A 59,617-nucleotide genomic window follows, 5' to 3' on the forward strand; every position below is an offset into this window, starting at 1 on the left:
TTTTGTAGAATGTGCTAATACGTTTCTGTTAGTTATGCTCTTCAGCATTTGACATTTTAAGGTCGGTAACTTTTCTTCGCTAATGGTTTTATCTTGCACAGAAGAAGAGAATGGAGAAACCCAATCTGGACGAATTGTACCACGTATTTACCAGTCGTGCAGTCAAATTCATCGACTATGGCATGATGGGTGATGGTTCCAAGTCTGAAAACAAAAAAGAATTCAAGACAAGTTGTTTAGGGAATTTCGCGAAGAATTTGGTGAGGAAGAGCCTGGGCGAAGGTGTAATGTTCCCTCCAAATCAACTACTTCCTCTTTTTATTGTAGGTTAAAGCTTAGTCATTGCTTTTCTTATTCTTTTTTATTGCAATATTACTGTCACTTTTTTTATTACAATATTAGAAGACAACAACTGTGGAATTTGGATGAGTATGATCTTGTATACAACAAATACAAATTGTGCAATTTGGATAAGTATCACGTATCAATTAATTATATTGCAGTGACCTCTATTTCGAAGCATACAATATATAGGCAAAGGAGAGTGATTGACCATTATATACATATTACTAATAGATTTGTAAAAAAAAATTAAAATTAATAAATAAATTGCCACAGATTGAGAAAAATGGAACAATTATTTTTTTTTTTTTTGATAAGTAAGAAAGATATATATTAAAAGCTACCTCATGAAAACACAAGGCAGAACAGACAATACAGAGAAGGAAACAAACAAAAAAGAGAGACAATGACATAACTCAAACAAGAAAACAAACGGAGACAACAAAGAGCATATTAATTACAGAGAAGAGAACTACGGAACATAGGGATAGAATCACTAGAGGTGAGTCCCCAACCCCTAGACCAATCAAAAAGAGAGCCACTAAAATAAGCGAGCAACTGGTCATCGGACTTGTCCCTATCCTCAAAAGTACGCCAATTACGCTCCCTCCAAATACACCACAATAGGCACACCGGAAGTAGATAAAAATGGAACAATTATTAGTAAAGAATAGACTAACTTTTACGGGTAAAAACCTAAAACGCGGGGGTTTTTTTTATTTAAATTTTTTTCCTTTAAAGATAAAATTGTAAAATCATGGAGAAAATTGCTTGTAAATAATAGGCAAAATTTTAGGAATAAAAATACCGGGTAAAAATGTAAAAACGTTTTTTTTTCCTCTTCTCTTTAAAGTTATAATTATAAAATCATAGCCAAAATGGCTTCTACATAATAGGCAAACTTTTAGGAATGAAATTACCTAAACATGGGTTTTGGAAAATTTTTTTTTTTTGCTTGAAATTGTAAAAAAAATTATCAACGCAACGTTCAAGGATCACAATTGATTAACTAAAACAATAAAAGTAATGCATTTATTTTTCACCAAAACTCTATTGGATATTGTTATCCTTAAACATAGCAATTTATCCTTAACAATATTGCACAATCCAAAATCCTAAATCTCAACCGTGGAACATAATAACGAATGTTAAAAAAGAAATGTAAAACACAAAGATAATTTAGGATTCTAAAATCCTAAAACATAGCCTTTATTTATTTTATTTTCAATGCAATGGGAAACTGTGCTGGTTAGTAGGCCATTAGTAGAGAATCTGAAATCCTAAAATTTAGGATTCGTTTGTGGCTTGAATTGTAAAAAATAAAAAATAAAAATACAAAAATACTACAAAATTTTAGTCTTCCAGATATTGTATCTTAGTTGTTATTCCTTAGGTTATTTCCTTATGTGCAGTACAACTTCCTAGATGAGCGACTTGTCAATTGATTGGATTAGAGGATGTTTTTAATTTTGTAATCTTCATTTCTGTACGAGATCACTAACATAATTGGTGTATGTGCTACAGTGGCTATTGCTTATTACTTTCTTCGTAACATAATTTTTATCCCATACTTATTGCATTATTATGTAATATCTAAATTATTTTGATTTTTCTTATTTCATGGAAGACCTATTGCATAAATTTGTTTTAAACTTTATTCCTTTAACTTCCCAAATGCAGGTCCTTTATGGGCTAGAATCTGCAGGTCTGTTATGGGCTGGACTATGCAGGTCCTTTAAATTTTATCAAATTTTTCCTGGTTGATGCATCTTCTGGCGCTCATGCATACGGTGCTGAAGCAAATGCATCTTCTGCATCGAATGTTGACGAGCTTCATCAAGAAATCTCAGTTCGTTCAGCAGTAGTCATAATTCCATTGATTATTGTGTGGACACACACACATATTCCTTGGAGTATTTTCAAGAAAATCCAAAGAGGATGTACAAGAGAAGAAGATGTTGCTGGAAAAGCTACAAGTCAGAATGAATGAAGCAGAAGCAAAGGCCAACAAGCTTAAAGTGTCATTGGAGAATCTATGTGGTATACTAACAAGGTTTTTACATTTCATATTTTGTTTTTATTATAAATAAATGTGAACAAGTTGACATCTGCTGGGTGTAGAGTGAAAATATGGATTGTAGATTGGTTTGCCCAGCTAACCAATCTACTGGGAGGTCAGTTGAAGAAAATTGATGTTGTTGGGCGCTACCTCATTCAGATTTGGAAGGCCGTTGGGATGGATACTGATGGAGGGAAGGTGGAGTTTCTGCGGTCGTCGAACGAGATAAACCGAATCAAGCTCATGAGTACTAGCCTCTTGTGATGGATATAGCACAAAGGAATACGGTTTCAAGGATAAAAACGTGAATTATGGTATGATGATTATTATTATTACTTTAATATGCTGGTGATGTAGTCGTTATTTTTACTTCTATTATATTTTGCTGCAGGTGTGGTCACATTATGGGTCGAAGTGATGAGGACGAGTTCACTGCAGCACAAATTTTCTACCCATGCATGCAATGTGCTTATGTGTGGTCTTTATTTGTTTTGCTTACTGGTAATTTACAAACATGTTACCCAGTTTACAACAAGGTCAGGAGAAGATGTCGAAAAGTGATCCACTATCTTCAACTTTTATGGAAGATGACGAGGTAGGGTGCATGTATAGGGGTATCAAATTGCCATATAGGGGGCTACATAGTGTTTTCTTTATTAGTTGCGCATAGCATAATGATACTGGATTATAAACTAGGTTAACCTTAGATTTAGTCTGCCTCCATGTTGTAGGCGAAAGTAAATTTGAAGATAAAGAGAGCATACTGTCCTCCAGATATTGTGGAAGGGAATCCATGCTTGGAGTATGTGAAGTACCTCATTTTACCTTGGTTTAAAAAGTTTGTAGTAGAGCGCAGTGCAAAGAATGGTGGTGACAAGTAAGTCATAAGGATTTTATTATGAAAGCTTTACTTATTTTATTTAGTTAATGGTACGACATCTGCCTTTTCACATGCATGTCAACCCTTGCATCTTGTTCAAAGTCCGTGCTCCTTAAGAATAGACCTATAGTTGCTTGCGCCATTTTTCCAAAATCATTTTCCATTGGGAATAGTAACTCAGATTGTTTTCTTGCAATGTAAATTTTCTCTACAATCCAAGAGGTTCGAAAGCTTTGAAGAATTGGTTGCTTACTATGAAAGTGGAAAGCTACATCTCGCTGATATTAAACCAGCCTTGGCAAAGGCTTTCAATAAAATACTAGAGGTATGTTGTTTCCTTTTATCCATTTAGCTCTAATTAATGCCTCTTAGGTAGATTGATTCCCCATCACTTTGGGGAGTCATGCCACTACTTTACACATTTTGGATAAATGATGTTCGACTTCTGCAACCCATTACCATGTTGATATGATTAAATTGGTAGGACCTTAATTTCATTGGCCCACATCCTTTAGGGTAAGTTTGGAACTGCCCCATCCAAACATAGGGTGAATTTTTGGACACTATGAGGCTATTGCAAAGTATGCTCAAGGGACCCTATAAATCATCAAATTCCTAAATTTTGTGCTCTACCATCTTTGTTCTGTCTATTTGTAGCGTGTAAGAGAACACTTCAAGCATGACAATAATGCAAAAGATCTTTTGAAAAGGGTTAAGGTATGGTCGATTGGCTTTTAAAATTAATTTCTTTTAATAATGCGTTTTGAAAATGTTAAGAGTGAGAATTAGCAGTTGCACATATAAATCGTGCCTTGAATCAAGCCTTGCTCTAGTGGTCTGAATTAGCAGTTGCACTAGTGGTCAAGCCTTGTTGCAATGACAAGTGCCTTTCACCAAAAGTAGTTGTGGGTTCAACCTTAACCACTGAAAAACCCCACAAATATAACTAAGTTTTGTGCACTTAGTACTACGACGTTGCAGCCAGTTGTATTCCTTCATTGAGAAACATACTCGTTTTAGGCAAATATTACATTCAATGTTTTGAAAAAAAAAACTATTATGACATACATATTCAAAATTTCAATTGCATTGGGTTTTGATTAGAATTATTGCTTTATTTGTAGGCACAGATATCACTGTTATATCAACCCTCTTGAAGCATTGGAAGGTGAAGAGTCCAGGAAAAGAAGGCAGACCGCTTCTTCATCATGCAGGGCTTGTTCAAGCTTTATCAGATCATGTTCTGCTTTTTCCTACGATAGATATTTCCCATCGTCTGATTGAGCTCTAACATATTATTATGGAAGAAAAATGTCCTCAATGATTGGAATTATTTATAATAAAAACAAAATATGAAATGTAAAAACCTTGTTAGTATACCACATAGATTCTCCAATGACACTTTAAGCTTGTTGGCCTTTGCTTCTGCTTCATTCATTCTGACTTGTAGCTTTTCCAGCAACATCTTCTTCTCTTGTACCTCCTCTATGGATTTTCTAGAAAATACTCCAAGGAATATGTGTGTGTGTCCACACAATAATCAATGGAATTATGACTACTACTGAACGAACTGAGATTTCTTGATGAAGCTCGTCAACATTCGATGCAGAAGATGCATTTGCTTCAGCACCGTATGCATGAGCGCCAGAAGATGCATCGACCAGGGAAAAATTGATAAAGACATAAATAATGTAAGTTGGATTTACATTTGATATCCATCTAAAGTGTGAACCTCCTTCAAATTCAGGATCGTACGCTGAAAAGCAAGTGCTTTTCCCATTTCATAATCTCAAACAAGAACTTGCTTCTCAATATCACCCTGGAAGGTTGATTCCTAGACTTGAAGTTGTTACTTGTCATTTTTATGTCTACGCAATAAGCATGCAAAATATATCAGAAACTTTTGTAGTACCAAACATGATTGTTACACATAAGTTGTCATGTGTTTTTTCCATAGTTTTGTTTGTATATATTTTTTGTTTAATGGTAAAACTAATTAGCTTGCATGAATATACAGATATATGCTGTCTCCATAACCATAAGGACATTGGTAAGCTAGGAGTATTTTGCATTTAAAACTGATATTGTTTAGTTCATTTTCACTAGCTGGTCTGGCTAAAGGTTTAATTCTTGCTTTTTGGTTTCAACTTTCTTATAATTCGTTAACGCAACCTTTTTGCAGCTTGGTTTTGTGCTTCTAGCTTTGATATGGGAAGATAAGTTCCCACCTTTCATGCTTCTGATAATCGCAATACTGAATGATGGTATTATTTCAAAGAGGCTCTTGCAAATATTTATTTCTTTTTTCTATTACTTAGCTAGTATTCTTGGCCTCGTTTTCTTTGTAAAGAAACTAAATAGTTTGCAAAAACTATATAATTAATTAAATTGATAAATATATGAATGATAGATTTTTGTTTTTGCATTATATGGGAAATGTGATAAAATTCTGTTTGTGATTTGTATTAGGCACCATCATGACGATTTCAAAGGACTCTCTCAAGCCATCTCCAATGCCTGACAGTTGGAAGTTGAATGGGGGGATTTGAGACCAACATTGTCATTGCCACCTTATCTTGGTTTGGTTACCGTCTTAAAAGGGTGGATAACTTTCTTTTCCGTGCCATTTCTTAGTGTGATTGCAAATTTTGTATAGTGAGAACAATGTATTGAGATGTGGATATTTAAGCCTTGATTGGCAGGAATTTTATGTTTTGTATAGAGAGAACTATGTAGTTGACACATTTTTTGGATCAAAACCTTGTGTCTCATATTATTTGGAGTTAAGATCATTTCACTATATTGTCAAAAGCACTCATTTGGTGTTATGGAGTGGAATAGTTTATTCAATGCAATGCATCTACAGGTTACAATGCACATAAAAATTTTAAAATTTCATAATCGAATATAGAGTATATGTGAATTTAAAATGATCAGTCATATGCAAAGTATCTAAATATAACCTAGCAATAATGCTAGCTGGAAGGCATAACAATATAGGAGCCGGTGATTCCAATTAATTGAAGACTGAGTGCGGCAAAAGCTACTTCCATGAGGAGGACCATTTATGAAACATGTATTTATTATATAATTTAGAGTTAATAGTATTGGCATTGGGGTTTGGGTAACACAGGAGCTCAATCAATTAAAGTTAAAAAGAAAAAGAAAAATAAAAAAATCCCAGTGTACACATCTACTCCACATAAAAGGAGGCCAAGTGGTTAAAAACAAAATTACAAAACATAAACAGAACTTTTTCCCTTCAAAAGTTCTAAAAAGCTAATTTCTAGAGAAGAACAACAATTGTCACTCTTTAACAAAATTAAATAAAAAAAATAAAAAATTTTCAATCCTCATGGAACTCGAGTCTATAAGACTCGAGTTCCTCTCTTTAACAAAATTAAATAAATAAAATAAAAAATTTTAACAAAATTAAATAAAAAAAATAAAAAAATTTCAATCCTCATGGAACTCGAGTCTATAAGACTCGAGTTCCTCTATTTAACAAAATTAAATAAATAAAATAAAAAATTTCCAGGGGAACTCGAGTCTATAAAACTCGAGAATCAAATACTGAAACTCGAGTTTCATAGACTCGAGTTCTAGATTTCATTTATTTCTTTGTTTCGCTCTGTTTACTCCGAGAGGTCCAATAAGCTGCTCTGTTTTTTCCAGTGGAACTCGAGTTTCATAGCCTCGAGTTCCCCTGGAAAATTTTTTTCCTTCGTTTTGCTCTGTTTACTCAGAGAGGTCCAATAGGGTTGCTCTGTTTTGCTCTGTTTTTTCCAGTGGAACTCGAGTTTCATAGACTCGAGTTCCACTGGAAAATTTTTTTTATTGGTTTTGCTCTGTTTACTCAGAGAGGTCCAGGAGGGTTGCTCTGTTTTCCTCTGTTTTTTCCAGTGGAACTCGAGTTTCATAGACTAGAGTTCTTTGGAAATTTTTTTATTTTTTTTTGTTTTGCTCTGTTTTCCTCTGCTCATTCCAGGAATCATTGACTGGGGATTTTTTTTTTCTTTTTTCCTGGTTATGCAGACAAACCAAAAACTGAAACGTGTGCATGCACCTGGTGAGAAGCAAAGATAGATAAACTACGAATATAATCCATAAACACTCATTTAGAGGCAAAGAAGCTAAGAATGTAAATACACGTAGATTACATCAAACGAAACTACTGAAACTTCTACGCTCTCTGTATGAACATGGTTTTACAATGCAAAATGCAGTTACATCGCAAGAAAAGGCATTCTCAATATCAACATTCTAAACATGCCCAACCACGCATAATTTGCAGTTCTAACCATACTACTGAAATCACAATCTTCGTAGGCATACATTGAATAGAGATTTACAAGCACATTCAACAAAAACCAAAAAGTTCACATAGAGCCAATACAATGTAGTCACTTTTCCTAACATCGGTTGTCCACACAACAAAAACATCGTCCTTGGAAGCATGCCTGAAAAACGTAGAGTAATCACATTAGGAGAAAAGATAGTAAACATTAGGTCAACATGGAATGAACAACAAATATTTAACCGATGCATAAGTATTTGCCATCTACCTACCTAGTGTGGAACATGACTGCTTGTGGAAGCGCCACGGGACTGCGGACATTTTCTGCGGTTATGCCCGGAAGCATGACACAGTCCACATGTCTGCTTGGGCTGACTCTCTATCAAATCTGCATCCTCCCTCCGCCATCCCGGTTCTCGATCCTTATTCCTCACTCCATCCATCTCATTCCTTATTCTCGACTTCACTGGTCGACCTTTGGCCCGCAACAATGCTGGATTAGGCAACCACTTTGGCCCTATGGGATCCCTCCACAAGGCCGGAGACTTAGGAACCACAAATGCATGCTCATAAGTGTTAATGGCATTGTTCAAACCATAACACGGGTGAATATATGTGGTCGAATCAATATTTAAATAGTCACATACTCTGATTGCATGTGAACACGGGATCCCTATGTTTTGCCATTTCCCACAACTGCATGTTCTTTCCTGTAACCGAACTTCATAACTGTGGTTTCCCCCTCCTGCACTACACGTGTTGAGTTGGGTAACTATTTGAAATATCAGCTCTTCATTGCTAAATGGCTTGAGATAATGTTTCTCAGATTTACTCTTATTCTCATCCCACTTGGAGAAGGCATATTTACTCCATTTCTTACCCTCTGAGAACTCAAAAAGGTAGTCTTTGCGACGGTCGTGGAAATAACTGACAAGTTTGTTCCAAGTGAACTCAACCAACGCGGCAATAGGAAGGCCCCGTGCACCTTTCAATACACCATTGAAGCACTCTGATATATTGGTTGTCATTGCCCCAAAACGTCTCCCACCATCATGTGACTGGGTCCACATATCCACAGACTCGCCATTAGGTATGTGTATGGAAGATAATCTTGATTCTTTTCCTTGCCATCCTTCCCCGTCAACTTCTTCTTATTTCTAATGGCCTCAATTTCCGCCTGCTTAATGGTCTCCATTATGGAGGTAAATTTCACTGCCTGACTAGCATATCCGGCTTTCAACGCCGCTGACTTCAGAGTCGAGTTCTGAAAATGTGTGTTAAAGTTGCTAGCAACATGTCGAAGGCAATATCTATGAAATACCAGTGCTCTTCCATCATCCCTTCTAGGACAGTTTGCAATGGCGTTTTTGATACCGAGATGTCGGTCAGAAATTATGCAAATGCCTTCGTTAGGTATCACGCGGCCAATCGCATCTCTGAGGCATTGTAAAAACCACCTCCAACTAGACCCTGACTCAGAATCCACAATAGCAAAGGCAAGAGGGAATACCTTGTTGTTAGCGTCGGTTGCCATTGCAACCAACAACTTTCCCTGATATTTACCATACAGATGGGTCCCATCAATACTGATAACCGGCTTGCAATATTTGAATCCATCAATGCTTAGACCGAAAGACCAAAACACATAATTCAAAAATACTGTGTCATCTTCACCGGTGGATGTGGTACGATAGAACACCTGCGTAGTCGGATCCTGATCAATATATGTCATTAGCAACTTCTGCAACCTTTGGTAAGACTCTTCCCAATTCCCAAACATCTTCCCAATCGCCTTTTGTTTCGCATCCCACACCTTGTAGTAAGAAGGCTTTTGTCCCTCATATTTCGACTCTATCATAGATCTGAGATGCTTAATTGGGGTAGTGTGATCCTCACATAACTTCTTAAGGATGTCATCTGCAATAAATTTACAACTCATCATTCTACCATCATTTCGCACCCCAGTCCATATACAAGTGTGAGGACCCTTGTACACGGTGACCATCCATAGATTGTGGAACTTGGGCTTCATGACTACGCAGACATACCACGTGCATGACTCATCAACGCATTTCGCACAAAGTTTTGTCGTGGTTGACCTAGTGATCATAAAATGTTTGTTTTCCTTGAGGGCACACTTTGTTAATACACGTTGCACCTCCATTTTATTGGCAAAAGTCAAGCCTTTACACAAATTCATCCCCTCTCTCCAACTAGACACAAATAGTGTCTCAATATGTGAAGGATCAAATAAATTTTCCCAAGTATTTTCAGAAAATGACAAGGCAGGTGGTGAGTACACAGGGATTGTGTCTGTAATGTTTTGGACACTAAGAACATTGTATGCATCAGGTTGACTACCGTCCAATGTCTCATCGTCATCAATGTCCCTCTCAAAGTCCCTAAAGTCCCCTTGTTCAATCATGTCTTCAATCTCATCTCTATCGCCAAAATCTTCACCGTTAATGGCAATATTTTCATCAACATAGTCATCATCCTCATCCTCATCCTCATCCTCATCATCATAATCATCATCATTCTCATCCTCATCATCATCATCATCGGCATGAACATTAGCATGCTCTACATGTGTAAAATACTGGTATTGAGCATCTGGAACTGTAACTTGTAAACTTGTTTGTGTTTGTTGGATTTCCTCAATACCAACTTCTGCACATGGCTCCAACTGTATGTACAACTCAATGTTAGTTACTTCAGGTATTCTCTCCAACTTGTCAAATATGATCTTCACATGTTTGTCTGCTTCTATCGCCATGTACTTGTAATTAATCCGGTGCTTCAGGATTTCATTTGGCATGCGATAAGTAATGTGTATGTTGTGCACAGCAGGGTTCTTACACAACTCTTCCATAACCATCATCTTCAATTAGTCAAGGGTCTTCAACCTACGATCAATTTGGGTATAATAGGTCTTTATACCCGGCCCTTCAAATGGCAATCCCTTGTTCGCATTGGCATTCTTCAACGGACCACCGTGGTATATGATTATATCAATTTCAGGCATTGTGAACCTGTTACAGTCAAGTTACTATGTTAGTTAACAAACATTTTCAAGTTCCCTGATCTAAAACAAACTTTTTAGTAGGTCTTTAACTTTCTAATAAAAAGATGCAGCCAAGAAACTTTTATAAGTTGCTTTTCATCATACATACAAACTGAACATTTTTTCGTGCCATTTCTTAGTATACTACGACTATATTTAACAATTGAACATATACAAATCCATCTATCCTTCCTATATGCAAGAGGCTAATTACAGTAACATGGTATGAGAGGTAAACACATGTAAAGCAAAAGATAATTGCAAACGCAATTTTTTTTAACACATACAAAATTGCAAAAGATAATGGGGGACTAAATAATTGCAAAAGCCCCTTCAAAAATGAATAAGAGAACCTCTGCTCCATAATATTTTGTTCACACATACACATCTATATTAACCTGTACTAATCTATACTAACCTATACACATCTATACACATCTAACCTATATTAACCTGTACTAGCCTATACACATCTATATTAACCTATACACATCTAAACTCAATCTGCTACACCACTATAAAAAGTTTTAGGGACTTTAAAGGTTTCACTGGAAAAAACAAAATGTAAACGTCCACATGATTTACCTATAACAAAATCAATGGTTCTTAAGTTTGCATCTTGTATAGAGGCAGACAATTCCTAAATAAAGGAACTGTCATGTTCTAGTGCTACGTTTACCATTTATAAAACTGAAAAGGGGCAACTCAAGCAGTTAAAATTACATTAATGTCTCTAGCACCATGTCAGAAAGCAAAATGAAGGAAATATTAGGCAGCCCTTAAAGTACTTCTTAGTAACTACACAAATAATCCTGTCCAAGTTATTTTTTTACTATATTCTGAGATGCTCACAATTTCCAGGCATGGCAAACAACACAGTCAACTCCAAAGCAAGACTTACATCCCAGCATCCACACCTAAATCCCCTGAGATATCTGCATACTCATGTCCTGCTAGTCTTTTGTACGCATTATTTATTGTTTGAAGTTTTGTAACTTCAACAATTACTATAACCATGTGCCCATTTTATGTCTTTTAACAATAAATTCAAACAATCCACTAGCTCCTTCAAGATAAAGTGGTGACTCCACAATCAAGCAACACTCCACATATCAGATAACAAGGGAAACGTACATTGCTATGAATCTTTCATAAAATTTTCTAACCTACAAGAATTTGGTGAATCTAATTCATGAAAGATTCATTCTCTTTAAAATTGGCAGATTTGATCAAGAAGAATTAATGCAGGGAAACACCTCAAAAAGAATAAAGTCAATGAGAACAGAATTTTTTTTATTTCACCAAAATGGCTAATGCGAAAACATATTTTTATCAAGATGGTTAAGATTAATCACATGAATTAGTAATAAATCAAAGAAAATATAACAAATAATATATAGCTCAAATGACATGCAAGCCAATAAAAACACGAAATTGAAATCAACAACAGTGGGATACTACAAGAAGAACATCTTATATTAGGAAAATACATGGAGTCATTGGAAAACCCATAAAGTCATTGGGAAGTTCTCTTAGTGGCAAAACTCATACACAACTAATACCCAACTACAATAACAATCAAATCAAAAAACCCATACCTGAAATATGAAATTCTTGAGAGGGAAGAGCAGTGAGAGAGGCAATGTGGTGAGTGAGAGTGAGAGTTAGTGAGGCTGAGTGTATGGGTGAGAGTTAGTAAGGCTGAGTGTATGGGTGAGAGTTGAGGATGCTCTGTTTTTGGGTGAGAGTTTGAAGATACTGAGTGTGGACTGAATAATATAGTCCAAGGAACACGTTCTGAAAACTACTGCTATCTGTTTTTGAGTGTGGACGGAACGGACTAGTGAAATAGTTCCACCAGAACTCGAGTCTATAAGACTCGAGTTCTGTTCAAAGTTTTTAGAACACCGTTTGGATAAGTAAATCTCGAGTCTTATAGACTCGGTTTGTGCCAAGAAAAACTCGAGTCTATAAGACTCGAGATCTGTAGAAATTATTTATTCCTCTAATTGAATCTCGAGTCTTATAGACTCGGTTTGTGCCAGGCAAAACTCGAGTCTTAAAGACTCGAGATCCGCGTGGCAATTTTTGCCACCTCAGCAGTGCAGAACAAATGGAAAGCGAGTGTATAAGAGTCGGTTTTTAAGTTGAATCTCGAGTTTCAAAAACTCGAGATGTTAGTTTTCTTAATTGTTTCAAAACGTGAGTAACTTACTATTTTGAATGGCTGAAGGAATCTGATATGCACAATACCTCGCCAAAACTTAGTCACCTTCGTTTGGTTTAACGTGAGAGTACTTGTTTTATCATTACAAATGGTAGTGGCAGAGCCCACCATTACCTGATCAACCATCGTTCTTTTCATGTAAAAAGCAAGTGTGAGAGTAAATACGGTTTGAGGATAGATATAGTTAAAAATTAAAAAAAAAAAAAAAAGAAGTAAATATAATAGGTTAAACAGCTATGTAGCACAATTATGAACACGATATGTAGTACAGTGATACAGCATTTCTTAAAAAATTAGGATATGATTTGTCGACGATATAATAATTAATTAATATTTATTTTTAAGTATATATATTTTATATTTCGAATAAGTTGTGTTTATTTTGGATTTAAAAAGTATGTAACAACAATGAAATGTTTGAAAATATATTTGAAATTAATTTTAAGACAATAAAATATTGTTTAAAGTACGAATAAAAGAGTTCAAATAAACTATACACCCATAAAAAGAGTTCAAATAAACAATATTCAATATCAAAATAGAACAAGTGAACAATTGAATTAAAAAATGATTTTTTTTTCTTCCTGAGTGCATAATTGACACGCTCATGTCCATATCAAATACATGTCCGCAATATGTTGGCAATTTTGTTGTGTCCGTGCTTTCCAGTTAAGCAATATGCTAAAACTCTGGAAGACAAGAAACAAAGGATCAGAACAAAGAAGTTCAAGTGGTGAAGCGAGGATGAAATTGTGGAAGACAAGAAACCAACTAAAGTTAAATGATTTGCGTGGATAGCCAACAAGAATCTCCTTCCAACTAATTTTAACTTGGCGAAAAGAAGCGTTGTAGTGGAAAGATGGTGTGAAAACTGTAAACTATACGAAGAAAATATTGTTCATGCTTTACGGGGTTGTGAAATGGCGCGTGAAGCATGGTATAAATACCCTCCTAGAAAATAATCAATACCATTACTCCAGTCTAATTTTGCATCTTTGGTGTGAAAGTGCTCGAATCAATAATGATGAAAAATCTAAGAATAACCAAATGTTCTAATTAACATATTAATTTTTTCTTATGCCAAACATTAACAGTTTATCTGTCGTTTTATTTTTTTTTTAAAAAAAAAATAGGCCAAAATATAAAACTAATCCTCTAAGTTTTACATTTTGTCATTTCAGTTTTTTAAATTTCAGTTTTGTTATTTCAATCATCTAAATTTCAAATTTTGTCAATTTAATCCTCTATTAAGCTTCGGTTAACAGTTGTCGTCTACTAACCAAAATGACGCCGTTTTGGATTTTTTTAAAAATTTTAATTAAAAAAAACTAAAAAATGTTAATTAAAAAAATAAAAGAAGAAAGAACCTAGGGGAACGACGTCATTCCCCTGCCAGGTTTGAATATGAATGGCATTGTTAATTTCTGATCTACTCTGAATTGATTCCATTAAGTTCTTTGCTCATTGTCATGCTTCAACTGGAAAAATTGTTTCTAAAAGATCTTCCAGTCCTCCGAATTGATTCCGTTAATTTCTTTACGTTGAAGCATTCAATTCTCAAAAGAAACAAAGCGGAGTCATAATGAGGAGAAAGAAATAAGATGGACATTGCTGACTTCAGCAATTTCCATCCAAGAAATAACAGCATGGACTAAATTGATACGATATTGAAATGTTAGGGACCAAATTGACACAATTAAAATCAACAATTGTCATCTAAAAGATAACGGATAAGGACTAAATTGACACAAAATTGAAAGGTTAGAGACTAAATTGAAATATGGTGTAAAGGATAGGGGTCAAATACATAGTTTACCTTAAATGTTACTAACGTGAAGGAAGTGATGGGTCGAGTTGAATGGTTTATTCAATCCAACCTATCACATGGGTCCAACTCAATCCACATGGGCTGAGTTTGACAATTTTTTTAATTAAAAAATAAAATGAGCATTAGAACAACAACAACCAACTGTATTACAATTTACAAGTGTTTTTTGTCCCCATCCCATCTTCTAAAAATTCTAAGCATACCAGCATAAACAAATAATCAAACCAAATGACATTTAAATAATAAGAGGGATGAAAGAGTAATTAATATTATATATGTGTGTGTGTGTGAGAGAGAGAGAGAGAGAGAGAGTCCGACTAGGTTAGGCAGAGTTATCAATCCTGAATCCACTTACCCAAACCAATTAGAAAAGGAGTTCTTTTTTTTTTAGAAAAGGGGGGGGGGGGGGTACCTACTTCATTTTTTCGTACCAATTGCCATTTCATAAAGATTGAAATTTGGTGCCTTCAAAGTTGGAGAAAAAAACACCCTGTTATGGGTGTATGTAGTGGCAGAGCCACATGTATAGTTTTGGGGGGGGGGGGGGGGGGGTAGGCCTTGGCCCCTCCAACATTTTTAATTTTTAATTTTTTTATACAATTTAGGTATATTTTATAAATATTTAAAGGTTATATGAAAAAAAATAGGAGTTGCACCCCCCCCCCCAAAAAAAGAAAGTATTGATCAAATAATCTAGTAATTTTTCTCAAAAAAAGAGAGTTTAGAGTTGATATACAATTGCAATAGAATGAAATAATTAGGTAGTAAGTTTTGTGAATAAATAGTGGAAGTGTTGAACCCCTAATTTTTAGCTCAATTTCAAAACCTATTAATGCGTTCAAATCATTCAACATTGATAATATATGCAATTTGGTTGAAATTTCCTATTCTCAAGATTTTATCAAGAAAAAAAAAAAGCTCCTATGAGACTTCAATTATAGCATTATGATTTTGGTTTTTCAAAAATGGATGAAATTTTGCAAACAATTTATGTATTAAAAAGGAAATTATGAATAATTTTGCTATAAAAATAATAATTGATGAAGTTTATTATGTGAAGAATTATTGTTGAGCATGATTTTGATGGAAGATACTATATTCATTTTTTTTCTTTTTTCTTTTTTTGTTCTATATATTTGTATGTTGTATACCCAATTATACAATGTTTGTATAGTTATTAGAGTTTAAGAAGATTATAAGTTTCTCTTATAAAGAAGCTCTTGTGTCTAGGTGTGTGTAAATAGATATTAAAGTTGATAATTTTGTGTATATGTATATAACTTACTTTAGAATAAGAAAATTAAAATTCATATTTTCATACACACATATATATTATGTGGATTTTTTTAGGGGAGTGTGTATTTATAATTTGAGTTTATCTTGACAGAATAGTTCGGTCCCCCCCAATTCAAAATTCCTGACTCCACCACTAGGTGTATGTTTTTCTCCTCTAATAACTAGTGTGACCCACCAACTGTTGGTCTCACCAACTTGTGAGAAGGAGAAAGCATACATCCGTAACAGGGTGTATTTCCCCTCGAAGTTGACGGAAGTTATTACTCTTCAATTTTTTTCATAAAAATGAGATGTACAATTAATATTTGGCACACCTACTATAAAACGCGTTCTTCCAACTTCCAAGTTTCACGTACAAATGCACCTTCCAAGAATAACAGGTCGCGAAACTCAAATACAAGTTGTTATTTAAAGTCTAAACTGAACGTATCAAGTGGAAGTAACATATTGTACCATGCATGTTAGAGCATTTAACACTAAAAGTGAAATTCATAGTTTTTGCACCTTGTGGTTATTCATTCCAAAACAAACTGCTTTGAAAGAGGGGGCAAAAAACAAGAAGTTGTAATGGATCTGAACAACACGGAGAGAGAAATTTAAAAGGCTGCTCGGGGACAACTAACAAGTAACATAGTCCAAAGTTATAGCTACTGTTTCAGACCATGCTTTGGTTTGCTTATTGAAATGAAATATTTAAGTACCGACTTATTTTATTGTTACTCTATATCAAAACTAAGTATTAGAGCTCTTAAAAGTATAAGCCATATTTTAATTAATGTGTTAATCTCTAAGTCATAATAATAATATTAATAATAAATTAACATTTTAAAAAATATATAATAAGAGTAAAATGTACCTAGGAAAAAAACCAACCTAGATGATAAATCATGTGGAGTTAGGAGTGAAGGAGATTGAAAAGTCAATATTAAAAGTTGGAACTTTCAGCTTCCCTTTTAAATGTTAAGGTAAGCTACGTATTTTAATTTGTTTCCTAATCTTTTAATTGTGTTAATTTGGTCTTTAATCTTTTAATTCTATGTCAATTTAGTTTTTGCCGTTATCTTTTAGATGGAAATTGCTGATGTTATTAGCAATTTCTATCCAAGATATAATGACATAGACTAAATTGACATTGCATTGAAAGGTTAGAGATCAAATTGATACAAGTGAAATCTTTAATTTTCATCTAAAAGATAACGGTAAGAACTAAATTGACACGGAATTAAAAGGTTAGGGATCAAATTAACACAATTGAAAAGTTAAGAATTAAATTGAAATATGGTGTAAAGGATATAAGCCAAATACATAGTTTACCCTAAATGTTACTAACGTGAAAGAAGGAATGTGCATAGGAGAGTTGAATGGTTTTTTCAATTCAACCTGTATGTATGAGAGTTTGGTTAGGTTAGGCAGGGTTGTCAATCATGAATCTACTTACCCAAACCAATTGGAAAAGGAATCTACTTCATTTTTTTCGTACCAATTGCCATTTCATAAAGATTGAAATTTGACGGAAGTTATTACTCTTGAATTTGGAAGTTGAACTACTGTACGTTGACCACTTTATTTGCGTGAACCTTACTACGGCAATATTTTTCAACAAATTCAAACATTTCTAGGTAGTGACAAAACATTTAAAAAAATCATAATTTTCTTATTGGCATAAAAGGAAGTCATGGTATCGTTTTCTAAGAAAAAGAATTTGGTAAATAGAAGCTCCTTCCTGCCCCAGCCTAAGCTCTATGGGTGTTTCAGAGTTAAGATCTGAGTTTACTTTTAACGAAATGAGTAATGTATTTATTTGTGAGTGTTATGTTAATTTTTTTTGGATAAATCTATTGTTTATTCTATTTTAGTTAAGAGGGGAAAAAAAGGTAAGGCTTTCTTAAAGAAAAATCTCAAAGTAAGACTAGCAAAACATTTGTACGTAATTTGGAAAATCATAATTAATCTTTATTTATTATCTTTTTTTTTTTTTTTGAGAGAGAGATTTATTGTCCACATTTGAATTTATACAAGACTAACTTCCAACTGAAAAAAAAAAAAAAAAAAAAAAAAACAAACAAACAAACAAAACTAGCTTCATATAATTGATTATCAAGAAAACTAATTGTAATGCAAGTTAACTTATTTGAATTGCCATAACATATTCCTAATCTAATCTAACTGATTTTTTTTTTTTTTTTTGAATATGTATAAGCCATGTTTGTAGTCAGTTGTGATTCATTTCAAATTAGTTAGCTCTTCTAAAAGATTCCGTCTATTTTACACAAAAAAACCTATTTTTTTCTATTTGACATCACTACTTTTACAAAACACCAACATCAGTTTATCTATTTTACAAGATATTTCAATAAAATATTCATTCATCAATTTTTTATTATTTTTTCTAATGGTCATACTTTTTTAATTTAAACTTATATTTTAAGTAAACTACCAACACCAATGGCTCGGCTAATGGAGCCGCTTGTGGTGGAGGTTCGATGGTCGAATTGCTGAAATAGTGTTTCCAGCAACTGTCACTAGATCGGTGTCTCCACCCACCATACTGCCAGCATTAATTGCTAAACCACCAAAATAATGGCTTCGTTGACAGTCGACAAATCGATATCTTCGACCATCATTCTGCCATCAATGAAATATTTTAGTGTGTCGTTTCAAGGTTACGCATTGGAGAGAGAGAGAGATATATGTGTGTGTGTATATATATATTATTTACTATTGGTATGATTTTAGTTTATAAAAAAAGGCATTGATATGAATTTAAAATTTTAATATAGATTTTAATAAAACTCCAAATAAAATCATGCTTTGTTTGAAAAAAAAAATCAATTATAATTCTTTTATAATTAAATTATATTGTAGAGATATTTACAAGGAAGGAAGGTTCAAGGAAGCTTCCTTTTCCCTCACTTTTAACCCCCACCCCTAAAACATCTGACCCTCGTTTTTATTTTTTTCCTTTTTTATCTCACAAAGTCAAATCTTCTCTCTACTTCCACGGTCTTTTCTCTTCACTTTTTATTTTTTTGATCTTTTCCTTTGTCGTAGCTCTCAAGCACTTGTTTCTCTCTTCTCTAATGGCAGCAACAAGCTCTCCATGGCAGTGGTGACGGTGGCTTCGATTTGAGCTGGGTTTCGGTTGATGGGTTTTTTGTTGGAAGTTTGATTTTGGGTTCTAAGTTGTTGAGTTTTCCATTGAAGGTTGATTTTGGGTTTGGATTGATTTTTCTTTGTTTTTGGTTGATTTTGTGATTGGAATATCATGGGTTGTGGTGGTGGTGATTGAGTGGTAGTTAGGCGGTGTTGAGAGTATGTGGGGGAAGAGAGACTGATGAGAGAACTCTAATACTTCTAAAATTTCAACAAGTGTTGTGTGGTCTTCAATCACATTAAAATGAGAGAACTCTCACTTCACGATTTTGGAGAAGTATGAAATGATCAAGTTGTCTCAAGTAGTTTCTTTCATGTTGTAGAATATTTTCATGTCATTAAAACCTAAACAAACAAATTGAATTGTCCAAGAGTTCCGACCATTGCCCTTTGGTATGACTTTGATACCATTTGTTACAAGCTTATGTATGGTGTGGATCAAGTAATGGATTGGTTTGTGATTGTGAGTGGTTCGGATTAATAATTCTGCACAATATATAATAATATATATTCCCTCATTTTCTCTATTTTTCGTGGGGATACCTGAATGAAAGGCTTCGTGTTGACTTAAAAAAAAACAAAGCAAAAGCGAAGGCGCGTATCGTACGAGTTACTTATGACATCCTGATCCAAATGAAATAGCATTGCAACGCATCAGCCAAGAAGTTGCATAGATGTTTCATCATACATACTTATTACTTACATAATAAGATCTTTATTAGACAACGGACTTAATTTGACCGACGCGCGAAGCGAACAACTGTATATATATGAGCGTACCCCTTTTTCCATTTCACCTCATCTCAGCTCCAATTCTTTGCCTTCTAAAAGTGCTACACGTACGCAGTCAAACTCCTTTGCTTTCCGATAGCCTCTGCCCCTGCCCCAGAGATCATCTACCACTTCTGCTTCCCATTTCCAAACCAACGCTTCCACCCTTCTTCAAGTTTCAGCTCCAAATTCTTTCTTAAACACCATTTGCTATCTCCATTCTCTTTTACATACATTAATTATTATTGCTCCTTTTATTTCCAAATAATATCATTCTCTGTCACAATTATATATCATTTTGGGTACGTAGAATACAATAATTTTATTTCTTCTTACTAATATATTGTCAATATTCTCTTTTAGTAATTTGCTTTATTTTACTTTACTTCCCATTCCATTCCAACTTCCAAGTTTAAAAAAAATATATTTGTATACTTTTATTTTATTTTCGAAACAAAATTAAAGCGAGATTTTAAAAAGTTATACTTACTAAAGTAAATAAAATAAAGTTAGCCAAATAAATCCTTATTTCACATACCAATTACCAAATCTCTTTAGTAATTCTTTTGTTTTGATTTTTTCTTTTTTCTTTTTTAATTTCCTAAAAACCTTTTTGCTCATTCATCCTTTTATAATTTACTCGTGAAAAAATATTTGTTTGCTTTTTTTGCCTTCTAATTACTACATTGTCAAGTCCTTGCTTTCTTAAAGAGATTATTTTATAGTAAGCTACTAAATTTACATACATTCATCCTTTGCTTCCCTAACCATGCCTACTATTAGTATTATCCTAGACAACTTGGAGTCCATACACTCTTTACTTGATGTACCTAACACCCTTAGTGAACCCAAAAAGAGATGGCGCTCGGCATTTGTTTCCATCTATTATTATAGAGCCTTTCTATCTCTTTTCAAGACTTCCCTATCAAAGAAGAAAAATACCAAGATTTCACCCTCCCAATCTTTCATAATTTTGGATCTCAATCAAGACAACAGGTTGAAAACTGATCAAGCAAGTCTCACAAAAATCGATCAAAAAACTCTCACACAGCTTGTGAAAGAGAAAAAAATTGAAAAGCTCCAAGTTATTGGAGGCATTGATAGACTAGCATCCGGTCTTAACACCAATGTTGAAAGCGGGATTCAAGGCAATATTGAAGACATTGCTCACCGACACGAGGCTTTTGGCACAAACACGTACAAAAGACTGCCCACAAAGAGCTTCTTCCATTTTGTAGTGGAAGCCTTCAAGGATCTTACCATTCTCATCCTTCTAGGCTGTGCTGTTCTTTCTCTCGTTTTTGGCATCAAAGAAAATGGAATAAAAGAAGGATGGTATGACGGTGGAAGCATATTTGTTGCTATATTTCTAGTCATTGCTGTTTCCACCATAAGTAACTTTCGGCAAAACAGACAATTTGACAAGTTATCCAAAGTCAGCAACGATATCCAAATTGAAGTAGTAAGAGCTGGGAGGCGTCAACAGATTTCAATATTTGAAATTGTCGTTGGAGATGTCATTTGCTTAAAGATTGGAGATCAAGTTCCAGCAGATGGACTATTCTTAGACGGGCATTCATTGCAAGTGGACGAATCTAGCATGACAGGGGAAAGTGACCACGTAGACATGAATTGTAGTCATCCATTTTTGTTTTCTGGTACTAAGGTGGTTGATGGCTACGCTAGGATGCTTGTCACTTCAGTTGGGATGAACACGACATGGGGAGAGATGATGAGCTCAATCAACCGCGATACCAATGAACAAACACCTTTACAAGTTCGGCTCAACAAGTTAACTTCATCGATAGGTAAGGTTGGTTTGGCAGTTGCTTTCCTAGTTCTTGTAGTCTTGTTGGTTCGATACTTCACTGGGAATACTACAGATGAGAATGGAAATAAAGAGTTCAATGGCAGCAGCACCAAGGTTGATGACATACTAAATGCTGTGGTGGGATTTGTAGCTGCTGCAGTTACTATAGTCGTGGTCGCAATTCCAGAAGGTTTGCCTTTGGCTGTGACACTTACGCTTGCTTATTCCATGAAAAGAATGATGGCTGATCAGGCAATGGTGCGAAAGCTCTCTGCTTGTGAGACCATGGGCTCTGCCACCACCATTTGTACTGACAAAACAGGCACCCTCACTCTGAATAAAATGAAGGTGACTAAGTTTTGGCTAGGGAAAGAATCTTTTGCACCAGCTACTTACTCATCAATTGCTCCATATATTCTTGAACTGCTACAAGAAGGAGTAGCTCTAAACACAACCGGTAGTGTTTACAGGCCTACTTCAGGGTCTGAAATTGAGTTCTCAGGCAGTCCCACTGAACAAGCAATTCTTTCATGGGCTGTTCAGGAGCTAAACATGGAAATGGAACAATTGACGCAAAGTCGTAAGATTCTTTACGTTGAAGCATTCAATTCACAGAAGAAACGAAGCGGAGTCATAACAAGGAGAAAGACAGACAATACAATCCACGTGCACTGGAAAGGAGCTGCAGAGATGATATTGAAAATGTGTTCAAGTTACTATGATGCTTCTGGAATTATGAAAGATCTAGATGATAGTGAAAAGATGAAATTCGAACAAAGAATTCAAGGTATGGCAGCCAGCAGCCTCCGGTGCATTGCTTTTGCACATAAGCAAATTTCAAAAGAAGATCAAGAACATAATATGGAGCAAAAGAAGATAGAAGAAGATGGTCTGACCCTATTAGGACTGGTGGGTATTAAGGACCCATGTCGTCCAGGGGTAAAAAAGGCTGTGGAAGCTTGCCAAAATGCAGGTGTGAACATCAAAATGATCACTGGAGACAATATTTTCACAGCCAAAGCTATTGCCACTGAATGTGGAATATTGAGGTTTAATCAAGACATAAGTGGAATAGTGGTAGAAGGCATTGAATTCAGAAACTACACACCAGAGGAGAGAATGGAGAAAGTTGATAAAATTTGTGTGATGGCAAGGTCATCTCCCTTTGACAAGCTACTAATGGTAGAATGTTTGAAACAAAAAGGTCATGTGGTTGCAGTCACTGGAGATGGCACAAACGATGCACCAGCATTGAAAGAAGCTGATGTGGGGCTTTCAATGGGAATTCAAGGCACTGAGGTGGCCAAGGAGAGCTCAGATATTGTCATTTTGGATGACAACTTTGCCTCCGTTGCCACAGTTTTAAGGTGGGGAAGATGTGTGTACAACAACATCCAAAAGTTCATTCAGTTCCAACTCACCGTGAATGTTGCTGCTCTTGTGATCAACTTTGTGGTAGCTGTCTCAGCTGGTGAAGTCCCATTAACAGCAGTTCAGTTATTATGGGTGAACCTAATTATGGACACATTGGGTGCTCTAGCTCTTGCAACAGAGAAGCCCACCGAGGAGTTGATGACGAAGCCACCAGTAGGTCGAACTGAACCACTTATTACCAACATAATGTGGAGAAATCTCTTAGCCCAAGCTTTGTATCAGATTATCGTCCTCCTGACCTTGCAATTCAAAGGTGAATCAATCTTTGGTGTGACTGAGAAGGTAAATGACACGTTGATCTTCAATACTTTCGTCCTCTGTCAAGTGTTCAATGAATTCAATGCAAGAAAGCTTGAGAAGAAGAATGTGTTTAAAGGGATACATAAGAATAAGTTGTTTTTGGGGATCATAGCCATAACCATAGTCCTTCAAGTGGTGATGGTAGAATTTTTGAAGAAGTTCGCAGGTACAGAAAGGTTGAATTGGGGGCAATGGGGTGAGTGCATTGGATTTGGAATAGTATCTTGGCCAATTGGTTGGATTGTGAAGTGGATACCTGTTCCGAAAAGGCCATTTCTAAGCTACCTAAACACGAAATAGACACAAGAACTTCCAACCCCATTTTCGTTCATTGATTGATATCTAATTGCTTGTAATTATGTATTGTACCTAGGTCACTGAATAGATGATTTTTTTATTATTTTTTAGGAAGATTGTGAGTGATATTTCATTTGTTTGTATATGATGTACTGTATTTAGTTAGTATATGATGATGTATTTCAATTCAAATATATGGAGAATTTGAATAATGTTTTATATATATAAGGGAATGTTTGAATGTAACTTAAAAATTAAAAATTGAACAGAACTTAGTATTGTGCAAAGCTAGTAATAGTGACAACAAAACATAAACACAACAAATATTGGGAAAGAGAAGAGAAGACTTACAAGGAGTGGAGTTGGAGCTATGCATATATATTCATCAATTGAATGCTTACAAGGTGGAGGGGACAATGACAAACAGGACAACCTCTAATAGAATTTGAGCAGGAAAAGGATGGAAGGCCAACAAATTAAAGCACGCAGCAATCAAAATTAATGAGCTCCCAGTCCCACCAAAAGGAAATGGATTAATTAGCAAAAAGAAATTGTGACAGAGAGACTATAGATATTAAGATGTACTACTCACCTCACCACGAGATTTCCAAACTGCAACACAATGTGCTTGCTAACTGCCATTCTCTGAGAGAGAGAGAGAGAGAGAGAGAGAGAGAGAGAGAGAGAGAGAGAGAGAGAGAGAGAGAGAGAGAGGATGAGGATGAGGATAATGAGTAAGAAAATAAGTAGGTTTTTTGGAAAGAAGGAAGATATGGGATAGTGTTTAGTATTTACATAATAATAATAATATAAGTGGGCTGAGAAAGTGGAAAGTTGGGAGTGGGACTATACTATATTGGGCCAAAGTAGGGAAGGAAGCCTCTGCCTTTATTTCTATTTCTAAGCCCAGCTTCAACTTTATTACTACTTTCGTTTTGTGGTTGTCATTGGCCTCATAAACTCCTCCTACGAGCTTTTTACAAAGAAACTAGTTGCGGTGGCATGTGCTACTCTATTTGATTGCAAAAATTTTTAAAATTAAAAATTAAAAAATAAAAAGAAGAAGAAGGAAGATCTTCTATTTGAATCATCATGACTTATTACAACACTGACTAATAAAAATAAATGACAAAGGTAGCTAATCCAATTCATGTCAAATTTTGATTACAACTGAAAACTTAAATAATCTACTAAATCTACAAATGAATTATAAAAACTCATTTGATCATTATCTATCTATGTAACTAAGATTGATTCTTAGAACCTATATATGAGTTAAAGATACAAACTTTTGTTCAAAATTTTCCAAGAGTGAATATAGAAATCATCATTTTCCAACTGGAGTAGCCAGGTTTTGCTAAGGCATTAAGGTTATATTTTCATAATGACTGATGTCAATCACTTCAAATGAAACTCGTCATCAAATACTTACAAGAATCATCTACAAATGAAGTTTTTTTTTTTATTATTGGTATTTTTAGCTTCTTCTTTTTTTTTTTTTTTTTTTTTTTTTGATAAACAGCTTCTTCCTTTTTTTGTATAAATATATTTTTGGCTTAGTTTTTAACAAAAGCCCTTTTCATGAAAGCCTTTTAACGACAAAACACACACATAAATAAAAATGAAGAAGCTTGTCCCAAAAATAAAATTATAAAAAAAAAAAAAGAAGAACGGTGGTCAAAATACCATTTTCTTTTTTTCCTTACCCAATGAAGATGACTTATGGCCTATGTAAAAACAATATGAAAAATTAGAAAAGCCATCTTCAAGCCTTGAGAAGATTATTCAAAGATTATCACAGGCTGAATCACAAGGCAAGCAACATCAGAACTAAAACTCAATCTTCCTATGGTTCCTTCTCTACATCACTGAAACAATAAATAGCACAAATTAGTAAAAAATTTTGTTTTTCATTCCTAAAATTTAAGAAATTCATTTTCCATCCCTAAACCATTAAAAATATTTTATTCCTATCCTTAAACTTTAAAAAATATCTTTTTTTTATCCCTAAATTATTGAAGAAAGCTATTTTTTTAATGCCTATTTTTGTCTCTAAGCTATTGAAAAATCTCTTTACAAAGTTTAAGAATGAAAAAATAAATTTTTAAAGTTTAGGGACAAAAAATAAACTTTTGGTAAAGTTTAGGGACCAAAATAGTATTTTATCCAAAACTTAAACACCTGAAAAGCAAATTATGTCTATTTTTAGAGCTGTACAATATGTGCTTAACAAAATGGAACAAGCATTTAAATGGAGAAGATGCAGTCACTCAAACTCTTTCAAAGTAATCATATATAGAACATATCAAAAGAAAAGGAAATGCAAATGCTCTGTAATTAAAAATTTTTTTTTTCAAAGTAATCATATAATGCTCTGTTATTAACCTTGAAATCAAGACAAGATTGCAATGGAAAACTTGTAGGGAGGGGCAGATAGGCAAAAATCAAAGATAGATCACCAAAAACATAACTTGCCACATCTATGACAGTAAGTATATTATTATAATGACATAGTAGGTTTTATGAATTTTTTTCCACCATTACCAAGGCAACTTAGCCAAGGATGAACAGGAAGAATCCTAAAGAGAGGTAACTTAGGATTCCATGTTAGAAAATTTTCAAAGTAAATGAACACGAAATCATTTCAATCAGAGGAAAAATAATCATCTAGTTCACATTGACAATAAACTGAACTAATAGTTCTTGGTAGTATAAATTCCACCCATGTGCTAATTTATAAACCTCTCTCTCTCTCTCTCTCTCTCACACACACACACAAACATGTTAGACATGCAACAGCCCCTAAGGGAGATTCCAAGACCTTATAATGCGAAAATGTGAGATAATGCAGGATCATTGTTGTCTTAATAGAACCTATAGAAAAATAAAATAAAAATAAAAAATAAAAAATTGTTGTCTTAATAGGTATTGTATTGAAAGAGATCTCAAATAAATATATCGACCAACAGGTTTCAAAAACTCCACTTTAAATTGGTAATCTAATGACTCATAGGCCAGCTATTAAAAATGCCTTATAGAGTTAAAGCATTGAATGCTTAAAAACAGCTGAATGCTTAAAAATGCCTTATAGAGTTAAAACATTGAAAATAATGAATAAACAATTGTTGCAGAGAAGTAGTGCCTTCTAAAGATTAAAAAAAGAAAAAAAAAAAAATATATATATATATATATATATAAAAGCCAACATAAACATAGCATAATTTAGAAGACCCGTTGCTTGGCCTTTTGTCATCAAGACATTTTATTAGCTTGTCAAGATGCCTTTCAGAAAGAGCCCAATATTTGTTAATTGCCTTTGTAAAGCCAATAATTCTAGTGGTAATTTTTAGACACTCAGTTTAATCTATTGCCTATGTTAAAGCCATCTAAAATTCATTTTAAAAAATAAAATAAAAAAAGTGCACCATCAATCAAAGACCTACGACCATCTCCCTGGACATCTCTCTCTATTGCCTATGTCAGCTCAGTCTTCAGAGACCACACTTGCTCTTGAGTACTGAACCGTAGTTTTGGCTCTACCCAAAAAAAAAAAAAAAAAGCATTATCCCAATACGGTGAGTTTTGGGTAAAAAAGAAGAAAAAAATGCTCAACAAAAGCAGATGCAAAAAATATGTATAATAGAATTTGATATATTACACTCTAATTTAGGTAAATCATATACTTCCATCATTCACAAATTTAGAAGAAAAAATCTCAATTGAGTAAAGTACCATGTAAAGCCTTAAATTACTGAATTTTCTCACTTGACTACATGACAGATTCTCCAATTGTCTCCATAACTTACTGAAATTTCATGGTATTTAAATATCAAAAGTAATCCATAATTAGCAAAGTAAACTAACAAACGTAATTGAAATTTGAAACAAAAAAAAAAAAAACTTTAGAACTGGCTGCAATTCCTTTTACTATTGTTTAATATTTGTTCTTAGTACCAAACAGATTCCTTATTAACTTTCAAGAATGTAATACCACATGCAAAGCCAAAAAAACAAAACATTGTAAACACCGAAACCAAAGCTTAGGAATCTCTTAGAAAATTAATCTTTGCCACAACCGACATAGTAATTAACTTTGTACAAAGAACATTATACTCTCAGATTTCACAATTTAAACTCATTAAAACCCAACATCAAAATCAAGACTTAAAAAGTCTCTTTTAAAAATAAAAAATAAAAAAATTAACTAAAATCTACAAAGTAATAAACTTAGTATAAAGTCATATTATCAGATTTCAAAATCCCACAATTTCACTCCCCCCCCCCCCCTCTCTCTCTCACAAAAAACAGAACAGGTAAGAGGCCATTAAAACTCAGGTAGGATTTTCATATTGTGAGGGGTTCTCCTTGATTTTAACAAATAGAGAGGAAAAGGGTCACGAATCCAAATTCCTAAATTGACAACAAACCATAATCGAAGAGAATATTAGGAAAAGAAATGAGTACCTTTGCTTTGATTAAATTAGAGACTTTAGATTGTAGAAAGATTCCCCTTCATTTCTGCAGAGAAAGAAATTGAATGATTTAAATCCAAAAGAGAAGAATTCAAACAAACCCATTACCGAAAATATTTAATAAAAATAGTCACATATCATAATTCTGATTTCCTTAACCCTAATTTCTGGAACAAAAATCCAACCGCAATTGTAAAATTTGAAAACATATAACAAAACTAATTTAACTTTAAATTTTTGGAAAAAAAAAAAGTTAGAGAGAATAGGAACCCATCAGAGGCATTGTTTATTCTTGACGTGGCAGGGGCCTGGACCAGCTTACAGCTTGACACAGTTGGCAGACAGATTTCTCAGTTTTTTCTCTCTCCACTCTTTGTGCCTAATCGACTCGGTCTCTCTCTCTCTCTGTGTTCATCAGACTCTCTCCCTCAGTCTCTTTCAATTTAACCGTGTTTTTGTTTTGAACTATGTAGACTGCACGGTAAACGGATAAAATTTAAAGCCTCAAGCAGTGCAACATGCGGTATTTTGTAACTTTTAAATTGTATACATGGCAGGAATTTAAGAGGGTTTTTTTTCCTAGCAGAAAAGCCTTAATTATAAAAATCAAGTGGTAGAAAGTTGGTGCTCTCATGTTCTCTGGACATGTGGTAGCAGTGCTTGTCCTGTAGTTCTCTTACAGGAGTTTTAGTGACCTCCCTGCGTGAGGTCTGGTTCGTGGTTGTGAGGCTGCTAGTAGTTTGGTGTAGTGTATGTGGCAGTGTGTTATAAGCAGATTAAATGACTGATGAGCTGGAACAACTGTGGAGTAAACTAAATTTTACAGAAGAGGAAGATGAGGGCATAGAACTAGGAAGTAGCTGTACAAAGGCTGAGAAAGCTGTGGGCAAAAATTTTATAGCTATGAAGATTCTAAACATGAGGAGCTTAAATCTAGACCCACTGAGGAAGAACTTGAGAATGCTCTGGAAGCCAAATAGAGGACTGCAAATTTCGGAAATAGATGAAGAAATTTTCCTTGTGGAGTTCAGTGATGGAAAGGATAAACAAAGTTGCTTGAAATGTGCCCCTGGAGCTTTGAAAAACAACTGATTGTTATGAAGGAGTTTGAGGGGGAGCTCGTTCCAAGGGACATTGAGATGAAGCACTGTCCTTTTTGGGTGCAGATTTTCAATCTGCCTCTCAAGAGCAGAACAAAGGAAACGGGATGGGCAATCGGGTCTACACTAGGGGAGGTGTTGGATGTTGATGTTTCGCATCCAAGTGTCCAATGGGGGAGATGCTTGAGGGTACATGTTAGTGTTAATATCACAAAGAAACTCATCCGTGGGAAGAAGATAAATATTGAAGGAGGTGAGAACAGGTGGGTAATCTTCAAGTATGAAAGGTTACCAAATTTTTGTTACAGGTGTGGAATGCTTAACCATGCCATTAAAGAATTTCCGGAGGGGCCACTGGTAAATGAAGGGGAAGAGGAAGGAAGCTTACAGTATGGGGCTTGGTTGAGGGGTGATCCGTGGAAGAGGTATGGAGGGGATACGGCCCAATCTGGTCAGAGGAGAGGTCAGCTACACCGGCAGAGGTATACCAAGAATGCAGCGGTGAAGGTAGTGGAGCCTAGAAGGGTGGTCGGAGCTGAACAGGGGCAGAATGGTGAGCAGGCGCTGTCACTATCAGGCGTGAATCACAATGCCTCAAGGGAGGTTTTCCAAAGTTCTGACAGCCAAAGGGAGTTGGGGAGTGTTTTACACAAATTGGGAAAGGTCAATGGGAGACTAGAGAAAATAGAGGAAAAGGAAGCTAGTTTAGGTGATGATAGCCTAGGAATCCCATTAGCTCAACCTGACATGAAGATGGCTATGCAGTAGGAAAAAGCTGATGCGGACAAGACTGAGCCTCCTTTTAAATTCAAGCTGGCGCCAAACAAAAGCCCCACTCAACCCGGGTTGGAGGAAGTGATATCTGGGAACGAAATGGGCCCTTTGGCAATGAGTTTTGACGAAAATGTGGGCTGGGTTGCTGAAAAAATGGGCCCAATATCCAAGCATTGGAAGAGATTGGCAAGGGAAATTAAGTTAGATGCCCCAAAGAAAAATAAAAGCCCAACAAAACAAAAAAGGGAGTGACCAACACCATTAATAGAATTAGACCCAAATGCTTTGGAACTGAAATGTAGAAGGGGGAAAAATACACAACATGTTGTCTCAGAATATGAAAACACGATGGATGGCGGTGAGGCAGTGGCTGCGAGGCAGCACCGCCAAGCCCAATGATGCTCTTAGCCTGGAACTGCTGGGGCCTAGGGTCAAACCTGGCGGTTCGAATCCTCACTGACGAGGTGAAGGCAACTAACCCAACGTTGGTCTTTTTAGCAGAAACAAAGGCTGGCGTCAATCGAATAAAGGGTGTTCAACGTAAACGTGATTATACTCAGGGGATTATTGTTCCCAGTGACGGAAGAAGTGACAACTTGGCGTTATTGTGGAAAGAAGGCACCATGATTGATTTTAAGAGCTGTTCGAATTCGCATATTGATGTGGTTGTCCGTGATTCACCATCCTCTAAGCCATGGCATGCCACCGACTTCTATGGTCATCCAGAAACCAATAAAAGGTAAATCTCTTGGCACTTACTTGATTCACTAAGTACACAAATCAATTTGCCTTGGGTGGTTTTGGGAGACTTTAATGAGATACTATATTCTGATGAGAAGTTGGGCGGTGCTGTGCAAGAGGCAAAACAAATGGTGGAGTTTAGGGATTGTTTGAATAGATGCGGCTTAGTTGATCTTGGTTTTATTGGGCAGAAATACACATGGTGTAACGAACGTTTTGGGGGGAGAAAGGACCAAGCTTAGACTGGACAGGGCTGTGGCTAATGAGGATTGGATGCCGAGATTCCCGGATGCAAGAGTGTTTCACTCTTCTATGTCTATATCGGATCATTGTCTCATTAAGCTAAGCCTGAAAAGGGATTAGAATAGGAGACCACAAAAAAAGAGATTTATGTTTGAAGCCATGTGGACTAGAGATACCAGATGCTGGGAAGTTGTGGAATCATCATGGGACTTTGGGGGGAATTTGTCTAATGTTCAACTGGTTGATAGGTTGAGGAATTGTAAGGAAAGGCTAAAGAGTGGGAATTGGAGAGAATTTGGCAATGTGAACCAATTATTAAAGCAAAAGAGAGAACAGCTTCGACATCTTAAGTCTATGAACAACCTTCACGGAAAGGTAGAGGAAGTTCAGCGACAGAAATTGGAGATTAATGAAATATTGACTAGGGAGGAAATAATGTGGAATCAAAGGTCTAGGACTATGTGGATGAAGTGGAGTGATCGAAACACAAAATTCTTTCATGCCACTGCGAGCCAGAGACGTAAAAGAAACGGTATTGTGGGGTTGTTACACTCGGATGGGAGATGGCAGGTTGACCCAGGAAACATTGAGGGCATCATTTTAGAGTATTTTGGTTCCATTTTCAAGTCAAACAAGCCAACTGATTTTGAAGCAAGCCTAAGTGCTATCCACCCCAAAGTGACCCTGGTAATGAACGCAACTCTGACAACTAATTTTAGAGCGGAGAAGGTACAGAATGCGCTTCAGCAAATGCACCCAACTAAGTCACCAAGCCCAGATGGTATGTCCCCAATTTTTTATCAAAAATACTGGGATGTAGTTGGTACAAATGTTATTGATTGTGTGTTGCATACTCTTAATACGAGGGTGATGCCCCCTGGCCTAAATGAAACTTTTATTTGCCTCATCCCAAAAGTTAAGTCTCCCCAAAAAATTATTGAATTTCGCCCTATTAGTTTATGCAATGTAAGCTATAAGATAATCTCCAAGGTGCTTGCTAATCGGCTAAATAAGATTCTTGTCGATGTTATTAATGAATCTCAGAGTGCTTTTGTTCCAGGGAGGCAAATAACGGACAATGTTCTTGTGGCGTTTGAAACAATGCACTGTATCAATGGAAAAAGGAAAGGCAAGGATGCTCTGATGGCTCTGAAACTCTATATGAGCAAAGCATATGACAAGGTGGAACGGCGGTACCTGGAGGTGATTATGCGAAAATTGGGTTTTAACGAGAGATGGATTTCTCTGGTGTTGATGTTTATTAGTACAGTTTCCTATTCAGTGCTAATTAATGGGGAAGCAAAAGGAAACATTGTTCCTTCAAGAAGGCTTCGACAAGGGGATCCAATATCTCCTTATTTGTTCTTGTTGTGTGCGGAGGGATCATCTGCAATGCTAAGAAAGGAGGAAGAGCATGGAAACATTCAGGGAATCTCAGTTTGCAGAGGAGCGCCCTAAATCTCCCATCTCTTCTTTGCGGACGATAGTATTGTTTTCTGTAGGGCAAATGTGGATGAGTGAAGAAGAATCCTTAAAGTCTTGGAGGATTATGAGGGTGAGTCGGAGCAAAAACTAAATAAGGATAAAACTTCCTTATTTTTCAGCAAGAACACAAAGAGGGAGGTTCAAGAACAAATAAAGCAGATTTTTGGGGCCCAAATCATCCAACATCATGAAAAGTATCTCGGTTTGCCACTACTAGTGCGAAAGGGGAAGAGGAAGGTTTTTAACCGCATTAAGGATCAAGTCGGTAAGAAAATAGCGAGATGGAAAGGGAAATTGCTATCAAGTGCCGGAAGGGAGATTTTAATCAAAGCCGTTGCCCAAGCCACCCCCACATACACGATGAGTTGTTTCAAGTTGCCGGATTCGCTTTGTAGGGAGTTAAATGCAATGATGAGCAGCTTTTGGTGGGGGCAGAAAGATAAGGAGAGAAAAATGGCGTGCATAGCATGGGAGAAGCTCTGTATTCCGAAAGAAGAAGGGGGCATGGGCTTTAGAGATTTACGAGCGTTCAACCTTGCCCTTCTCGCAAAGCAAGGATGGAGAATCCAACAAAACTCTAACTCCTTAATGCACCGGGTATTCAAAGCAAGATATTTTGCGGATAGGCCGTTTAAGGAGGCCGTGCTAGGTAAGCGCCCCTCATTTGCTTGGCATAGCATTTTTGCAGCAAAGGATGTTGTTGTTTCAAGGTCAAGGTGGGTGGTTGGAAATGGTGAGCAAATTGATATTTGGAAGGATAGGTGGTTGCCCACTCCCGATTCCTTCAAAGTAATTAGCCCAAGGACCACTTTGGAATCATGCAATGTTGCTTGGCTGCTGGATAAGGAGACTAGATCATGGGATGTAAGTAAAGTAAGAAGTTCTTTCCTCCCTCATGAAACCGATACAATTCTTGGGATTTCCATCAGACCTCGCTTGTTGAAGGACTCTTTAATTTGGGCTTGGACAGCCAATGGGAGGTTTTCTGTAAAGAGTGCTTACAAGGTTGCTCAAAAATGCCTGAAGGAGAGTAGCCACAATGCGAATGCAGGGAGTGCCTCAAAAATGAAAAGATGAGATCCCTATGGAATTTGATTTGGAAGTTAAAATGCCCAAACAAAATAAAGCAATTCATGTGGAGATCCTGTAGAGACATACTCCCAACAAAACATCGGTTGAGAGCTAGGGGAATTCACATTGAGGATGACTGTGAACAATGTGGGATGTGTGAATCCGCGGGGCATGTCTTATGGGGGTGTAAGTTGGCTACTGAGGTTTGGGGTGCTTCAAGACTTAAGCTGCCAGCAATACCCAACCAGCCACAAGACTTCCTTGACTTAGTATGGGAAATTAGAGAGAGGAAACCCGGCATTGATTGGGAGACTTTTGCAGTCATGGCTTGGAGCCTTTGGAATTATGAAATGCTCTCAAACATGGGGGGCCGCGTAAAGATGCAGGCCGAATTATAATAGAAGTAGCAGAATATGTAAAGGAGTTTAGGCAGGAAAATCTCTGCCTGAACGAGCCTTCTAAACCACAAAAGTCTCATTGGTCTCCTCCTAGGTGTGGCTGGTATAAAATAAATGTGGATGGGGCTGTTTTTAAGGAGTCTGGAAGTTGCGGAGTGGGGGTGGTCATAAGGAATGAAGAGGGGCTGTTGATGGGTGCCATGAGCAAGCGGGTGGAGCTGCCACTGAAGGCTTTGGAGGCAGAGGCATGGGCAGTGCAGGAAGGTATTCAGTTAGCATGGGAGTTGGGTTTAAGGGAGATCATAATTGAAGGGGATGCTCAAGTAGTTATAAAAGCATTGCAGAATTTTGAGTCTTGCCCGTGGCCTGTGCAGAAAGTTGTTGAGGGCTCTTTGCAAAGCCTTAGCTGTTTTAAGGCATGGTCTGCTTCTCATGTGCGCAGGTGTGGAAATGAAGCAGCTCATTTGATGGCTAAGATGGCCAAAACTCTATCGACTTGTAAGATTTGGGTGGAAGACATTCCGCCCATTATTGTAGACCAAGTGCTCAAAGATGTAACAACTATGTTCTCTGTTTCAGTCAATTGAAAAGTTATCCAAGTTTCTTATCACCAAAAAAAAAAAAAAAAAAAAAAGAGCCTTAATTATAGGAATCAACTTTCTCGCAGCTTCTGTATTAGATTTCTAAGCCCAAATTCATCTTTATTACTAGTTTTGTTTTGTGGTTCTCTTTCATTTACCTCATAAACTCCTCCAACGAGCTTTTTACAAAGAAACTAGTAGCGGTGGCAAAGGTAGCTAATAAACTCCTCCAACGTGCTACTCTCTTTGATTGAAAAAATAAGATAAAATAAATAAAAAGAAGAAGAAAGATCTTCCATTTGAATCATCATCGCTTATTACAACACTTACAAATAAAAATAAATGGCAAAGGTAGCTAATCACATTCATATAAAATTTTTATTACAACTGAAAACTTAAATAATCTACAAAATTAACAAATGAATTATTATAAAAACTCCTCTGATCAATGTTTATCTATGTAACTAAGATTGATTCTTAGAACCTATAATGACTTAAAGATACAATCTATGTTTATCTATGTAACTAATATTGATTCTTTGAACCTATATATGACTTAAAGATACAATCTGTTGTTCAAAATCTCCCAAGAGTAAATACAAAATCATAATTTTCCAACCAAAGTAGCTAGGTTTTGCTAATGCATTAACCCAAAGGTTAAATTTCCATAATGAATTATGTCAGTCACTTCAAATGAAGCTCTTCATCAAATACCTACAATCATCTACAATGAAGATATATTTTTTTATTATTGATACCTGCTTAACCTATTACATTTTATGCCCACTTTGTATTTTTGGTTTTTTTTTTTTTTTTTTTTTTTTTTTTTGTATAAATGTATTTTTGGCTTAGTTTTTAACAAAAGCCCTTTTAACGACAATACACACTCACACACACAGAAATAAAAATGAAGAATGGTAGTCAAAATACCATTTTCGTAAGCCTCAACAATGTGGGAAGTAATCACTTGATTCTCATCCGCCATTTTGTTTCTTATCCTACCCAATGAAGATGACTTATAGCCTACGTAAAAATGATATAAAAAATTAGATAACCCATCTTCAAGCCTCAAGAACATTTCTCATTGGCATTGATGGGAACAAAGAACTAGAACCAAAAGTTGGTCTTTCATCCCTAAAATTTAAGAAGTTCGTTTTTCATCCCTAAACTATCGAAAATTTTGTATTTTGTCCCTGAACTATTGAAAATGTGTTATTTCTGTCCTTAAACTTTAAAAAATATCTTTTTTCATTCCTAAATTATTGAAAAAAGTTCTTTTTTCATCCCTACTTTTGCCTCTAAGCTATTGAAAAAAGTCTTTACAAAGTTTAAGGATGAAAAAAGGACTTTTTAAAGATTAGGGATGAAAAACAAACTTTTGGTAAAGTTTAGGGACCAAAATAGTATTTTACCTAAAACTTAAACACATGAAAAGCAATGTCTAATAATTGTATTTAAATAATAGAGCTGTACAAACATGTCTTCAAAGACGTTTGTATATGATGGTAAGTATATTATTATAATGACATAGTAGGCTTTATGAATTCTTTTTCCAACATTACCAAGGCAACTTAGCCAAGGATGAACAAGAAGAATCCTAAAGAGAGGTAACTTAGGATTCCATGCTAGAAAATTTTCAAAGTAAATGAACAAGAAATCATTTTAAATCCAAGGAAAAAGAATCATCTAGTTCACACTGACAATAAACTGAACTAATAGTTCTTGGTAGTGTAAATTCCACCCACGTGCTAATTTATAAGCCTCTCTCTCTCTCACACACACAAACATGTTAGACAAACAACTGCTCCTAAGGGAGATTCCAAGACCTTATAATGCTAAAATGTAAGACAATGCAGGATCAATGTTGTCTTAATAGGACCCATAAAATAAAATAAAATAAAATATATTAAAAAAAAAAAAAAAAAAAGCTGTCTTAATAGGGATTGTATTGAAAGAGATCTCAAATAAATATCTAGACCAACAGGTTTTAACAACTCCACTTTAAATTGGTAATCTAATTAATACCAATATAAGGTCATCAAAACAGCTGAATGCTTAAAAAGAACTTATCTAGCCTAGTCAAATAGGGCCTTATGGAGTTAAAACAATAAAACAATGAAAATAGTGAATAAATAATTGTTGCAGATAAGTAATGCCTTCTAAAGATTAAAATAAACAAAAAATTATAAGGCAATATAAAGGTAGCATAATTTAGAAGACTCATTGCTTGGCCTTTTGTCATCAAGACATTTTATTAGTTTCTCAAGATGCCCTTCAGAAAGAGCCCAATAGTTGTTAATTGCCTATGTAAAGCCAATAATTCTAATGGTGATTTTTAGACAATGAATTTAATCTATTGCCTATGTTAAAAGCCATCTAAAATTCATAAAAAAAATAAAAACACACACACAGAGACAGAAATAAAGAAAGTGCACCATCATTCAAAGACCTACCACCAACTCCCTTGACATCTCTCTCTATTGCCTATGTCAGCTCAGTCTTCAAAGACCACACTTGCTCCTCAGTACTGAACCGTGGTTTTGGCTCTACAAAAAAACATTATCCCAAAAAGTGTAATACGGTGAGTTTTTGGTAAGGAAGAAAAAAAAATGCTCAACAAAAGCAGATGCAAAAAAGATGAAATGTGATCAACTGCTGAGCCAGAGAGAATTTTTGCTCGAATAGAATTTGACCCCCCAAAAAAAAAAAAAAAAAAAAACTCAAATATAAAAATATAAAAAGAATTAGAGAGATATTACAGGTATCGTGGAAGGGCCCCAATACGATTTGCTGGCTGCCTGGCTCAGCGAATCAACTGCTCATGCTTGAAGCTTCCTCCGATCTAAATCATCCGATCACATCTGGTGATTCTGATTTGAAAACTCTGATTCCCTGAACTGCCGTACCGACTGCCTTTTTTTTTCTTTTTTTTTTTATTATGCGGTGCTGCGTCGCTGCCGTTGCAGCAGGTTTTGAATTTTGGGTATCACAGTATCACCGTATCAGGTATAAAGCATAAAGGCTCGGGCGCTAGGCTTTCTCTTCATTTTATTTGTTATCCATATTTTGGGCCTGTTTTGTGTTTTGTGTTTTGTTTATATTGAGTTTAGTTATGGCTGGATGTTTCACGTTTGGTTTGGGCCTTCAAGGTTTTTTTTTTTTTTTTTTTTTTTTTTGGGAGAATCCAACCTCAACTTTATTAATACTAAAATCAGCCACTAAAAGTACATCAACAATTTGTAGTGAGACATCCTCCATCCACATAGAAAAACTATCAATAGTTCTTAAATGTTTTGCTAGAGAATGAGTTAGAGAGTTACCCAACCTACGGGTATGTGAAAAGGAAAAACAATTACAAAAAACTAAATAATGTTTAATAGAAGAAATCAGATGACCAAAAGAAGAAAAAGATTCCTCTTCCTTTCTTAAAGCTGAAATAACCACCTCTAAATCTCTCTCGACAATAAAAGAGGGTAGGTTGAGGTCTAAAGCAAGGGTGATAGCATGAACAGCAGCCAGCGCTTCCACTTCGTCTAATGAGGATGGAAGCTTGATCTTCTCCGCCAAGGATGCGAGCACCTTTCCATGAGAATCACGGACAACCACACCCAGCCCAGCTTCCTCTGTTTCTCTGAACACCGCACCATCGAAATCAATCTTCAAGTGCGACGGAGGAGGGGGTTCACACTTGGGCCGAGACTTATGAGGGGAGACCATTTGCACTGGAGTTACTGGTTGCACATCAGTGAACTCTTGTAGCAACTGTGTGGCTGATGGTATGACCTGGGATAGCGGGAAAGCCTTGTTACTGGTTCGAAGCTGATTACGGTGAAACCAAATTGTCCATGTGATCGACGTAAACAGCTCAGGTCACCTATTGGACTCCAACACGAATCTTGTAGGGTTGTAGAAATTTGAGAACGTTTTAGACCTGCAAAACAACCACATTATGTTAGTTTCCCAAATGGCCGAGAGTTCAAAGCAATCCCACAGAGCATGGAAACCGTCCTCGGCCTTCAAGTTACAATGGCTACAAACATCTTCCTCGATGACTCTTCTGCGAACCAGATTCGTCTTCACTGGCAGAGCTTCCCTACAGACTCTCCAAAGAAATTTTTTGACTTTGTTTGGCACCAAGAGCCTCTATATATGACCCCAAACACTTGTGGCTTTACTTTGGGAATATATTGAATAAGTCTTTATTTATGCAGGTTAGATTGCTAAAAACTTTTTATTGTTTAGTGAAACTAAAATACTTTTTATATAAATCAAGTTCTATTTTTCATTTGTTCTATACTTGAAAGTTATTTTTTATTTTAGTCTTTATAAATATATTGTTTGATTATAAATGTCTACTAAAAAATATACAATTGAATATGAAAAACTTAAAAAAAGAAAAATAAAATAATTACTCAATTTGCATCTCAAAAGACACAAAAAATAGATTTTAAATAAAATATATTATAATATAAAAATATTAAATAAACATTAATTTAATTAATAAATAAGTATAAAAAAATATACAATTTTTAGTTCTTGACTTAGGCCCAAAATGTCCCTGCTCACTACACACATAAATCATACATACTTATTACTTACATAATAAGATCTTTATTAAACAACGGACTTAATTTGACCAACGCGCAAAGCGAACAACTATATATCATATCATATCATATCATATATATAATAAAAGTTAGGCTTAAACGCTGTGGTTGCGCCAAGTGGCAGCACAAAGTAGCGCATCTACATAGCATAGCTAAAAGTGGACAAAAAAAGCTATTCCCATAGCGTTACGTAGGCTTAGTCTCTATATCTAGTCAGTATTCATAATTATTTGTTTCATATATATATATATATATAAATATATATATATATATATATAATATTATATCATATCATATCATATTATATTTAATAAAAGGTGGGCTTAGACACCGAGGTTGTGCTACATGACTTCACCAAATTGCAGAAATTTTTAAAATTTTTAGATTTTTAAGGAACTAAAAATGAATAGTATACTACCAGGACTCTAATTCATTCTTATCATTAAATAAAATTAGATTAACATCATTTTTTTATTTGTTAGGATATATTTATTAAATTAAGGGATAATATTTAACATACAAAAATTTAATTTAGATAATATTTATCATCTAATTAACATTATTTTTTTATTTGTTAGGATATATTTCTTAAATTAGGGGATAATATTTAACATACAAAAATTTAATTTAGATAATATTTATCATCTAAATTTTCAAAATTTTAATATTATTAAATTAATATTATTTTAATTTTAATATTATTTCTTATAACTATCAACCACGTTCTTTTTCTCTCTCTCTCTCTTTTTTTAATTTTTAATTTTTTATATGTTACGTTATGTTGAATCAACTTTTTTTTTTTTTTTTATTCTATTCATATAACCTTTTTTTAATTCTAATTTTTATGGGATAAAAACAAACACATTGATTAAATATCTTTAATTTCAATAAAATTTAAATGAATTATATTTCAAATGGAACTCTACCAATATATATAACCCTATATATCCTTTTTGGAGTGAAGTTTATTTAAATATGTGAATGTCTAAACCCATGACAATAAGGTATGCATTCTTTCTTCTTTTATTATTATTATTATTTTCATTTTGTTTATTTTCTTTAGTGTTATTATTGGTTTTTTTTGTCTTCATGTGATTTTAATTAATGAATTCAAAACATTCGAAAACATTGTCAAGTTTCTAAAGGCTCTTTCTTTGTTTTTGTATTTTGTTTTTCTTAAATTGATTAGGTTTTGTGTATTGGTTGCCTTTTGTTTAAACTATTTTTCTTAGCTTTGATCTAATTTATGCTTAGGGTTAGGGTCTTAGAATTAATGATTAAATATGGTTAGAATTAATAGATTAATTTTTACAAATTTCTTATTTGATTTTTATGTTACATCAAATTATCAAGATAATCTACACGTGTATTCTTGAATTATCAACTTTAATTTTAATTTATAATATTCTCAAGATTATATTATTTTTAGATTTATCAATTGTTTAGTACGTTTTTTTAAATAATTATCAATTTAAAATTCAATTTGGAATTATCAATTTAATTTAGTTTTAAAAAGAAATCTTACCCCTTATTTTAGTGAGATAATTATTTACACTTGATAATTTTTTCTTTTATCTTTATTGAATCTATTAAAATATATAATTATTTCAACATTTATTTTATAAGCTTTTTCATAAAACCGTGCAACGCACGGCCTGTAACAAGTATATATATATATATATATATATATAAAAGTGTGTCCCTTTTTCCATTTCATCTCATCTCAGCTCCAATTCTTTGCCTTCTAAAAGTACTACACTTACGCAGTCAAACTCCTTTGCTTTCCGATAGCCACTGCCCCTGCCCCAGAGATCATCTACTACTTCTGCTTCCCATTTCCAGACCAACGCTTCCACCCTTCTTCAAGTTTCAGCTCCAAATTCTTTCTTAAACACTATTTGCTATCTCCATTCTCTTTTACATACATTAATTATTGCTCCTTTTATTTCCTAATAATATCATTCTCTGTCACAATTATATCATTTTGGGTACGTAGAATACCATAATTTTATTTCTTCTTACTACTATATTGTCAATATTCTCTTTTAGTAATTTGCTTTATTTTACTTTACTCCCATTTCATTCCAACTTCTCAGTTTAAAGAAAATATATTTGTATTACTTTTATTTTATTTTCGAAACAAAATTAAAGCGAGATTTTAAAAAGTTATATCTACTCAAGTAAATAAAATAAAGTTAGCCAAATAAATCTTTATTTCATATACCAAATCTCTATAGTAATTCTTTTGTTTTGATTTTTTTTTTTTTAATTTCCTGAAAACCTTTTTGCTCATTCATCCTTTTATAATTTACTCGTGAAAAATATTTGTTTGCTTTTCTTGCCTTCTAATTACTACATTGTCAATTCCTTGCTTTCTTAAAGAGATTATTTTATAGTAAGCTACTAAATTTTCGTACATTCATCCTTTGCTTCCCTAACCATGCCTACTATTAGTATTTATCCTAGACAATGATAGGAGAGAAAGTGATTGTTTGGAGTGTTTGATTGGGTGGATTTTAAAAGGGAAAACTAATGAATCTCATGTGTTTCTTTCTAGGCCCACCAAAATGTTTTCTTCCCAAATTAAGAAGAAAACTGGAGAAAACACAAAACAACAATTCCATGACTATGAAGATGAAAATGCCCATGTGAACATTTCACACAAGTTCTTTCATTTTCTTTTTTCTGGTTTTTGTCTTTTTAATTTACCCATCTTTCAATTCTTTTCTTTCTTTCTTTTTTTTTTTTTTCTTTTTCTAGTACTTCTCATTTGGATTTTTTTTTTTGGGCATTTCTTCTGGTGTTCATCCTTCTTTTTATTTTTTTTCAATTTGTTTTGGTTTTTTTGTTCATCTTTTTTTTGGTGCTAAGTTGTTACTTTTTTTATTTTAATATGGGCGTGACAGTAAATTTATATAAACCATATTTTCCATCCTCTTATTTTTCTTTTCAACAAAAAAAAAAAAAAGTTTTTCATTCCTCCACTTTTTCACCTCTCCGACCAAACATTATGAGAGAAAACTAAAATCTTTTATATTCTTCCACTTTTTCATCCCCTTTCAATTTTCTCTCCTTGCTTTTTCATCTCCCCAACCAAATGGACCCTAAATCGTAATACCAAGAATAGTTATTACTTATTGGGCAAAACTTAGGTACAGTTCCTTAAATACAGTACATTAGGTTCCCTATTTAAAATTTTGACATCTGTCCAGTTTAACAATCCACACAAACGGCGTTAAAACTTAAAATTTTTTTTTCCCTTCTTCCTTCTTTTTCCTATATTGCAACTGCAAGAGAACCCATGGCTTCAGATCTTGGTATTGTAGGATCAATGCCTTCTGCTGAAGAATAAATAGATATCATCATCAAACGCAAACAAAAAAACCCCAGCAAAAAAATAAGGAAGAAAGGGGAAAAAAGCAGAAAGCTTTGAGTCCAACGATTCGCCTCTTCTCAAAATCATCACCTTCTCCATCGCCGGACCGATCTTCACCACTCTCAGATCGTCCGCAGAGCTCAACCTTTTCAAGACCGATGGCTCCACCGTGGTGACATACCTCTTCTTCTCCTGCCAGACCGCCGGTTTCCGGCTAGATCTAGTGTTAGAATAGTTAAAGTAAGGGTTTCCATAGTTTCTCCGGCGATAAAAAATCGCCGGCTTCTTTATTTTCTCCTTTCTTTTTTGTTTTTTCGCTGGAGATTTTTTGTTTGCTTTTTGGTGTGCACCGTGGGAAAGCAGAAAGCATAGCTTTTGATTGGCTGAGATGAGAACAAGTTTATAGCTGATGGACTTCCTTGTTTTCTTTTTTCTTCTCTCAAAAGGAGTACCTCCACTATCTTCATGGTTATTTTTATTATTTTATATGGTTTTAGTTGCAGTGAGCCCGTGACTATTGGATTTATTTGGATTTCCCACAGTAAATTTTGGCTTTTTACTCTATTTGGATTTATTTGGAGTAGAAAGCATAGCTCATCTCTTTATTCTTCAGCGGAAGCCATAGATCCTACCATTTGAGAGATCTGAAATATGAAGCCGTGGGTTCTCTTGCAAGTGCAGTGCAGGAAAAAGAAGGAAGAAGGGAAAAAAAAAAAAAAAAAGTTTTAACGCCGTTTGCTTGGTTTGTTAATCTGGACAGATGTCAAGATTTTAAAAAGGGAACCTAATGTACTGTACCTAAGGAACTGTACCTAAGTTTTGCCCTTACTTATTACTTGCTAAACATTAACATGGACAAGGAAAGTTATACAATAATTGAAGCTATGTGCTATGAACCTAAACAAATAGAAAGGATATTTAGAGCATTTACATCGGTTTATACTTGATACCAAAAAAAAAAAAAAATTGTCTATTTTAAAACAAAAACTTACTTTTTTCTATTTTATTTAATAATTTCTCCAAACACCTACATTTGATTATCTATTTCATACTCTATTTTTATTAAAATATTATCTCCTCATCTAATTTTATTATTTCTCCCAAATTATCTCATCTCTTTCTCTGTTACCTCTACCAATCCCACAAACCTCTCTAGCCACAACACACCACTACCAGCAATCTTACAAACCAAAACTCATAGTCTCTCTCTTCCTCCCACCTAAATCACAAAAATTACCCACCCACTAATCATAGTCTCTCTTCCAGAACCAAAAAGCGCACCCGAATTATAGCAAATCGAGACCAGGACAAAAACCAACACAAGATCCACCAATGGTCTCACCGGATCCGTTGCTAAAAAGATTTTCTACCAAAAATTTTCCAAGACCCTTCCTAGGTGTAGTTGAAGCTAACTTTGCATTGTGTTAAAAGAAACCACTTACAGCATGGACCAAGAGAGAGGAGAGCTTGGAAAAGGCTATGTTTGTTTTGGGTATAAAGGAAAATTGGAATATGTTTTACACTAGTGATGGTGTTTGGCAACTCAAGAAAATAAGGTCAAACTGAAAATTAATGTGTTTGACCGTAAAATAATCCACCCACACCTGTAAAATATTTTACACACTAATTTTACCTTCAAACCATTTACACTCCTTCTAAAAATTTTTGTTCTTCTTACTCTCACTCTCATCCCTCATGAGTCACACCCAAACCAAACCAAAGGATGGAGAGATTGGCCGTTGGTGAAGACCAGATCGTCGTCTGTAACGCACAGCCCCGCTAGTGAAGCCCAAATTGGCGTCCCCGACCCATAGCCTTGTCGTCGTGCATGGAACCCCACCACCAATGAAGGTAGTTTGGGTAGATCATCATCCACCTCCACCTCCACCTCCACCGATCTATCCTTCTTCCTCCCCTGACCCACCTCCACCGATCCATCCCTTTTCCTCCACCGACCCATCTTCCTCCTTTCTTTTCACTCAAGACCCACATTCTCTAATAAAGATCTGGGGTTTTTAGGGATTGTTCCCATTTATAGTGTAGTATTTTTTTGTTTTGTTTTCATGATTTGGTTAAGGTAATAACAATGATTTGTTCTTGGGTTGCAATTGATTTGTTTTTGTATGTCAAAAATTGAAAATTATAACCGATCCATTGATTTGATCAATCAATCCATTGAAAATTATAATCCAATTGTATTATAGGTATTTTTTGACATTGTCTTTGGAAAATTTTTTAAATTGGAGAACCAAACACTGAAAATACTTTTCCAACGTATTTCCTAGAACATAACCAAACAGATGAAAATGTTTTTCTTTTTGCAAAATATTTTCAATTGAAAATATTTTACACTTGGAAATTACTTTTGTGGGGACCCGAGGACCGAGAAAGGATACAACAAGCTATGACTGTCATTATAAAAGTATTCTAAGCTCGAGGAGAGGATTACCCAAAGATAGGAGAAGAAGAGACAAAATACTTCCTGGAAGTCTGAATGGAAAGGGTGGTGTTTAGAGAGAATGTCAAAGTGGTTGAAAAAAGTTTCCAGTGAAAGCTCACCTACTGACTCCGCATTGAATGACTGTCAACAGTTTTATCAACTGCATTGATGAGGAAGTGACCTGAATAGTGAAATTTAGAGCTAAGCAATTCCTTTTACCACCTTCATCAGAAGTTTAAGGGGACAAGTGTCCTAAGGAGAGTCTGGATGAGTGGAGATGGAGGGCTAGGATGTAATAGGCTTAAGGGTATATAAAGAAAGGGAGCTTCCAGATAAAGGGATCCAGAAAAAATCAAGGAAAAGATATTAGAACAAGAATAGTGAGATAAAGAGAGAGAGTGAATAGTGTATCACCTTGAGCAAGAACATCGTCCTCGGGCGAGCTTGAAAAGAAGCTTTTATAAGTTTAATTTTTGACTTTCGTGTATGTCTTCTTTGTTTGCATCCTTGGGCTAAGCCCAATTTGTTTCATTCCACTCTCTTACAAATATCTATTGATTTGGGTCTAGTTGGATTGCATAAACTTCACTATTCTAAGTGGGTTTGGGCCACCATATTTTCATGTCCTTACAACTTTACATGTTGCCAAACGTAGCCTAAGAGAGAAAAGAAGAAACAAGAGTGGGAGAGAGAGAAAGAGAGAGAGCCAAGAAAATTAATGAATAATTTCTTTTTAAAGAAATGAATAAGCAAATGAAATGCATAAGCTATGGTGCCTCCTAAATTTGGACAAGCACTGAAGCAAAATCTCATTTTGCAGGTTCATTAGCAGGTGTGGGTGTTTATTTGGGCTTCATTGGCTAAATGGGCATCATTCTATTTTTTATGAGCTAATGTGAATGCAAGTCTAAGGTTTCGTTTGTTTTAGGCTGGGTTTGATTCAATAGAAAATATTTGTTAACTATAAAATATTTTTAAGTGTTTGGTTGTATTTTCAAAAATACTATGAAATTTGATTTTACTATATTTCCGCATATATAATTTTTTTTTAAATAATTTTAGAATAAAAAATAGTAACTGGCAACTAGAGACCAAGGACATTTGTAGTTGGGTGGCCAATAGTGGGGGAGGAATGGAGGTTCGGTTAATGAGCTTTTGGTGAGATATAAAATGTTTTTATGGCAAATGAAATTAATTGTAAACAATTTTCCGCTAGAAGTGTCTTTATTTTACAATCAACCAAAAAATAATTTAAAATTGACCAACAATTATTGTTATAAAAAATTTATAAATAAATAAAAAAAATCAATTGCCCTAAACACTACAAAAAAAATCCAATTGTTTGGTTGCGTTTCTTAGAATGCTCAGAAAAACATTTTCAATTGTTTAAGGTTGGAGAGAGAAGAAGGTTTAAAGGGAGAAAGAAAGAGGGAAGAAGAGGCAGAGATTGACGTTGAGGGTTTGAGACTTAGTGCAATGGTGTTGTGTTTGTGTTTCAATTCATTTGATATTTTATTTGTAACCTCAACTTTATTAAAAGTACATCAACAATTTGTAGTGAGACATCCTCCATCCACATAGAAAAACTATCAATAGTTCTTAAATGTTTTGCTAGAGAATGAGCTAGAGATTTACCCAGCCTACGGGTATGTGAAAAGGAAAAACAATTACAAAAAACTAAATAATGTTTAATAGAAGAAATCATATGACCAAAAGAAGAAAAAGATTCGTCTTCCTTTCTTAAAGCTGAAATAACCACCTCTAAATCTCTCTCGACAATAAAAGAGGGTAGGTTGAGGTCTAAAACAAGGGTGATAGCATGAACAGTAGCCAGCGCCTCCACTTCGTCTGATGAGGATGGAAGCTTGATCTTCTCCGCCAAGGATGCGAGCACCTTTCCATGAGAATCACGGACAACCACACCCAGCCCAGCTTCCTCTGTTTCTCTAAACACCGCACCATCGAAATCAATCTTCAAGTGCAACGGAGGAGGGGGTTCACACTTGGGCCGAGACTTATGAGGGGAGACCATTTGCACTGGAGTTGCTGGTTGCACATCAGTGAACTCTTGTAGCAACTATATGGCTGATGGTATGACCTAGGATAGCAGGAAAGCCTTGTTACTGGTTCGGAGCTGATTACGGTGAAACCAAATTGTCCATGTGATCGACGCAAACAGATCAGGTCACCTATTGGACTCCAACACAAATCTTGTAGGCTTGTAGAAATTTGAGAACGTTTTAGACCTGCAAAACAACCACATTATGTTAGTTTCCCAAATGGCCGAGAGTTCAAAGCAATCCCACAGAGCATGGAAACCGTCCTCGGCCTTCAAGTTACAATGGCTACAAACATCTTCCTCGATGACTCTTCTGCGAACCAGATTTGTCTTCACTAGCAGAGCTTCCCTACAGACTCTCCAAAGAAAATTTTTGACTTTGTTTGGCACCAAGAGCCTCTATATATGACCCCAAACACTTGTGGCTTCACTTTGGGAATATATTGAATAAGTCTTTATTTATGCAGGTTAGATTGCTAAAAACTTTTTATTGTTTAGTGAAACTACAATACTTTTTATATAAATCAAGTTCTATTTTTTATTTGTTCTATACTTGAAAGTTATTTTTTATTTTAGTCTTTATAAATATATTGTTTGATTAGAAATGTCTACTAAAAAATATACAATTGAATATGAAAAACTTAAAAAAAAGAAAAAAAATTAATTAGTCAATTTGCATCTCAAAAGACACATAAAATAGATTTTAAATAAAATATTAAATAAACATTAATTTAATTAATACATAAGTATAAAAAAATACACCATTTTTAGTTCTTGACTTAGGCCCAAAATGTCCCTGCTCACTTCACACATAAATCATACATACTTATTACTTACATAATAAGATCTTTATTAAACAACGGACTTAATTTGACCAACGCGCAAAGCGAACAACTATATATCATATTATATAATAAAAGTTGGGTTTAAACGCTATGGTTGCGCCAATTGGCAGCACAAAGTAGCGCATCTACATAGCATAGCTGAAAGTGGACAAAAAAAGCTATTCCCATAGCGTTACGTAGGCTTAGTCTCTATATCTAGTCAGTATTCATAATTATTTGTTTCATATATATATATATATATATATATATATAATATTATATCATATCATATCATATCATATTATATTTAATAAAAGTTGGGCTTAGACGCCGTGGTTGTGCTACATGACTTCACCAAATTGCAGAAATTTTTAAAATTTTTAGATTTTTAAGGAACTAAAAATGAATAGTATACTACCAGGACTCTAATTCATTCTTATCATTAAATAAAATTAGATTAACATCATTTTTTTATTTGTTAGGATATATTTATTAAATTAAGGGATAATATTTAACATACAAAAATTTAATTTAGATAATATTTATCATCTAATTAACATTATTTTTTTATTTGTTAGGATATATTTCTTAAATTAGGGGATAATATTTAACATACAAAAATTTAATTTAGATCATATTTATCATCTAAATTTTCAAAATTTTAATATTATTAAATTAATATTATTTCTTATAACTATCAACTACGTTCTTTTTCTCTCTCTCTCTTTTTTTTTTTTAATTTTTAATTTTTTATATGTTACGTTATGTTGAATCAACTTTTTTTTTTTTTTTTCATTCTATTCATATAACCTTTTTTTAATTCTAATTTTTATGGGATAAAAACAAACACATTGATTAAATATCTTTAATTTCAATAAAATTTAAATGAATTATATATCAAATGGAACTCTACCAATATATATAACCCTATATATCCTTTTTGGAGTGAAGCTTATTTAAATATGTGAATGTCTAAATCCCATGACAATGAAGGTATGTGTGGGGCCCAATAATTTAAGGGCCAAGCCCAATTGCTCCTGGAAAATCCGAAGGCCCAATCCGAGGAGAGCTGTGGCCCAAGCTCTACAATACAGAGCACAAAACAATTTTTGGGAGGCAGCCGAGGACGGTTCAGTCCTCGGCAGATCCTGAATCCCACCGGAATAAAGGGGTAAAACAGGTATAGGGACGAATTTGTAAGGAGATCCAAAATATCTTGGGGAAGTTATCCTTATTACCCTTCCAGATAAGACCCAACACATGACAGAGCCGTACTCTGCAGCCTTGTCAACCATACCCAACAATTCTGGGATTAGACTGATGGGACAAATATCAGTCTTGTATAGATTGACCCTACACGTGGACGAAGGACAATCAACACGGACGAGTATAAAAGAAGAAAGTAAGTAAATCTAAAGGGAGCCCATCCCACCTCCGAAAAAAGAAAGATCACATGGGGGAGAACATCTCAACAACACCGGACTTCACTGAAGAAAGTCCGTCGTTGGATAACCGGGGTAAGGCCTCAATGGTCCTCGGATCAACTCCGAGGAGTCCCATCCCATAGGGTGCGACGTCTTAGGGCTTAAATGTTCAAGCCCAACTCCTTTTTTCTACATGAATCCCTCTAAAACCAAGATCGGGCACCGCCCCGTGACCGGCGGCTAGCTTTTCAAGCCCACTCTCTACAAATCATATTGTGAGGGACCTTTATTGTGTGAGCCCAAAAATGTTGGTGGGCCGCAAAGGAATCGTGTCCTTACAATTGGCGTCGTCTGTGGGAAAAGCTTGCGCGTTGGCGCAGGTGGCGGTGGAATCAACTCATTGGCAAGCAGAAATTTCGGGGATCTCCTCCGTCTCCAGCGACATATAGTTGTCGCTCCGACGAAAACTTCTGCTAGGGGCTACGCCTCGCAGTACTAAGGGCGCGGGCATCTCTAGGGGCTTCCAGCCTCGAGCCAACTCTCCCCGCCCTGGTGTAGGGGCTTATGGTCGAAAAAATAAATCAAGTAAAAAAAAAAGAAAATATCATAAGTTTTGGACAGAATCAAGGCCTTGCATGGTCCACGGACTCAAGCCTATGGGGAAACCAAGTACATAAAAGATCATAAGTTTTGGACAGAACCAAGGCCTTGTATGGTCCACGGACTCAAGCCTATGGGGAAACCAAGTACATAAAAGATCATAAGTTTTGGACAGAACCAAGGCCTTGCATGGTCCACGGACTCAAGCCACGGACTCAAGCCTATGGGGAAACCAAGTACATAAAAGATCATAAGTTTTGGACAGAACCAAGGCCTTGCATGGTCCTCGGACTCAAGCCTATGGGGAAACCAAGTACATAAAAGATCATAAGTTTTGGACAGAACCAAGGCCTTGTATGGTCCTCGGACTCAAGCCTATGGGGAAACCAAGTACATAAAAGATCATAAGTTTTGGACAGAACCAAGGCCTTGTATGGTCCTCGGACTCAAGCCTATGGGGAAACCAAGTACATAAAAGATCATAAGTTTTGGACAGAACCAAGGCCTTGCATGGTCCACGGACTCAAGCCTATGGGGAAACCAAGTACATAAAAGATCATAAGTTTTGGACAGAACCAAGGCCTTGCATGGTCCACGGACTCAAGCCTATGGGGAAACCAAGTACATAAAAGATCATAAGTTTTGGACAGAACCAAGGCCTTGTATGGTCCACGGACTCAAGCCTATGGGGAAACCAAGTACATAAAAGATCATAAGTTTTGGACAGAACCAAGGCCTTGTATGGTCCACGGACTCAAGCCTATGGGGAAACCAAGTACATAAAAGATCATAAGTTTTGGACAGAACCAAGGCCTTGTATGGTCCACGGACTCAAGCCTATGGGGAAACCAAGTACATAAAAGATCATAAGTTTTGGACAGAACCAAGGCCTTGTATGGTCCACGGACTCAAGCCTATGGGGAAACCAAGTACATAAAAGATCATAAGTTTTGGACAGAACCAAGGCCTTGTATGGTCCACGGACTCAAGCCTATGGGGAAACCAAGTAAAAAATTATTATACAAGTTTGGACAGGGCCTTGTATGGTCCTCGGACTCAGCCTATGGGAAACCAACAAAAAAAAAAAAAAAAAAAAAAAAAAAAAAAAAACTACTTTGGCATATAAACCTCAAAATCCATCCGAAGAGAACTTCTCGTTAACAGTTGGGTCAATCCTTTAATTGCACGGGTTCCCCGGTCTACCCTCAGATCCCCAATGCCAAAGGGGCTGATACAATACGGCACAGTATGTTACCCCAAGGGCACGATCCAAGTCCATCGCTGCTCGGCTGCTCTCTCGGATATTCGTCTAGCGTGCATCACGCAGCGCTCAGCAGCTATCTCGGTTAGTTCCATGAATTCAATCTATTGAGGATTACCATTGTTATACTTCGTAATATTTGCGAGTTTAAACTAATAAGGGTTTGTATTAAAGTGTTCTTCCGCCCAGAACATCATTAAGGGCAAGCTTACATTTAATATTCATGCGCAAAGTAGTTGTTGCAGAGAAGAAAAGCATATATAAAAGAAATAAATTTATCTTTTATTAAGACAAAAGAGCAATACAGTGTACAGTGAAAAGCTAAAACAAGCTTACATTACAACTAACTATGCAAGTGAAAAGAGAAAAAAGACAATAGAATGAAGAAAAGCCGAAGAAAAAAGGCGCAGATGAGAGGTTGGCTACTATTCCAAGATGACGTCTAAGGAAACTATTCCTCGACGCTTCTATATGCCCATAACTCAGGCAGCCAAAGAATCGAACTTGGGGCCTGCACCGGCGAAGAAAAGGTGCAGGGAACCTGACCTCAGGCTAACACCATCTACAGAAAGGGTGCAGGGAGCCAGAAGTTGGAGAGCCCCCGCAAAAATTTGCCTACTACAAGGCAGACGGCGCTGATAGCGGAAATTCTTTCTTCTGACATACCAAAAATCTGGCATGACCAGAACCTGCTTCGGATTTTGACTAAAAGAGGGAGAAACATCCTTTCCCCTCTCTCGAACTGAAATATTCTCTTGAGTCTACGCCTCCTTGGCCCGTACCTCACTATCTGGAGTCTCAGGAAGACACGGTGCTTTCGTGGCGGAGAGAGCTCCTTTGCCCCAATCCTCGCCTCAAACATGATGTACTAAGAGAGGAGACTGAAGAATTCGTGCGAAGGTAAAGCAACTTTCTCTCCTATTTATTTAAAAGATGAGGTGATGGCATTGAATTCACGCAGCGTCCCAAGGAACGCTACAGACAAAATGTCTCCGGCTCGATTTCCAATGCCGTCTGCAACCCTGAGATTAAAGGAGCCTCGTAAAGGCGCACCTCGAATACTGGGACGCCAAAAAGTACCGCGTGACCAAAGACTACGGAAATGCCTCTAAATCTGTGGGCCTAATAAATTCGCGGCCCAGGCCCGTTCTGCATGGAAGCCCACGGACTATGGCCCACACCAAGGGATAACCGTTACCGAGGACAACTTCCTGCTCGGCAACTTATGAGACACCTGAGGAAAGACAGGTGCAAAAAGAAAAAGGGAGGGCATAAAGTTTTGGACAGAACCAAGACCTTGTATGGTCCTCGGACTCAAACCTATGGGGAAACCAAGTACAAAAAATTATTATTACAAGTTTTGGACAGAACCAAGGCCTTGTATGGTCCTCGGACTCAAGCCTATGGGGAAACCAAGTACAAAAAATTATTATTACAAGTTTTGGACAGAACCAAGGCCTTGTATGGTCCTCGGACTCAAGCCTATGGGGAAACCAAGTACAAAAAATTATTATTACAAGTTTTGGACAGAACCAAGGCCTTGTATGGTCCTCGGACTCAAGCCTATGGGGAAACCAAGTACAAAAAATTATTATTACAAGTTTTGGACAGAACCAAGGCCTTTATGGTCCTCGGACTCAAGCCTATGGGGAAACCAAGTACAAAAAATTATTATTACAAGTTTTGGACAGAACCAAGGCCTTGTATGGTCCTCGGACTCAAGCCTATGGGGAAACCAAGTACAAAAAATTATTATTACAAGTTTTGGACAGAACCAAGGTCTTGTATGGTCCTCGGACTCAAGCCTATGGGGAAACCAAGTACAAAAAAACTATTATTATTACAAGTTTTGGACAGAACCAAGGCCTTGCATGGTCCTCGAACCCAAGCCAAGGGGGTAAGTATTACTTTTTATTGGTCTGCCTTATTACGCCAAGCACTTCCATTAAAGTTATGGCAACATCTTTTTATTATTATGTATGCTGGTCTTAATCGTCATTGATTTAGATGCTATATTATTGTGCCGAGCGGCGCTTACAAATTTACAAAACAGAGACAAAACATGCAAAATGAAATAGAAACAACTTTTATTAATATGAAAAATCATTACAATGTACAAAAAGGGGCTTCAACAAGCCTATACAAAAGAAGGGCTACCGAAGCAGCACTAACATCCACAGTACAGATAAGCAAACGGTCAAGTGCCTTTTAAACTTGTCTTCAAAGTCTCTCCAATCTCTACCTCACTATTGCTCATACTAAGAGAAGAACTCACTTCAAAAAAAAAAAGAACGAAGAAGAAGGAAATAGTAAGGAAGAAATCAATGAAGAAGATGGAGGACATGAGTAAGAGAAGGAGGAGAAGAAGAGGGGGAGAAATGAAAGGACAAAGAGAGGAGCAAAAGAGGGAGAAGGACAGCACCAGGGTGGAACTGGTGCTGGGAAGACTATAAGAGGAAGACGGAGGAGGGCACCAGTGAGCAAAGAGAGGGAGAAGCAGAAGCGTTTCGCCCCTGCCTCAGCCCTGACTCCTAACACACTGGTGCCATGTTAGGTACGCTCGTGAGGAGCCGAGTGGTGCTGATATTGGGTATTCTCGACTCAGTCACGCCGAGAATTCGACATGACGAGCCCCTGCTTCGGATTTTGGCTGAAAGAGAGGCGGGACAGATCTTAAGTCTGCGCCACCCTTGCCTCGATCGAGCCATCTCAAGCTTTCTCGGAATATGGTGTTTTGAGGAGGGGCATGGTTCCTTCATCGTTCGTTATGGTAGGCGTGTACTGATATGGTGTATAACAAACGGGCTAAGCAGGCGCTAAAGGAGGCTACGGGATTCAAATCTCAGAAGGGCAAAACGGAGGAGTCTGTACGAAAGTGATGGCCTCCTGCTTGCCTTCTTATAGGAAGGGCAAAAGGAGGGTATTAAATGCATTCAAGTTTCCCAAAGGAATCTGAAGAAAAAAGAGGCGTCCGTTCCATTTCCCCACCTTATCAGATGAGCCGCCGGACATAAATGAGCCTCGTAAAGAGGATTCATTAAGGGCGCTTCTGGGGCAGCCAAGCGGCAGGAGTAGATCACGAGCAGATTAAACGGAATCCCTTGAAAACCGGCTAACTTCCTGGATAGGTGAAAAACCGCTCACATAAATGCGGGGTTGAACTAAACAAGCCATATTAAGGGCCCGGGTTTGCCAAAACCCTCCTTTCCAACCCGGAAGTCGGATAGAAGGGTTTTGAGGGGCTATTGTGGGGCCCAATAATTTAAGGGCCAAGCCCAATTGCTCTTGGAAAATCCGAAGGCCCAATCCGAGGAGAGCTGTGGCCCAAGCTCTACAATACAGAGCACAAAACAATTTTTGGGAGGCAGCCGAGGACGGTTCAGTCCTCGGCAGATCCTGAATCCCACCGGAATAAAGGGGTAAAACAGGTATAGGGACGAATTTGTAAGGAGATCCAAAATATCTTGGGGAAGTTATCCTTATTACCCTTCCAGATAAGACCCAACACATGACAGAGCCGTACTCTGCAGCCTTGTCAACCATACCCAACAATTCTGGGATTAGACTGATGGGACAAATATCAGTCTTGTATAGATTGACCCTACACGTGGACGAAAGACAATCAACACGGACGAGTATAAAAGAAGAAAGTAAGTAAATCTAAAGGGAGCCCATCCCACCTCCGAAAAAAGAAAGATCACATGGGGGAGAACATCTCAACAACACCGGACTTCACTGAAGAAAGTCCGTCGTTGGATAACCGGGGTAAGGCCTCAATGGTCCTCGGATCAACTCCGAGGAGTCCCATCCCATAGGGTGCGACGTCTTAGGGCTTAAATGTTCAAGCCCAACTCCTTTTTTCTACATGAATTCCTCTAAAACCAAGATCGGGCACCGCCCCGTGACCGGCGGCTAGCTTTTCAAGCCCACTCTCTACAAATCATATTGTGAGGGACTTTTATTGTGTGAGCCCAAAAATGTTAGTGGGCCGCAAAGGAATCGTGTCCTTACAGTATGCATTCTTTCTTCTTTTATTATTATTATTATTTTCATTTTGTTTATTTTCTTTAGTGTTATTATTGGTTTTTTTTGTCTTCATGTGATTTTAATTAATGAATTCAAAACATTCGAAAACATTGTCAAGTTTCTAAAGGCTCTTTCTTTGTTTTTGTATTTTGTTTTTCTTAAATTGATTAGGTTTTGTGTATTGGTTGCCTTTTGTTTAAACTATTTTTCTTAGCTTTGATCTAATTTATGCTTAGGGTTAGGGTCTTAGAATTAATGATTAAATATGGTTAGAATTAATAGATTAATTTTTACAAATTTCTTATTTGATTTTTATGTTACATCAAATTATCAAGATAATCTACACGTGTATTCTTGAATTATCAACTTTAATTTTAATTTATAATATTCTCAAGATTATATTATTTTTAGATTTATCAATTGTTTAGTACGTTTTTTTAAATAATTATCAATTTAAAATTCAATTTGGAATTATCAATTTAATTTAGTTTTAAAAAGAAATCTTACCCCTTATTTTAGTGAGATAATTATTTACACTTGATAATTTTTTCTTTTATCTTTATTGAATCTATTAAAATATATAATTATTTCAACATTTATTTTATAAGCTTTTTCATAAAACCGTGCAACGCACGGCCTGTAACAAGTATATATATATATATATATATATATAAAAGTGTGTCCCTTTTTCCATTTCATCTCATCTCAGCTCCAATTCTTTGCCTTCTAAAAGTACTACACTTACGCAGTCAAACTCCTTTGCTTTCCGATAGCCACTGCCCCTGCCCCAGAGATCATCTACTACTTCTGCTTCCCATTTCCAGACCAACGCTTCCACCCTTCTTCAAGTTTCAGCTCCAAATTCTTTCTTAAACACTATTTGCTATCTCCATTCTCTTTTACATACATTAATTATTGCTCCTTTTATTTCCTAATAATATCATTCTCTGTCACAATTATATCATTTTGGGTACGTAGAATACCATAATTTTATTTCTTCTTACTACTATATTGTCAATATTCTCTTTTAGTAATTTGCTTTATTTTACTTTACTCCCATTTCATTCCAACTTCTCAGTTTAAAGAAAATATATTTGTATTACTTTTATTTTATTTTCGAAACAAAATTAAAGCGAGATTTTAAAAAGTTATATCTACTCAAGTAAATAAAATAAAGTTAGCCAAATAAATCTTTATTTCATATACCAAATCTCTATAGTAATTCTTTTGTTTTGATTTTTTTTTTTTTAATTTCCTGAAAACCTTTTTGCTCATTCATCCTTTTATAATTTACTCGTGAAAAATATTTGTTTGCTTTTCTTGCCTTCTAATTACTACATTGTCAATTCCTTGCTTTCTTAAAGAGATTATTTTATAGTAAGCTACTAAATTTTCGTACATTCATCCTTTGCTTCCCTAACCATGCCTACTATTAGTATTTATCCTAGACAATGATAGGAGAGAAAGTGATTGTTTGGAGTGTTTGATTGGGTGGATTTTAAAAGGGAAAACTAATGAATCTCATGTGTTTCTTTCTAGGCCCACCAAAATGTTTTCTTCCCAAATTAAGAAGAAAACTGGAGAAAACACAAAACAACAATTCCATGACTATGAAGATGAAAATGCCCATGTGAACATTTCACACAAGTTCTTTCATTTTCTTTTTTCTGGTTTTTGTCTTTTTAATTTACCCATCTTTCAATTCTTTTCTTTCTTTCTTTTTTTTTTCCCTTTTTTTTTCCTTTGGTTTTCTTCTTCTTCTTTGTTTTTTCTTTTTTTTTTTTTTCTTTTTCTAGTACTTCTCATTTGGATTTTTTTTTTTTTGGGCATTTCTTTTGGTGTTCATCCTTCTTTTTATTTTTTTTCAATTTGTTTTGGTTTTTTTGTTCATCTTTTTTTTGGTGCTAAGTTGTCACTTTTTTTTATTTTAATATGGGCGTGACAGTAAATTTATATAAACCATATTTTTCATCCTCTCATTTTTCTTTTCAACAAAAAAAAGAAAAAGTTTTTCATTCCTCCACTTTTTCACCTCTCCGACCAAACATTATGAGAGAAAACTAAAATCTTTTATATTCTTCCACTTTTTCATTCCCTTTCAATTTTCTCTCCTTGCTTTTTCATCTCCCCAACCAAATGGACCCTAAATCGTAATACCAAGAATAATTATTACTTATTACTTGCTAAACATTAACATGGACGAGGAAAGTTATACAATAATTGAAGCTATGTGCTATGAACCTAAACAAATAGAAAGGATCTTTAGAGCATTTACATCGGTTTATACTTGATACCAAAAAAAAAAAAAATTTGTCTATTTTAAAACAAAAACTTACTTTTTTCTATTTTATTTAATAATTTCTCCAAACACCTACATTTGATTATCTATTTCGTACTCTATTTTTATTAAAATATTATTTCCTCATCTAATTTTATTATTTCTCCCAAATTATCTCATCTCTTTCTCTGTTACCTCTACCAATCCCACAAACCTCTCTAGCCACAACACACCACTACCAGCAATCTTACAAACCAAAACTCATAGTCTCTCTCTTCCTCCCACCTAAATCACAAAAATTACCCACCCACTGATCATAGTCTCTCTTCCAGAACCAAAAAGCGCACCCGAATTATAGCAAATCGAGACCAGGACAAAAACCAACACAAGATCCACCAATGGTCTCACTAGATCCGTTGCTAAAAAGATTTTCTACCAAAAATTTTCCAAGACCCTTCCTAGGTGTAGTTGAAGCTAACTTTGCATTGTGTTAAAAGAAACCACTTACAGCATGGACCAAGAGAGAGGAGAGCTTGGAAAAGGCTATGTTTGTTTTGGGTATAAAGGAAAATTGGAATATGTTTTACACTAGTGATGGTGTTTGGCAACTCAAGAAAATAAGGTCAAACTGAAAATTAATGTGTTTGACCGTAAAATAATCCACCCACACCTGTAAAATATTTTACACACTAATTTTACCTTCAAACCATTTACACTCCTTCTAAAAATTTTTGTTCTTCTTACTCTCACTCTCATCCCTCATGAGTCACACCCAAACCAAGCCAAAGGATGGAGAGATTGGCCGTTGGTGAAGACCAGATCGTCGTCTGTAACGCACAGCCCCGCTAGTGAAGCCCAAATTGGCGTCCCCGACCCACAACCTTGTCATCGTGCATGGAAGCCCCACCACCAATGAAGGTAGTTTGGGTAGATCATCATCCACCTCCACCTCCACCTCCACCGATCTATCCTTCTTCCTCCCCTGACCCACCTCCACCGATCCATCCCTTTTCCTCCACCAACCCATCTTCCTCCTTTCTTTTCACTCAAGACCCACATTCTCTAATAAAGATCTGGGGTTTTTAGGGATTGCTCCCATTTATAGTGTAGTATTTTTTTGTTTTGTTTTCATGATTTGGTTAAGGTAATAACAATGATTTGTTCTTGGGTTGCAATTGATTTGTTTTTGTATGTCAAAAATTGAAAATTATAATTGATCCATTGATTTGATCGATCAATCCATTGAAAATTATAATCCAATTGTATTATAGGTATTTTTTGACATTGTCTTGGGAAAATGTTTTAAATTGGAGAACCAAACACTGAAAATACTTTTCCAACGTATTTCCTAGAACATAACCAAACAGATGAAAATGTTTTTCTTTTTGCAAACTATTTTCAATTGAAAATATTTTACACTTGGAAATTACTTTTGTGGGGACCCAAGGACCGAGAAAGGATACAACAAGCTATGAATATCATTATAAAAGCATTCTAAGCTCGAGGAGAGGATTACCCAAAGATAGGAGAAGAAGAGACAAAATACTTCCTGGAAGTCTGAATGGAAAGGGTGGTGTTTAGAGAGAATGTCAAAGTGGTTGAAGAAATTTTCCAGTGAAAGCTCACCTACTGCCTCCGCATTGAATGACTGTCAACAGTTTTATCAGCTGCATTGATGAGGAAGTGACCTGAATAGTGAAATTTACAGCTAAGCAATTCCTTTTACCACCTTCATTAGAAGTTTAAGGGGACAAGTGTCCTAAGGAGAGTCTGGATGAGTAGAGATGGAGGGCTAGGATGTAATAGGCTTAAGGGTATATAAAGAAAGGGAGCTTCCAGATAAAGGGATCCAGAAAAAATCAAGGAAAAGAGATTAGAACAAGAATAGTGAGATAAAGAGAGAGAGAGTGAATAGTGTATCACCTTGAGCAAGAACATCGTCCTTGGGCGAGCTTGAAAAGAACCTTTTATAAGTTTAATTTTTGACTTTCGTGTATGTCTTCTCTGTTTGCATCCTTGGGCTAAGCCCAATTTGTTTCATTCCACTCTCTTACAAATATCTATTGATTTGGGTCTAGTTGGATTGCATAAACTTCACT

At 35.6% G+C, this 59,617-nt stretch overlaps 2 protein-coding genes, 2 long non-coding RNA genes and 1 pseudogene across 5 annotated transcripts; 3 read left to right on the forward strand and 2 right to left on the reverse strand.

The window, feature by feature from the left end:
• The first annotated feature begins 2,324 nt into the window (after positions 1-2,324).
• Positions 2,325-4,438, forward strand: LOC115994539 (annotated as a pseudogene).
• A 447-nt stretch (positions 4,439-4,885) lies between these two features.
• Positions 4,886-5,531, forward strand: LOC115994218. The gene is made up of 3 exons (XR_004093149.1): positions 4,886-4,972; positions 5,299-5,331; positions 5,464-5,531. It is a non-coding gene; the product is annotated as an uncharacterized LOC115994218 (long non-coding RNA).
• A 3,071-nt stretch (positions 5,532-8,602) lies between these two features.
• LOC115994541 lies at positions 8,603-10,456 on the reverse strand. Its single transcript, XM_031118741.1, has 2 exons — positions 10,166-10,456; positions 8,603-10,087 (listed from the first exon to the last, which is right to left on the reverse strand). The coding sequence occupies exons 1-2, from the start codon at positions 10,454-10,456 to the stop codon at positions 8,603-8,605; spliced, it is 1,776 nt and encodes a 591-aa protein (XP_030974601.1).
• Positions 10,457-13,456: 3,000 nt separating this feature from the next.
• On the reverse strand, positions 13,457-37,669 carry LOC115995114. 2 transcript variants are annotated; one of them, XR_004093303.1, is made up of 6 exons: positions 37,383-37,669; positions 37,077-37,169; positions 28,223-28,276; positions 24,351-24,403; positions 24,110-24,193; positions 13,457-13,558 (listed from the first exon to the last, which is right to left on the reverse strand). It is a non-coding gene; the product is annotated as an uncharacterized LOC115995114 (long non-coding RNA). The 2 variants fall into 2 exon arrangements; XR_004093302.1 differs by lacking the exon at positions 13,457-13,558 and adding an exon at positions 18,394-18,618.
• Positions 20,414-23,970, forward strand: LOC115995113 (putative calcium-transporting ATPase 13, plasma membrane-type). The gene has a single exon (XM_031119550.1). It carries the CDS (start codon positions 20,687-20,689, stop codon positions 23,759-23,761), a length of 3,075 nt encoding a protein of 1,024 aa, XP_030975410.1. The 5' UTR covers positions 20,414-20,686; the 3' UTR covers positions 23,762-23,970.
• Positions 37,670-59,617: the final 21,948 nt, after the last annotated feature.

This window comes from Quercus lobata, chromosome 6, assembly GCF_001633185.2.
Source record: "Quercus lobata isolate SW786 chromosome 6, ValleyOak3.0 Primary Assembly, whole genome shotgun sequence".
NCBI classification, from domain to species: domain Eukaryota; kingdom Viridiplantae; phylum Streptophyta; class Magnoliopsida; order Fagales; family Fagaceae; genus Quercus; species Quercus lobata.

Bases quoted from the DNA above. Each gene is read 5' to 3' on its own strand.
- LOC115994541 (XM_031118741.1), bottom strand. From the start codon at position 10,456: ATGGTTATGGAAGAGTTGTGTAAGAACCCTGCTGTGCACAACATACAC. The intron at 10,088-10,165 runs GTAGAGCATGCT...GATGAGGATGAG, and splicing joins AATACCAGTATTTTACACAT to GATGAGGATGAGGATGATGA.
- LOC115995113 (XM_031119550.1), top strand. From the start codon at position 20,687: ATGCCTACTATTAGTATTATCCTAGACAACTTGGAGTCCATACACTCT.